The following is a 72,089-nucleotide window of genomic DNA, read 5'->3' on the forward strand; positions in this document are numbered from 1 at the left end:
TTTCTAAATTGTTATATTGCATGCCAGTTATAGCTCCTTTAAGCCACTTATTTCTATAGTACCTGGTTAAGAAAGACTCCACAAGCAAAACAGATAAAATGACAAATACATAATTTATCTCTAACCCCTAATATAAATATATATTTGTTGCATCAAGAAACACCTGTATGTTTTCTTCTCAGGGGGTGCATTTGCATTTTGTAAGTGAAATCCTTCAGTGAAGGATTTCACTGTAACCTCTTGTGTTTCTAATGCCCTTTGTTGTTCTGTATAAAGGCAAGAAAAAAAAAAAAACATGTGCTTGTTTAACTTTAATTCTTAACCACTAGAAAAACATCTTGGACTTTTCTTTTGTAAAATAAGTGGAACTGGTGAAAACACAAAATTTGGCAGTTTTAAAAAAGGCATAGCGATTAGTTTTTTGCTTTTGTTTCTGTTTCACAATGAAACAGGCATATACTGAAATGTAATATGCCAAGACTATTTTACTCACTTTTTCAAGATGGTCTCATTAAATCAACCCAACTATTTTATTTTAGGAAAGTCTGCTTGCTCTTTAAATGCCATTTCCTTACCCACTTCATATTTCCCTTTGTCAGCATATCTGGAAAAACTTTTTAGGAAGTTGGGCTAATTTCATTCTACGGTTCAATTAAACTAGTATTATCACAGAACTAACAAGGGCCACCTGCAGCCATCAATAAAAACAGTTTTAAAAGTAGCTGGTGCTGCTGTCACTAATAGTGTGATGTGACCTGAGAGCAGATGTGGATAGTATTTTATGAAGGTTAGTTAGGCATTACAGCTGCCATCAATATGCCTCGTGGCAAGAATTATTGTGCCTTAATTGCTGAATGAAAAAAAAGATGATGAAGCACTCTGTCTTGTGGCATCTTTTTATAATCAACTGATAAGATCATGGAATGTGCATGGATTGATTGTGACCTAAAGGTAATTAAATTGCATTTGATTGGGTCGTTATTTGAGCTGGAAAATGAGATCCTGCATCCAGAGTCTAATGTTTGCCTTGTGTATGAAAATTCCCTAAATTTGTGGTCTATGTATATCAGTTGTTTTGGAAGATGATATTTTGCACCTACCCAGGTAGACCTGCGCTGCCTGAGTATTTAAGAGTACCCCATTACCTGCCTTGACAATGTCCAAGATAAACCACCAATTAAATTATAAATGGGTTGTTATTTTATACACAAGGAAATGTTTAGGCAATCACATGTTGTCGAGCTACAATTATTGAAATTATACTTTTGACTTTGAATGTTTGATTTTACAATTGTTCTGGGTCAACTGTGGTGTTAGCCTCATGCTGGAAATATATTCCTATGACTATTTAATACAAATGCTTTATCAAGTAGCCCACGTTTTGCATAACACACTTTAAAAACTTTTGTCTTTTCTGAGAATGATTGTTACTTTTTGAAATATATACATATGGCTCCTTTGAAAACCTGTAAGAGTTTAGCATCGCAAGTTTCATTGTAGCTCAAAATATTTTAAACATCTCGAAAAAGTAAATGGAGCATTAATGCATAAATAATTCAAATCTGTTTTAATTAGAGACAATTTTTAAAGCTGAAAAAAAAAACCCATTATATTAGTACTTTACTGATTTGGGAAAGGAAAAAAGAATCTCTTGTTCAATGTCAAATCACAGACAATTACATACCAACAGACTGCAATTACATTGAACTGCTTGCAATGTAGCCGAGATCTCTAAAGGCAGAGAGGGGTAGTATCAGGACATGGGCTTCTGAAAATGTAGTTCTTCCTGCATGATCTACCTAGTGATTGTAGAAGCCATGATACAGGTTAGTTATAGGTTTAGATGCCTTATGTTGCAGACAAGTCATGACCTAGAGGATGTAAATACAACGTGGAGCAGAGGACATTGGCTCTTACATATATATTTTCAAGAAGGTAACTTAATGAGAAAATAGAGTCTTAAAAAATAATGCAGCTCTGTTTATATCTATCACTTTATAATCTTTTTAAAAAAGATTTTATTTATTCATGAGAGAGAGAGAGAGAGAGAGAGAGGCAGAGACACAGGCAGAGGGAGAAGCAGGCTCCCTGTGGGGAACCCAATATAGGACTTGATCTCAGGCCTCCAGGATCACACCTGAGCCAAAGGCAGATGCTCAGCTGCTGAGTCCCCCAGGCATCCCTCACTTTATAATCTATTAAAACATAGATATATACACAGTCACATGCATACTAATCATTTCTCATAATTAATAAATTTAAATATAATATATAAAATAATAAATTATTGCTATACCGAAATATTACTAGTAACTAAGAAAATAGCTAGCACAGATATTTACACTCCCACTCCCCAGCCAGCATTTTGACTAAAGCATTGAATAATCTGAGGCTAATGCATTGTTTTCTCATGCCAAATTGTAATTTTATCTATTATATTGAATCAACTAAAATAGGACTCATTTTAAGACTGTTATTTTATTTGCCCTAAGAAAGAAAACATGCTGCCAATTAACTTATAGCGTGCCATCGGTTGGAGGACAATCTGATTTCACTGATGATAAAATGTGATAAAAATGCACCTCTGTGAATTGAGGAAATACGATGTCTGTTACACATTGGTTCCAGTGGGAAGCAGACGGAGGTGGGGATTCACAGTCGGTGTGAGCTGATAGCATTCACCTCTGTATGAGATGTTGGACTGACTGGGAGGAGGGAGACCCTGAATGGTGAGGCATTCACAGCAAAGACCTCGCCTGTCAATCAGGGAGCTCTAGGGCTGGGGTGGGGGAAGGGGGTCCTCAGAGTTTTCCTTAGCTGGAAGAGGGCAGAGCCTCAAGCATGGTTTTTCTCTTTAGCTTCAGACCAAGAGCAGTGGAGGTGGACATTTAGGAAAGTCTGGAGACATTTTTGGTTCTTACAGTTGGAATGAGGACACTACTGGCTTCTAACGGACAAAGACCTAGGATGCTATTAAACACCCTCCCCTTCACAGGACAGCCCCCAACACAAAGAACTATTCAGTACAAGATGGCAATAGTGCTGTGGGTAGGAAATTATGCTGGGACAGTGGTGGGGCTGGGAGCGGTGGGGAGGCAGATCTCTGTGGCACACCACAGTGTGCATGTCACTGTCCCATCTTCCAAAACCTTTGATTGCTAGAAAATCAGATATAGGCAGCAAATTAGGAAAAAAAAATGTTTTCTAATTTTAAATGCACTACGAATAGTGTAACTTCTATTGCAATGGAAGGCTGTTAGGGATAATGTATAAAGAATATCTTTCTTTTATGTAATACTTGTTGCTTCAATGTAAATTGGAGGCAGGGTTTTCCACAATGAACTGAAACCGACAATGTGCAATACATCTTGCCACGAGCTGTTTGATCATAGGTTTTGATTAATCAAGGTCTTAAGAATGGATTTCTACTGCCTTGTTAGAGATTTGACCTTGCGTGACAACTAACAGCCTTTCTCTTCCATGTTTGGCCTTCGTCGAACTGCATTTCCAAATATTATTTGCTTGTATTCCACACTGCATGAGGTATGCTGAGTTTCAGATTGTCATAAATCAGCTGTCATGATTGTCTTGTTTGGCTTTCCAGGCAAGGGGTTAGTTTGGCAGTGTCAACATCACTGAATCATCATTTTCAAATAATTGCCCATGTGGATCGTCCTAAAGAGCGAAAGATCATAGTTTATTATTGTCATATTAAAAATACGTGGGACGTGCACATTGAAAGAGTCTGTGCTGGTGATAAAGGCAGAAGTGTCACACACTTCAAATAATTAAAATTAAAAAATAGTTATGTTACAAAGGACCAATCCTTGGTCTTATTCTGAAACTGAACCTAAGCCAGTCACCCATGGAGTTAATTATAAAGAAAAGAAAAACAGAGCAACAATAAATATAAAAAGTTATTGTAATAGGAAAATATTTTTTAAATGTTACTCTATTTAATGTATTTCTATTGAAGTACAGTCGACACAAATTTAACATTAATTTCAGGTGTATAACAGGGTGATTCAATAACTATACGTTATCCTGTGCTCACCTCAAGGATAGCTGCCATTTATCACCATATAACCTGGTTACAATACCATTGACTATGTTCCCTATGCTGTGCCTTTCATCCTCATGACTTATGCATTTCATAACTGGAAGCTTGTAACTCCCACTCCCTTCACCCATTCTGCCTATTTCCCCATACCCCTCCCCTCTGGCCACCATCAGTTTTTTTCTCTATATTTATGGATCTGTTTCTAGGTTTTGTTTATTTGTTTGGTTTTTGGATTCTGCATGTAAGTGAAATCCAATGGTATTTGTCTTTGTCTGACTTATCCCACTTAGCATAATACCCTCTAGGTCCATCCATATTGTTACAAATGGTAAGATCTCATCCTTTTTGATGGCTTAGTGATATTCCATTATATGTGTTTTATATATATGTATATGACTTCTTTATCCATTCATCTATTGATGGATCCTGGGTTACTTCTATATCTTAACTAATGTAAATAATCCTGCAATAAACATACAGGTGCATATATCTTTTTCAATTAGTGTTTTCATTTTCTTTGGATAAATACCCATTAATAGAATTACTGGATCATGTAGTATTTCTATTTAATTTTTTAAGGAATCTCTGTACTGTTTTCCACAGTGGCTGTACTGATGGGGGAACACGGGGCTAACTGAGGACAAGGCACAAGCCTGGAGCAGCACATTAACAAGTCCTTGAAACAGGCAAAGGGACATTGCTCTAGGGACTCCATTGCCTCGATGTTCATACTTTGCTAAGGGCAAAAGGCAACCTTAGCCTGACCCCCAGGAGCCTGTAAGTCTACTTTAACATATAAAAATTCCTTTAGAAATTTCCTTCATCTCTAAACCCCCAAGATACATATTGGCGATCATCCCCAAGCACATGGCCCGATGTACATCTGAAGAGTCTCCTGACTCAGGTTTTATTAGGTGGTAGTAAGTGACCTTTCCCAACAATAGCTGATCCCCTCAGGGTCTTGGAGACCTTGCTTCCAAATTTCCTTAGAGACTTATGCTCCCCCAGCCCCCTCCCAACTTGAAAGTATATAACCAGCCACTTTTTGTGACCCCAGGGCAGCTCTCTCTGCCCACGGATCCTGTCCTTGGGCTTTAATAAAACCACCATTTTGCACCAAAGATGTCTCAAGAATTCTTTCTTGGATGTCAGCTCCGGACCCTACCTATATTCCAAAATTTCATCAGCACTAGTTTGAATTCCCACCAACTGTGTATGAGAGCTCCTATTTCTCTACATCCTCACCAACACATTTTTGTGTGTGTGTTTTTGAGTTTAGCCATTTTGATAGGTGTGAGGTAGGATCTCATTGTTGTTTTTTCATTCGTATTTCCCAAATAATGAGTGATACTGAACTTCTTTTCATATGTCTTTTGAGCATCTGCATGTCTTCTTTTTAAAAAAGAGTCTGTTCAGCTCTTTTGCCACTTTTGCTCATTTTGATCTGATTACTTGTTTCTTTGGTGTTGTATAAGTTCTTTCTATATTTTGGATATTAGTCCCTTATTAAATATGTCATTTGTGAATATATTTTCCCATTTAGTAGGTTGCCTTTTCATTTTGTTGATGGTTTCACTGTGCCTTTTATTTTGATGTAGTCCCCATAGTTTGTGTCTGCTTTTGTTCCCTTTGCCTGAGCAGACATGTCTAGAAAACTGTTACAGGTTGATGGCAAAGACATGATTGTCTATGCTTTTTTCTGGAACGTTTATGGTTTCAGGTCTGACAATTAGGTCTTTAGTCCATTTTGAAGAAAATACTTTGATGCAAATTCTTAAACATTTCAGATTTATTTGGGAACTTAGTATGTTTATTTGGTGAGAATAAAGTCCCCTTAAAACCTAAGTGGTGAGCAAGACTGGCCGCCTGGATAACTAGCCTGACTTGGTCTAGTGATTATCAGTGAATTGAACTCTTGCATGGCTGTAGCAGAGAGTCAGAGCCCAGGGACAGAACACAGGCATCTAGCAACATCCCTTGTGATCCTTAAGGATAGAGCACTCCTCAGCCTAGCACCAGCCCCTACTGGGAGCGAGGCCAGGTGTGCCAGCGCTGGGTTCCACCAGGATGAGCTATAGCAGGTGCTGTCCAGGGCACACCCGCCTGCCTATTCAGCTCTCTATAATGATTGATTGCCCTAAGCTCTGGCCAATTTTCAAGAAATAATTTTTCCGTTTCTAAGAGGCTGTGACCTGAAGGAGAACAACTCCCCTCCAGGCCAGACTGATGGGGAAAAGAGGGCTAGCTGAGGACAAAGCACAAACTGGCACCCCGCAAAAGACTGCCCCCGCCCAGGGTGGGATAAGTGTGACATTCCTCAGGAAGTTTCCAAGGGTCTTAATCTTAATACCTTGCTAGAGGGAAAAACAACTTTTAACTTGACAATGGCAAGGCCTCCAGTATCTTGTAGATCCTCTTTAGCATATGAAAATCCTTTTGAAACCTCCCTTTTCCTTACCTCCCCCAACTCAGCAGCTCTTCCTGCCCACAGGCTCTGTCCCCAAGCTTTAATAAAATCACCATTTTGCACCTAAGACATCTCAATAACTCTTTCCTAGTCATCAGTTCCGGACCTAACCCCACCAAACCTCACCTATATTCCAAAACTACATCAATACTGCCATGGGCCAAGCCTTACCTCCCCTCACACGAGGCTTTCTTTTAGCACACTTGACTTTGGCTATCAAAATACAGTCTGTCCTTACAGATACTCTTAGTGACCCTGAAAACTGCCCATCTGCAAAATAACTTAAGCCCCTTACCTACCTAAGGGACCTGAGACTATGGGGAATCCCATGTATATTGGTCACAAAAGGCGTCATGTGGTGTTTTCCAAGGTTTTCCCATTCATGAAGTGCTTTCATCTCTTTGCGATGGTGTGGTTTTCATCTTATCAGTGTGATTGATTTTTCAGATCTTTTTTTAACTGCAATACTTGTGCACACCCATTGAGCTCCGTGAATGAATTTAAATGTTGAGGACTTTCCAGCCACATCTGGAGTGTTGGCAACCCCATGTCCACAGGGGTCTCCTGCAGTCTCATTGGTGGGATTGTAAAGCACATTATGACATTTCTGAAGAGCAAGCCCTGCTTTCATTGTGCTTCAACGTGTTCTATGCTCTTCTTCACTTATATGACTTCTCCTGGACGGGTGTGTGTTCTGGGCACAGGAAAGCCATGTCGGTACTATTTTCCAAACTGGAGAGCAAGTATACAAGGACCAGAGAGAACACATAAGCAATTCACAAAGAACTAGGGTCTACACCATATTGTTAATTTAATTTTATTTTTTAAAAAAGATTTTATTTATTTATTCATGAGAGACACAGAGAGAGGCAGAGACATAGGCAGAGGGAGAAGCAGGCTCCCTGTGGGGAGCCCGATGTGGGACTCAATTCAAGGACCCTGGGATCACACCCTGAGCCAAAGGCAGATGCTCAATCAATGAGCCACTCAGGCATCCCCATATTGATAATTTTAACCTGAAGTTTAATGTCTATTTGCTATTTTTATAATTCCATTTTACTTATTTCTATTCCTTTCTGGAAATTAAAACCAGTCATTTGTCACATAATTCAATCCGTATATTTTAAAAAGAGGCATAATATAAAAACTTTTTTTTTTTTTTTTAATCAGCAGAGTGAGTTGGCGATGGCATACCTAATGGTGTGTTGGCGAATCTCTTCTGTGGAAATTTTCTTGAAAATCTTCATTTTCATGAGTCCAGTGATAACAAGATACTTGTTTTGTTTAAAGAAAGAAAAAGCACTGTTTGGTGTGAAGCACTCTTTGGCAAGATTGTTTCAAAGTCTCCATGGGACTAGCATGTCTCTGAGCTGCTATGAAGACTGCAGCCACTTCTAGAAGGAGCAGAATTTTCTGTGCTGAGACGGAGGAGGCAGCCCCACCATCCCAAAGGACTGCTTGGGCTGGAGAGGTGAATTTTGAAAAAGGTCATAGGAGCCTTCAGACACCAGCATCATGGACAGGCACATGCCCTGACCTTCCAGCTCTGGGGGGAAGCTTTTCCCCTAAGAAACCTGTGCAGTCAGTTTCCTAGAACTGGTGTGGCCACTCCTCCCCCATGGCCCAGAGTCATGCTGTGACCTCGAGATGCCACCTCCATTCCAATGTGCCAATTCCTGTTAAGGAAAAAAACAACGGGCATTTAAAAAAATTGTCCTTGATGAGAATTTCTTTCTTTCTTTCTTTCTTTCTTTCTTTCTTTCTTTCTTTCTTTCTTTCTTTCTTTCTTTCTTTCTTTCTTTCTTCTTTCTTTCTTCTTTCTTTCTTTCTTTCTTTCTTTCTTTCTTTCTTTCTTTCTTTCTTTCTTTCTTTCTTCTTTCTTTTCTTTCTTTCTTTTCTTTCTTTCTTTCTTTCTTTCTTCTTTCTTTCTTTCTTTCTTTCTTTCTTTCTTCTTTCTTTCTCTTTCTTTCTTTCTTTCTTTCTTTCTCTTTCTTTCTTTCTTTCTTCTTCTCTCTCTCTCTCTCTCTCTCTCTTTCTTTCTTTCTTTCTTTTTTTTGATAAGAAATTTCTAATGTTTTAGGAGCTAAGGGAAATTTTGTCTCCCCACTAAAGGTTGACGTGATTCTCTTGGAAAGTCCATTAGAACCAGGATTTAAACTCTCAAGTCTTCCTAAGAGTTCACGCTATTCCTTTACTTTGTTTAAACCTTGCTTACTTCTTCATACGTAATTTTTAAATAGCCAAGTTATTTTGAAAAGTTTCAATATGTCTTCTGTGTATGGTGTCTACCACTCCCTTTTTTTTTTTTTTTTTTTTTTTTTTTTGCAATAGAAGGAGGGTGGATAAAGCATTGAAGCAACATGCTAAATACCCGGTGGCTGTCATGCACCGGCCCTGGAAAGCTGTTCTCCTGTGATTGTACCAAGCTCTGTGCGTGTAGCCATGAGAACCCTAGAAGCAATCAGACAGTGCAACCTCAGGAAAATAGGTTCTTGTGGTTCCCAAACATATCTATCCACATTTGCCCCAGCCCTGACCCCAAGGACTGCAATACCCATCCTTTCTAGGATCTTGGAAAGACTATTGTTGGTGTCTGGGATCTAAGGGCTACAATCACCCTAACTGCACAAGTTTTACAATTTTTCCTAGTTTGAAGAATTTAGGACTCCCCCTGGTTTATATGGTTCTGTGTCTTTTCTTTGGCTGATGTGGAGATGTGAGAGAAGGCAGGGAAAAATTCAAGGCAACAGTTTTGATTCCTCTCCATTCTTGTTTTGGGTTATGGGATGGGTGGGTCAGGGTGATGAGTGGGGGTCAAGGGCTGGCCAGGTTTTATTTTCCAGACCTGAGGACATGGCTGTGTCACCTCAGTCTGTGCCCTTGTTCTCAGAGGATGGGTCATCGGGAAATACATACAGAACACCTGAGATTAACCTCAGGGCTCAAATGCAGAATGTTTGACTCTGTTGCAAAAACTATGTAATGACAAGTAAATTTTTTTTTAAGATTTTATTTATTTATTCATGAGAGACACACAGAGAGAGGCAGAGACACAAGCGGAGGGAGAAGCAGGCTCCCTGTGGGGAGCCCAGTGCAGGACTTGTCCCAAGACCTTGGGGTCACGCCCTGAGCCGAAGGCAGATGCTCAACCACTGAGCCACCCAGGCGTCCAACGACAAGTAAATTTTTAATAAAATAGAATAACCACTTGTGTTTTTTGTAAACAACACTTTACAGTAAACAAAACAATTTTTAGTAAACACTGCTCAACTTTGGCTACATAATCCCTAAGTATGTGGAACTAAGGACAGAAGTAAATGGTTTCAAAATGTTCCTCCATATTGCATGTATATTTTACTTTCTGTACTGCCATTCCATAATTTATATTTACATTTTAATAACTTGTAACAGATTATAGTAAAACTATAATGTAGAAGAATAGAACAACTTCTAACATCATCCTACTGCATTTTTTAGGTTAAAACAATGTATGGCAATGGTAAAAAGCTGAATGGTATGGATGGATAGACAATATTTTGTTTAACCCAGTCATTTTCTGCAGGGCATTGTTTTCTTGAGTTATACTCTTAAAATCTACCACAGTGGGCAGGCACTCTTGTGCATATATATTAACATCCTTTTGCAAGGTAAAATCCTAGCAATGAAATGCCCGCATCATAGGGTATATGTATTTTGCTAGTCCTTCCAAATTACCTTCTCCAGAAATCACATCAATGGACAGACTAAGTATGTGAAACTCTCTCAAGGGACTCCTTTTGACCACAGTTCAAGATCATTCAATGGCAATGCAGCATTTTTTTTCCTTGTGAGAGTCTTCATTGCCTATCTTGACTCTCTAGTTGAAATACAATATTAATACAGACAGTCTATATTCTAGAAAATTATATCGCCCACACTGTATCAAAGCAATTCAAGGCATAGTTTTCAGCAATGTGATTTGGTTAAATTAATCTTTGTTAAGTAAGCCTGGATGTTGGATGGAAAGCTGGAGTTCAACAAAACCATGAGGGACAGAGAAATAAAGACGTTGCTCAGTCACAGGCCCTGGAAGAGTTCTGTGGCACACTTGGAAGAGCCACCAGGGGAGGTCAAGGCAGGAGGACACAGGCAGAGAGATCAGCAGACTTGGGACACATGCCATTCTTAAGATCTGAGGGTGGAGAGCTTTTGGGATTCCAGAAGTAAGGCCAGATTGGTCAATTCAAATAAAAAAGAGTAGGGTTTTGGTAAGCTCTGCAGGGTTGACATTTTATCTGAGGAACTCACACAGGAAAGGAGCTGGGAGGTGAAAGAGACTGCTTATCACCCAGGGTGATGGGGAAATCATATCAGTAAATCCGGAACCCACACTTACCTGTGCCTCTGTGGGCTGTTACCAGCACATGTGCTGGGCTTCAGCGGAGCCAGTGGCAGCTCAAGGCCACTGCAGGCCACTTAGCCACACAATATGGAAGATCACACAGGAATGTGGTGGGTTATTTCATTAAAATCTCAACACTCAATTTATACCTTTGAAATGAGTCACAAGGCCACAGCCTCAAATCTTCTTTGATTGATAGGCTCATAATTTGTTCATGATCTTCACACGAAGAAAAGTGTTAAGGGCCATTAAGGCTTTTCTTTGGGGGAAGAGTATGGGTTACAACAATATTTTCATGTAGAAATACAGCTATCAGCAGCTCCTAAAAGAAATGAATCTGAATTCCTCACCAGTTGAATTCTTTAGGAGAATGATGGGAATATTTTTGGAATTTTGCCTTGCTCTGCATAAAACTCTGGCTTGTTTTAGAAATTGTTAGGAAGATAATACACATATTTATTTTGACTGATATAAAAAGGGGCATGATTAAAAAATACTTATCAAAATTATAGAAATACAATGCTGCAAAGCTAGGGTATTATAATGTTGATAAGCAATATTTATAATTTGCATAATATACAGAGCTCTCTACAAGATATCTGGGGAACTTTTTTATAATAAATACAGTATCAGCATAAAACATTTTATTTATTTATTTATTTATTTATTTATTTATTTATTTATTTATAACATTTTATTTATTCATAGAGACACACAGAGAGAGAGAGAGGCAGAGACACAGGCAGAGGGAGAAGCAGGCTCCATGCAGGGAGCCTGATGTGGGACTCGATCCTGGGTCTCCGGGATCACACCCTGGGCTGGAGGCAGCGCTAAACCCACTGAGCCACCAGAGCTGCCCAAACATTTTTTTTTTTTTTTTTAAAGAGGGGTGCCTGGGTGGCTCAGTCAGTTAAATGTCTGCCTTCAGCTCAGGTCATGATCCTGGGATCCTGGTGTCCTGGGATCGAGTGCTGCATCAGGCTTCCTGCTCTGAGGGGAATCTGCTTCTCCCTCTCCCTCTACCTGCCACTCCCCCTGCTTGTGCTCTCTCTCTCTCTCTCTGTTTCTCAAATAAATAAATAAAATATTTTAAAAGTCTTAAAAAAACAGAGGAGAGGTGAAAGGGATTCAGAGACACAATCTTTTAGTTACAAATAGGTCACAGGATGAAAAGTTCAGCATAAGGGCTACAGTCAATAAAACAGTGACAAGTTTGTATGACGAAAGTGAGTAACTAGACTTACTGTGGGGACCATTTCATGATGTATATAAATATCCAATCAATATGTTGTACACTGAAACTAACACAATTTGGTATGCAAATAAAAATTTTAAAACTGAAATTAAATAAAAACAAGGGGAGGAAGGAATGGGATTATGTGAATATATGTAATAAATATAGAATTGGTAACCAAGTTTGTTATTCACAATGGTCATGAGTTGATGCAATAATAGAAATCAATTCAATTCAAATAGGCTACACATAACGAGTCACTTGGAAACATTATTTTAAAATGAAGAAAAATATGAGTTGGTGGTATTCTGGAAAAGCCTTCCAGAAACATGGGGAGAGGTAGGTGAAGGGACACCTGAGGACAGGCTATGTCCTGACCATTGTGAAGCCAGGTGGTGCTGAGAGTTCTCTGACAACTGGGCTTGAAGCTTAAGTGAAGGGAATAGGATCATCTTCCAACTGGAGGAAGAATCTGAGAATGATTATAGCATATTATATCCTGAATTTTAAGAATCTTTGCAATATGGCACGGTAGTATTTTCCTACCCAGAAGCATCCTGAGAAATGCAAACTTTAGAACTTTCTTCTTACCAAAGCAGCAACCCCTTGAAATAATATTTCCACGTTCCCTAGGAAATGTCTGCAGGATCACTCAAGCATTAAGGGAGGCCACAGCCACTGGTTCTTCCATGAAACTTTCTCTTTTGGGATGCTCTAAATCTCTTCTTCCTCTTTCCAATTCTCCTATAATTGCTTGACTGCCCTTAAGCTCAGGATTAGATGTTCTGCTTTGATTTGAGAGGCCTTTGGGACACATAATGAAACCAAGAATCACAGTTTATGACATTGACATCACACCTACGGGACAGTATTCTAAGAACTTTTTTTAAAAAATAAATTGGAGAAGATCTGAAAGTGAATGGGACTTTGGGGCATTACCAGCATCATTCATGTTCTTGCTCCATGGTGCGTGGAGAGCTGGATAAGGGGGAGGGGAAGGATACAGTTGAGAATATACCCTGTGGGGAGAAATGGCAACATTTGAAACCTCTTGGATGCCAAGGGAATTGAGATGGTGTAATCCATCTCCAAGTCACAAGAGAACGATCTTCCCTGGGGTGGAAAATGAATACTTAAGTATAACTTGGTAGTAGACTTGATGATGACCTTGATAGGAAAACCATCTATAGTTAGCCCATTGTTTCCACTGTGTGGAAAGTAACTTCACCTGTTGGTGTAAGGGCTCAAAGGAACAAAAGTGCTCACCGGGAGTTGTTCTGTAGCTTTTTGTCTGCACCCAAGGAAATCCTATACACATCTTCCTGTTTACTGTCCAGAAGGCTGGGAGAAACAGGATCTGTAGTTTTATTGCATATCCCCTCTTGCTATGGATAGAAATCGTCTAACCTAAGTCCCTTTGCTCATGGAAATGCCCTCATGGTTTACTAACACCTTATAGTAATTCAAAAGTTGTTCCCAAGATTGACACAGAAAACAGCTACACTTGCAGTGTCTATGAGAAGATTCCTATTTTCTTCTCCAGAATTACTGCTCTCAGGTAAGTGTTTTCTTTTTTTTACAGATCTGAGAAGAAACAGACTTCAGAGGTAATAATAAATAAGAGAGAGGGAACAAATCAGACCACAACTATAGGTCTTGCTTTGACCATCAGTACCATGCTAGGATTCTGCAGGTTTCCTCTGGGTATTCCTATGGCATCAGTTTGGTTAAAGGGAAAAAGAAATATGGCTGGAGAAGCGTCCACTTTGTGTTAACAAGAGATAGGTGAGAATTGTGTGTGACAATTTCTCTGTTTAATTAGATGTTTGGCACAAAGTCAGTTGAAGTGCTTTGTATCCTAATCTGTCTTCTTTACTGGAGCTCCAGAAGAACTGTTTTAATGATATACAGTATGTTTTAGGCCTTTCTGGTATTTTGGGGCCAGACTTAGGTACCATGATGGCAAACATTGAGCTAGAGGATTGTGAGTGGAAGAAGGAAAAGGGGGCAAAGTCACAAGTACAAGTTAGGGACTCCCAGAACCTTCCTGTCCTATCTCTGTTCACTCCGCAGCCCTGGAGCATGGCTGGATGGGAGTCTCCAGCTCTGCTTCTCCTCAGGATGTGAGCTCCTGGAGGGCAGGGGTAACTCCTTTCATTTCTGCTCTCCATCACTGACCAACACATGAGGCAGAGATCAAACACTTAATGCGTACTCCGTGAGGGAGCCAGTGAGTATTTGAAATGTGTATCTAAAAAGGTAGCTTGAGTCTCTAGCAAAGAGTACAGAGTGGGCAGGTCTCAGTGAGAGTAGAATTAGGAGGCCTTGGAGCTACAACTGGAAAGAAACATGATAGTGTGCAAAGACCCTATGTGTGTCTGGGGGGGGGGGCGGGGAAGGGGTGGTTTCTCCAGAGAAACAGAGCCAAGAGGATAATGTAAAGAATTGGCTCACATAGTCATGGAGGCTGAGATCCCCATCATCTGCAATCAACAAGGTAGAGGCCCAGGGGAATGAAGTCGAGTGAAGACCAATGTCCAGCTCAGAGTCAGGCAGGGGGAGAGAGAGAGAGAGAGAGAGAGAGAGAGAGAAGCTTTCTTACTCAGCCTTTTGCTTTACTCAGGCCTTCAAGGGATTGGAGATCCCATTCATGCTTGAGAGGGGGACGCAGTCTGCTTTCCTCCGTTTCCTGATGCATATGTTAATCTCACCCAGAAACACCCTTGCAGGCACACAGAGAATGGTGTTCAATCACGTATCTGGGTGCCCCTGGCTCAGTCAAATTGGTATATACAATTAACAATCATAGTGTGCTTTATCATCCTGTCAGAACCCAGAACGGGACAAGATCCTGTGTATATAGCTTTATCCTCATTGAGAGAATATGTAGGAAAAACAACATTTTGGCTTAAACTTAAAATTATGTTTTTTAATTTGAAAAAAAAGAGGGACTTCACTGAGAGATCTGTTTATTTTTTTAAAGATTTATCTATGTATTTATTCATAATAGAGAGAGAGAGAGAGAGAGAGAGAGAGGCAGAGACACAGGAGGAGGGAGAAGCAGGCTCCATGCTGGGAGCCCAATGTGGGACTCGATCCCGGGACTCCAGGATCGCGCCCTGGGCCAAAGGCAGGTGCTAAACTGCTGAGCCACCCAGGGATCCCCGAGAGATCTGTTTATTTACTGAAATTTAATAAATAGCTTTTACATACAGCTGACTGACATGTGTGAAGGGTGTGTGTACAACTTACACGTGATTTTTTATGGAATTAAGTTAGTTGGGGCTATAGAGGATTTCTTTGGGTGAAATTTAAGGGAATTGATTGATTTAAAAAGAAATAGTTTTTATTCCTGTTGGAAAAATAGCTTGAAACAAGTTCCATTCATTTCCAAAGATCAGCATTGACCCTCAAGCTTTTTTCTTGGGTATGGGGGTGAAATGACTCACAGTTGCCTATTTTTTTCCTTAATATTACAAATCATGTTTTTTTTTTTTCCCACTTGGGTGTTTCAGAAAACAATCATTCTCATCCTGTTGGCAGGTACCTCCTATACTGTGTCATACCACTTTTGAGAATATTTCTGAGTAGGCTAACGAAGTTCTCCATCATTAGGGATCCCTTCTTAGAAAACCTAAGGAAATCTTGGGAAATAGAGCTTTTTAAAGATATATATATATATATATATATATATATATATATATATATATGATATTGTCAGTGAAAATTCCATCTTCAAGAAGATATATGGATTCAGCTAATATTTAATTATTCTTTTCAATTGGTCCTATAAGTACATATATCCTAATTTCTATAACATATTTACTTCTTTGCTGCATTTCCTAAAACAAACAATCAAACAAACAAACAAACGTTTTCCCCCTTTATGAAGCACACACACAAACACACACACACAAAGAAGCTGAGTTAAATAGCACAATGACTCAACATAAGTAGACTTTTTTGGAGACTTGCATCTCACATCAGGAGAGGGAACAGGACCAGCATCTCAGTAGTCCCCCTCATGCTCCCTACCAATAACCATGCTCCTATTCTCACCAAGATAACCGACATTCTAAATCCTAACACAGTGGAATAATTTCCACAGTGATAATTTTGTCACCTTTTGTACATCGTACAAATAAAACCATACAGAATATACTTGGGAATCTGGCTTCTTTTGCTTGCATTGTATTTGAGAGAATCTTCCCTGTTGTTGCAAACAACTATGATTTGTTCAAATTTATTGCTACATAATATTCTGTGAATGTATAACAATGTATCCACTCTTCTGTTGATGCCTATTTGCATTGTTCTCAGGTTTTGGCTATTATGAATAATTCCATTTTGAATATTCTCAGACATGCTCTTTAGTGCACATTTGGATCCATTTTTGTTGGGTCTATACACAGGAGAGAAATTTTTGGCTCATGGGGTACAGTTATTACAAGTTTAGACATAATATCAGTTTTCAAAGTCACTGTAATAATGCACATATCCTTCAACAGTGTGTGAACATTCATTATGACTCCACAGCCTTACCAATAATTGGCATTGTTTTCCTGGCTTTATTCTTTGTTTGTTATTAATTTTTTTGGGGAGTTTAACCCTTCTAGTGATTGAGTAATGATACCTCCTTGTGGCTTTATTTGCATTTCCCTGGTGGTTAATGAGTTTAAACATCATCTTATGAGGTTAATGGCCCTGTGAGAGGCAATATATGCAGGACATTGGGCAGGAAAGTGGGGAGGAGGGAGCATTTGGAGAGGTCTGCAGATCAATGTGCTCAGTCTATTTGCAGCAGTCTTACCAGGAAGGATCTGGGGCAGTAGGTCACCCAGCCTTTGTCACCTCCCTCTGGTCTTTTCTAGGGCTCACTGTAGGTTACACTTATTCCTAAACTCAAAGCATTTTGATCTACTTAATGAGTCACAAGGATTCAGTTGTCAGAAATGTCCAACAAGAACTGTTTTGAAGTATAAAACAAGAATTACAGTCACTAAGTTATGTGGAGAAACCTGTATTTTATACAGCAGATCTTGGCTGTCTGCTGTCAGGAATACCTGGGTTATGCTTCCAAGTGAACTACTGGATATGTTTTTTAATTAGATATTTGTCAAAGAGAGTTGAGTCATTTCTGTAGGATGGGTCATTACAGTGGTGTTGAAATGCTAGGGCTCGTTCATGACATACCTCAGAATGCATCTTCTCCATAAATACTTGTCACTCCTCCTTCCTCTCCTTTCTCTGAATAGTCCTGGACAAATAATGCTATGGTTTAGCTTTAGACAGTGTCCACCTCCCTCTTTCTACTAACACATGTTTACTTCACACATACTACCAGGTAATTAAGTTTCTTTTTTTTTTTTTTTAATTTTTTTTATTATTTTTATTTTATGATAGGCACACAGTGAGAGAGAGAGAGGCAGACACAGGCAGAGGGAGAAGCAGGCTCCATGCACCGGGAGCCCGATGTGGGATTCGATCCCGGGTCTCCAGGATCGCGCCCTGGGCCAAAGGCAGGCGCCAAACCGCTGCGCCACCCAGGGATCCCGGTAATTAAGTTTCAATTCTTTTGTTCAAAACTTCATTTTTCTAGAATCATGTCTGAGTAAAGTTGATTGGATTTAGACCTCCATGTGCATCATGTCAATGGTACATGTAGAGATCATGAACTTAGTGGTGCCACTCTCTAGCTGTGTACACCATGCAGATTTTTTTTTTTTTTAAGATTTTATTTATTCAGGAGAGACACACAGAGAGAGGCAGAAACATAGGCAGAGGGAGAAACAGGCTCCCTGCGGGGATCCTGAGGTGGGACTTGATTCCAGGACCTGAGCCAAAGGTGGATGCTTAATCACTGAGCCACCCAGGTGCCCCTACCATGCAGATTTTATAGGCCCACCTGAGTTTTAGAAATTTCTCATTTTAAAAATGGGGATAATAGTATTAACTATTCCAGATTCTTGTGAGTTTAAATTAACTCCTGTGTGCCACTACCTGAAAACACTAGCTGACAAGTAAGTAAATGGGAGGCATTAGTTAAACTGCTGCAACTAACATTATTACTAATCCTGTTCTTTTGCAGAGTGCTTTTCTTGTTCTCATTTGGCTCTCTGCATAACTCAGCTTCTAATTTCTAGGAGAGTCAAACTCACTTGATCTGTAGGGGATTATTAGAGAAAACTGCAGGTGGTATTAGTGAAGAAGAATGGAGGTTAAGAGAGTTATTGACCAGTGGGAACCAGGTAGACAACGAGATATCCGTGTGAGATGGGATTTGGGGCTGGGGAGACAGAAGAGTTGATGGAAACACAGATTCTGAGAAATTGAAGTGGGACAGAGAAGGCAGCATGACTCAGTTAAAATCCATTTATTTGGGCAACTCTGGACTGACAATAGATGTCAGGGAGTATTTCTGACTAAGATAAGTCCAGAAGTGGATGCTGATTGAATCTGTCTCCACGGCTATGGCCAGAGTTCAGGGCTCATGTATGTGTGATCGTGCTACCACTGGTTACATAATTCAGTTAATCTTCACAATAAGAGAGCTGAAGTAGGAATAAAAACCTTCCTAAAAATTTAAAAAAAATATATATATATCATCTCAATTAACCATTCCTTTTGGTGCTGTGGTACAATTTTGTACACACTCATCTATTCCATCCTTACAATAGTCTTGCTGGGGAAGACATGTAGGCTCAGGAATGGTCCCACTCTGACCCAGACACGTACCTGTGAGGGGGTGGCTCCAGTGCTCACGAGCTCCCTTGGGAAAGGCCATTGGACATCTCTCTGAGGGTCGCAGGAACCAAGGTCAGAGCATGACGGCACCATAGGCATATCATTCAGACTCTGTGGGGTCTCCTTTTTTCTTATGATGAAATAAGAGATTTTCAAATTCTAAGTTTTCCTGATCTTGTGAAGACCTTGGCACCCATGTGCATTTTCTAGAAAAGTGAGTTGTGAGAGAAGAAGGGAGAGAAACAGAAACATGAGGAGGGCTCAACATCTGTCATGACTTTTAAGTTCATTCATTCGTTCAGAAAGACACCAGCCCCAGCCCATTTCTAGAAACATTAATTTGTCATCAACAATGCTATGTCAGGAAATTTTTAACAAATGTGTACTTGGCAGGTATTTAGGTGTGTCAGTGATAAATTCTGATTTCTGCTCATGAGAAAAATGAACGATGATGAAAGAAAAGCAGACAGTGGAGGGGGAGATGCTTTCCTTAAGTCAAAACTTGATCTGACTTTGTCAGAATACAGAAAACAGGAAAAACATAGATTTTATTACAATTAATGATAATTTTTCATTAGCATAAATGATTAAATGTATTACAATGAACAATAATATATAAACTTTCCTATTGATTTAGCAGAACTGTGCTTTCCAAGATAGGAAAACACACATCTTTCAAATAATTCCATTGAAGATAGTATTAATTTTCACTACATACACATCTACTGATAGCCTTCAATATTTTAAATTGCCTATTAAGTATGTTCCCCAAATCAAATGAACATAAATAACTCTGCAATTTAAATTAATTGATAATCCATGATTTTTGTTTTTTATTTCATCTAGGTCTTTGGGTTTGATTGAGAAGATTTTAAAAGCAGCATTTGTTTTAGATATTAATGTTATCATTTTAATCTTACAGATTCAGAACCAATTTATTTTCATGTAAAGCTAATTTAAACTTAATTAAAACCAGATTGTGTTCTATTCTGTAGTTATTACAGATTCTACTCACTAGTACATATTCTTCAGCACTGATTTTTTTCTTTTCTATTTTTATGCTTTAAATTTGTATTAGTTTCTAAACTTTACAAAAGTTTTTCTTATTTGCAAAAAATAATCTGTAAAGCCAAGTGGTTTTTTGCCTTTTTTTGCAAACTAAATATTTTATTACTATGAAACAGAAATTCCTATTAAGAGTATCATTGACTATATGGTTCCCCCACCCCCACCCCCCCTTTATACTGTGAGTTCCATGGGCAGGTGTTCCATGGCAACATGGAGGATAATATTTGTAGAATGGTAAATTTCTATTAATAGATTTTAAAGAAGTCAGTCTTTTTTTCTCTTAAAGTCCATAAAGATATTTCTTTCCTTCCTCCTTTTTTCTCCGACCCCTCCTTCCCTCTTTGTTCCTTATGCTCATGAAAGATACATTTTTTTTGTCTCATTGTCCTGAGCTCCACTGGCCTTTTAATGTGTTGTTGAATTCAGTTTCCTGATATTTTGTAGTGGAGGATTTTTATATCTACATCCATCAGGGATACCAGCCTATAATTTTATTTTCCTGTGGCATCCTTCTCTGATTTTGGTATCAGGGAATGTAGGCCTTGTAAAATGAGTTCATTCTTCTTAAGAAAATTTTGAGAAGGACTGGGATTCATTCTTCAAATATTTGGTAGAATTCACCAGTGAAATCATCTGGACCTGGATTTTTGTTTGTTTGAAAGTTTTTAATTAGTATTCAATCTTCTTACTAATAATCAGTCTGCCCAAATTTTCTCTTTCATCATGATTCAGCCTTGGTAGGTTGTATGTGTATATGTTGTATTGATCCATTTCTAGATTGTCCATTTTGCTGCTTTAATTGTTCATAGTAAACTTAGGATCCTGTAGAGCTGTAATAATCAAGACAATGGAATTCTGGCATGAGGATAAAGAAATAGAAGGGAAGGAATGTCCAGATTGACCCACTTATATATGGTTAATTGATTTTAAAGACATCAGGGTCATTTGAAAATGACCTTTTCAATAACTAAAGCTGATAAGACGGGTTAATCATTCGGGGAAACAATTAATTTGGCTTCTTACTCAGATATACACAAAAATTGAGGTGAAAGATAAATTATGGGCATAAATGTAAAAGTCAAACTTTCTAGAGAAAATTTTGAGAATAGCTTTGCAATCTGGATGTAGGCAAGGATTTCTTAGAACCCAAAAGCATTAATAACAATTTTTAAAAATCCATAAATTCAACTTTGTCAACATTAAAACCTTTTGCATTTTGAAAGACACAATTAAAAATAAAAAATAAAGCATATACTTAGAGAAAATATTAATAACATAAAATTCAGTTATAGAAACTCAATTTAAAAAAAAACTGAACAAAAGTGGGCAAAAGGTTTAATAAGTTAAAAATATAAGACAAATGACCAAAAATCATACAAAAGAGTGTTGAGTATCATTTATTATCCGGAAATGATAAATTAAAATCACAATAAAGTGCTACTCCACAGCCAACAGAATGGCTTAAAAAAATAAAAGGCTGACAATGCCAAATATTGAATAGGCTTTAGAGGTATCAGAATTCCCATAAAGTGCTAGTGAGGATGTAAAATGGTGCAGCCATTGTTTGGCAATTTCTTCCAAAGTTAGTCATAAACTTCCCAAGCAACTCAGCAATTTTATTCCAGTTTTTAAATCAAAGAGAAAGGAAAATATGTCTCCTCAAAGTCCTGTACAAAAAAAATATGAAATTGATGTTAAATTACTCATGTTCACTAATTCCCTATGAGTTGAATAACCCCATTTTTCTTTTTCAATGGCTTCTAATTAAAAAATGGGCATAAGATGTGAACAGACAATGACTGGTATTGCTGGCTCTTTCTTCAGATTTGTTAAAATCTGCTTTATACACTGAGATGTTCCTATATTGAGTGTGTAAATAATTATAAATGTTATAGCTTCTTGTTGGGTTGTTTCCCTTTACCATTATATATCATTATATCATATATGACATCATATATATCACTATGTAATATTATATATATTATGTGCTATATAACACCCTCTTTGTTGCTTATTAAATTTTTGTTGTAAAGTCTATTTTGTTTGTTATATCTACTTTAGCTTTCTTTTGAAATATAATTTTATATCCTTTCACTTTTAGTTTGTGTGTGTCCTGACATCTAAAGTGAATCGCTTGTAGGCAGCACATAGATTCATTTTCTCCCAAACATTATGTGGAGTGAAATAATCCAGATACAAAAGAATATTTACTGTATGATTTCATTTATCTGGAGTTTTTGAATAGTCAGAACTAAACTACCAGGATAAGAATCAGATTAGTGGCTCCTGGGGTTGGGAATGCAGGGCATAGATTAAGAAGAGGCTTGGGGAACTTTGGGGGTATAAAAATGTTTTTACATTTGATTAAGGTGAAAGCTATGATATATGCATGGGTTATATGTATATATTACAATGATATGCTGCTCAACTCTGAGATATCTTTCTCCTTCTGTGTCAAAGTGGATGACTGTTGCTGTCTCTTCTCTGCCTTTCTGCCATTGGTCCACTACATTTGAAGACCTAGGGCTGAGTAAGGGTGTTTCTAGATTATGAATGTGGTACAGTAAGCTTTGTTAATGTTGTTAAAAGTTCTCTCATTTGTAATTTCCTCTCATGCTCCTTTTCTTTCCTTCTCAGATCTTTGTTACAGATCCAGATGATAAGGAACAGGTCACAAACCTGAGCAAGGTCTTGGGAATTTTAATAGCTGGGAAGAGTCAGATCCCAAAGATTTATTGAATGGGGAAAATCACACCTCATGGTCTTGAACTTCTTTTACCCTCGAGAGATATATCTCGAGAGATATATTTGTTGTATTATTTTTTAAAATCGTGACAATGTGTAGGATGTACATTTATCTTTTCTGTTTTATTTAAATAAAAGTAATCTCTTTTATTAAAAAATTTTGTATTTGCCAAAAAATCATCAATCTGTATATAACTAAAAATCTGTTGATTTTACTTTTATGTGAATTATGTGCCAATAAAGTTAATAAACATATAGTCACGTAGAAAATAGAAAAAAAGGGGCAGCCCAGGTGGCTCAATGGTTTAGCCCTGCTTTCAGCCCAGGGCATGATTTTTTTTTTTCAAAAGAAAAAGAATAGTGTTTTATTAACTACCATGCTGTTATAATACACTTTAAGCGTACAATAAGGTAGCCTTTAAATTTGAGGTGGTCTTAAGAATAACAAATGAACAGAATTCCAAATTTTTGAAATAGGTGAACTGCTGTAGACCGGGATTGAGTCCCACATCAGGATCCTTGCATGGAGCCTGCTTCTTCCTCTGCCTGTGTTTCTGCCTGTCTGTCTGTCTGTCTCTCTCTCTCTGTCTCTGTCTCTCATGAATAAATCAATAAAATCTTTAAGAAATAATTAAAAAAAATAAAATAGAAAAAGAGAGAAAGAACACTCTACCACTGTGAGATTTTTTTAGATGATCAATTTTGACATATTTTTCTGTGTAAATCTAAATGACAAATATTTACTACTTTCTCACCTTAAAACAATTGTAAGAGATTGTGAATGGTTATGAGATAAATTTCTGGGTGTTTTAGATTATGTGATTGTACTTTCAGCCACTGGATACTGAACACTCTACATTCTCTTTCCCCAGCCAGACATATGGACAAGCCATGTGTATTTTCTTTCATCCTCTTGGGGAAAAGTAGAATGAGTGGCCAGGAGAAGGGGAGTGTTATTTCTTTTTTATACCTTTGCACTCTTTTCTTATGTATCTAAAGCCAGTGAACAACAACAAGGAGAAAAACCCACTGATTCCTGAACATATTTATATCAACTCTCCAGTGTATGTTTAAGAAGTATGCCAGCCTATTGTCATGACTTCAATCTTTCTGTTACAACTATTTCCAAAGATACTTGCACTATTTTTTACATATCAACATTTTAATGTTCACCTCTCCCCGCCAAAAAAAAGTTCTTCCTATCTTTCCCAGGTCTCTAGCTTCATTCATCTTGGGAGAAGGAATGCCCGTAGGGGAAAAAATGACTGTTTTTACAAATGTTAAAGATGCTCTCTTTACACTTAAGAGGAAAAATATTTTAGACATGCTCCTGGTTTGCTGACTAGACACCCATAGGAAATGCTCCTGTATCAACTTTGCTAAGATGACAGCAGTAATAACAAAAAACTTTGGGTTCTGACTTGATTTATCCTGAAGTTAAATTCATGATATGTCATTGATCTTTTGAGTGAGATCATAAAAATTTAGATCAATGAATTGAACATATGAAATAATGGCAAGATCAAATGACAGCTCATAAAAACATAAGGGAGAGTTACAAATGCAAGTCAACTTTGATTTGACATATATGATAAGTACAATATCAGGCCTCACAAGGCTTGCAGGAGGATTTGAAACCTGATACTAAACAGCCTAATTTAATTTTTATTCAAGAATTGTCCATAGAAAGCATCTGTGTTTTGAATTTTCCAGATTACATAAATAGACTTCTTTTATGCTTAACTCTGGATAAATATCTTTAATGTTCAGGAATACACATTTGTTACCAGGCTGTTTATTTCTGCTCTGTGGTCTGTGTTTCTGACCTGGTGGTTTTGCTTAGAGAACTGCATTAGCGTGAACATGGCTGGTGATGTAAAAGAAAAGATTTAGACTTGCTTGAAAAATGGGCTCTGCATGATGGATTTTCTAGGTTGATAAGCAAAGCAGCAGGAGTATATCACTGTAATAACAAACTTAGTGCTTTGGAATAAGACAACCACGATGCCTAATTTACCAATGCTATGGTAAAAAAAAAAAATGTATTTTACTTAATCAGATTCTGCAACATTATATTTTCAATGGAAATATGCTTTCAGTATCAGGAACATAGAGCACATACAATTCCTTTCTTTCTTTCTTTCTTTTTTTTTTTTTTTCATTTAACAAAGCATTCTCTTTTGGGAGATACATTCCCTTCTTCATAATTTCTGATAAATGGATGTATTGCTAAACTTTTCTATGCTTATCTATACATTCTCTAACTCAGAGCTAATTAACTCTTCTTAGCCAGTGAAACTGCAGAATTTTAAAAAAAGATTTTATTTATTTATTTGAGAGAAAGAGAGAGTGAAGGAGGGGGAAAGGGAAAGAGAATCTGCAGCAGACTCTGCACTGAGCACAGAGCAGATGCTGGGTTCAATCTCAGAACTCTGAGATCATGACCTGAGTCAAAACCAAGAATCAAACATTTTACAGATTGAGCCACCCAGGCACTTCAAAATTTCAGGAAATTGTATTGAGTGCATTTCCCAGTTGTGTTCTACTTTTTGTGTCTTGCTTAACCCCTTGACAGGCATTCCAGTCTCAGAAATCTTTCTCTTAGTTTTTTGTTCAAATCTTCTACACAGTTGAAAATTTTCTATTTTATCTCATAGATCATTGTAGTAACACAAGAGGAACTATTTCAAAGTTGCAAAACTTTGAGAAACAGTTCTATCAACCAGGGTTTTAAACTCTGGTTAACTTCAGTTATAATATTCATGAAAATTTTAATGACTGTCAAATGTCTTTTGGTTGCTTACTTATTTTTTTCTGAATGTAAGTCACAGCCTTATTCAACATAATTGAATTATAAAATGAGATATAGCTCAGAAACAGTGTATTTCATAATGTTTACAAAAGAATTAGGACCTCTAAATTACTAAATGGTATGTCACAGTTAATCAGAAATACCATAAAATATGTAATAAATTTCTAAAAGCATATAAAGCAATTGTTCACTGGGGCATGGAGGGTGGTGAACAGAAAAAAAATGTGATGCAGATTTTGGATATTACAAGAAAAGTTGAAGGTTAGTAGTGTGGTCAATCAAATGATGGTCCCTGAAGATATCCACATTGTAATTCCCAAAATCTGTGACTGGGAGTTAAGGAAGTTGGTGGAATTAAGGTTGCTAATCAGCTGACCTTAAGATAGGGAGAAGATCCTGGCTTTCCTGGGTGGGCCCCAATATAATCACAAAGGTCTTTCATTGAGCGAAGGAAGCAGAAAGAGAAGTAGGAGAAAGGAAATTTGAGGACTTTTCTGCTGCTGACTTTGAAGATAGAAGAAAGGGACCAGGTGACAAGAGATGGCAGTGACCTCTACCGGCAGGGAAAGGTAGAGAAATGGATCATCCCTTTGAATCTCCAAAAAAGGTAGCCCTGCTGACACCTTCATTTTAGCCTTGAAGGCCCATGTTGGATTTCTGATTTAAAGAACTGTAAGATAATAACTTTGTGTCGATGTAAGCTACGAAATTTGTGGTATTTTATTATAGTAGCAATAGGAAACTGGTGCAATCAGAATGGGAAAATGAACTTTAGTGGACGAGTTTTAAATAAAATGTATGCAATAGAGAAAATTCATGTTATGAGAATTTTCATAAAATTTGTTGTAGTTCTGCAGATGCTGATTCTGAACACAACAGAGAATTTAAGACCTAAGTTTGCATAAAGGAAATAGGTTAAAGGTTTAAAGACAGGTCAATAGACAAATAGTTAACTTGTTTTAAAACAATTTATTTTACAGATGGCTTTATCTTTCAGCATCCAGTTGCCAAAACATCCCAACCACATTCATTCAGGTTTTGAAATCTGAGCCTAAAACTCTAAAGATGACAGTGTTAGAAAAAGTGCAACAAAGCATGGGCAAGAGTGACCTAGTCAAGCTGTGGCTCCGTGAAAAATTAATGGAATTATTCATACTGAATTCCACTTAGCTGACCATGTGATCAGTAAAAGCAAGGAAGATTAAATTTTAGTTGTAGTTTTAACTTTCAAGTCCAGATGGTTCTAGGGGATCCACCTAATCATGTAATTGTGTTTTATCAAATTTTAGCTGCTACTTGAAAAATCATCCTTGTGCAGGAAAAAAAGGTCATATATCAGATCATTGAACTATTGTTTTATTCCAATGGATTGTTAGTAGGATGGTGTTGAGGTTTTGTGGAGCATCAGGAGGTGTGCCATGACGTCTAGAATCATTGATAAAATATTTAGGGAAAACAGACTCTGCCATCAGGCTGTAACATATATGTAATTGCATTGCATAATGGCTGAGTTTCTTCAAAAAATGTCAAATTTTTGTCAAATGCTCATGGGGTCATTTGGACCATATCACAGGGATCCTTTTTTTTTTTTTTTAAATATTTTTCATTTGCTTTTACTGAAGTTTGATTTGCCCACATATAGTATAAGACCCAGTGCTCATCCCATCAAGTGCCTTCCTCAGTGTCCGACACCCAGTTACCCCATCCCCCACCCACCTCCCCTTCCGCAACCCTTTGTTAATTTCCCAGAGCTAGGCGTTTCTCATGGTTTGTCTCTGTCTCTAATTTTTCCCACTCAGTTCCCCTCCTTTCCCTTATAATCCCTTTCACTATTTCTTATATTCCTCTACGAGTGAAACCATATGATGATTGTCCTTCTTCAATTGGCTTACTTCACTTAGCATAATACCCTCCAGTTCCATCCACGTCAATGTAAATGGTAGGTATTCATCCTTTCTGATGGCTGAGTAATATTCCATTGTATATATAGACCACATCTTTATCCATTCATCTGTTGATGGACATCATGGCTCCTTCCACAGTTTGGCTCTTGTATCACAGCGATCCTATTGCTAGCCCAAGTCAGCCACCTCAAATTCATCCAGGAATAATTCTACTTTCAACACCACTAAGTGCCCTGTGGCCTGTCAGCAGCTCTGTCCCACCTCACTCAACAGGACCCTTCTCCAATCTCAGGACATTAATCTGCAAAATGACCTTGGGTTGCTTTTCAAAGCAATTTAATGGACTGATCCAGTCTTGCTTGTAGCAAGCTTTTATCTACATCTATCCCTTCTCCTAACCCTGCACATAAAAGCCAACCCTCTAGACTCTTCCTTTGGAGGCAGGAGATAGGCTCGAGGAGAGATTGAGGCTGAGCATTTAAAATTTGAAACTTCTCCCTTTTTTCTCAGCTATATAGATATGCCTGTTTGTATTGAATCTGCCTGAGGTCATAAAATGTAAAAAAGGAAACAAAATACCTTTAAGTACAACACTGCAATTTCATTGGCAAGTGGGAAGAGATGTGGTTTGTAGTACAAACTGAAGCAGAAAGCAAAGTGAAGCCAGTGTTTCATCTGTTCATGCTGGAGAAAAATAAACGTGTTATGTTTTTGTTGTTTGTTTATCGTTGGGAGAAAGAGGTGCTGTTTGCCTGTTTATTTGTTTGTTTGACAAAGGCTTGTTTGAAAACATCAGAAGTTGGCCAATCTTGGGTTTGTTCAAAATAAAAATCTTTTCTTGTGACCACCACGAGAAGTTGTATGACTTTGGTAAAGCTGTTTGCCCTGAAAATGGCATCTCAGGCTGGTGGATTGTAGTGGAAGAATGGATTTACCTCTGTCAGTTACGCTCCATGTTTCTGAGTTGCATGTGTCCTGTAACATTTTTTTTTCCCTTTTAATGTTTCGAAGGAAGTTTCTGAAGAATTGGTAGCCAAGCCGTCTCTGTTTGATCATGCCTACGACTACAGTTAGAATTATGTTCACTCAATGAGCTTTACTGTTTTTTGAGCCAGTTTTGGTAATTGTAAAAACTTCGATAGCTTTCGAAATGGTCAAAAGTTGATCAACCAAGGATAAATGGAACTCTGATTATATATGGCTAATCTGAGATACTTAATAACAAATACATAGAAACATCGGCAATGTCCTCCCCCCCTTCCCCCTAACCCCCATTCTGGTGAATGAGATTAAGTCCTCCTATCATAGATGATCTCTCTGTGTTAGCATCACTCTGAGATCTGCCAGGAGGCTGGAAGGTGGTGTGTCTACAACAGTGAACAGGATCCATTCCCTCCAATCACTGCTCTTACCTGCATTTTCTTAAAGACAATAGGGCTCAATTATGAATTATTTTCTCCTTCATAGGAAGCTAGTTCAAACATCAGATATAAAAAATTGAAAGGCTAGTCTGAATTCTGGATACAAGCTGAACAAATAAAACAATTTTAGGAGGGGAGGGCTGCTTTCCGAACAATTTTAGGGGAGCAGTTGTCATCCTCAGTTTACTGGTGGGTAATTTTTGGCCTGTGAAACAGAGAAACATTTGTGCTAAAGGCGTTTTAATCATCTGCTGGACACTGTTGAGGAGGACTTTGGTGGCCAGAGGCCCCTTGAGAAGGGGACCGTGGCACACTGTGCACGATGAGGTAGTTGTACATGAGGGGCTTCAGAAATAAAAAGTTATAATTCATTTAGAAACATTTCTTGCATGCCCATGTAATCCATACGATGTTCCTGACAAAGAAAATATAGCAATGAAGAAAACATACAAAGTCTCTGTCCATATGGCTTTACCTTATGAAGTCTGGAAAATGAAATGGACAAAGTGTATTTATAGGATCAGATGGTGTTGAGATGGTATAGGAGATAATATAATAGTCAGTTACACACATAGTAGGGAAAGGTTGGGTGCCATTTTTAGACAGAGAGGTAAAGAAAAATCCCAACTGAGGAGGGATCATTTCAGGAGAGATCATAGAGGACTGTACCTGGGGGGCCGGGTCACAATAAAGGAAAAGCAGAGAGCTTTCCATAAAGGACCATTCCACAATCCCATATTTCATGCAAGCTACATAACAACTAACTTCACAGTGAAATTGTGCCTGTGAAAAAAATCAGTGTGTATTATCACTTGGACTGCATAATGCTTCTTTTTTGACAATAACCATTTTATGATGATTCCTATTTTAAATAGAAAACTAAGCAAGAAAATGAGGAGTTGCTCATCTTCTGGCCATAGGGACTTAACCACTGTTAGCATTTGACCATATATTCAAGTGTTTTAAAATATATTAAAAAAAAATAAAAAAAATAAAATAGATTTTAAGTAGATTCCACACCCAGCATGGAGCCCAATATGGTACTTGAACTCAGAACCCGGAGATCAGGGCTTGAGCAGAGATCAAGGATTGGACACTTAACTAACTGAGCCATGCAGGCACCCCAGAATATATGTATACTTTGAAAATTGTGTAAGTAACATATTAAAGATTCATATTTTAAAACATCAATATATTACAAATAAACCCATAGTCCATTTGACCACCCTAATCTAAATCTCTTCTGTCCCAGATGCAAATCGTCATTATTGGTTTGGTGTCTGTGCATTTAGTCCATTTCCACATACACACATGTGTACACATGTACATGTGTGCATGTTCACTTCTGTGACCCTGCAGACTTTCCTAAACTAACACACGCGCACGCACACACACACACACACACACACACAGAGTAGAATAGTTTTATGCTATGTTTAAACTTTGCATAGGTGGTGGGGTACGATTTGCCTCATTCTACAACTGTCTTCTTACTCTAAATAATATTTCATCATGCTGTATCCATGTTAACACAAGGATGTACTTTATTCTTCTTAACTGCTGTGTGGTATTCAATTTTCACATGTTTATATGAGTGTGTATCTGTGCATATGAGTGTTTACTGTGCAAGTACCTATGTTTGTGTATAAGTATACTGCTTTATGTGGTGGTCCTGACTCAATCAATGATGTATATCATGAAACGCTTTTAATTTTCCCGCACTATCTTCACCTATGTTTGTTGAATTTATCCTTCTTATCATGTAATACTTCCTGCACATTCCATAATTTCTGGTCAATTTCACATGTTGGGATTCAGTTTAAAACTTCAATAAAGGCTCTGCAACCAGGGATGCTCGCGGATCTCGGCGCACAGCCCAGCTTCCTTCAAAATGTCTACTGTTCACGAAATTCTCTGCAAGCTCAGCTTGGAGGGTGATCATTTCACACCCCTGAGTGCATACAGGTCGGTCAAAGCATACACCAATTTTGATGCTGAGCGTGATGCTCTGAACATTGAAACAGCCATCAAGACCAAAGGTGTGGATGAGATCACCATTGTCAACATTTTGACCAACCGCAGCAATGAACAGAGAGACAGGACATTGCCATTGCCTACCAGAGAAGGACCAAAAAGGAACTTGCATCAGCATTGAAGTCAGCCTTGGCCGGCCACCTGGAGACTGTGATTTTGGGCCTATTGAAAACACCTGCTCAGTACTACGCTTCTGAACTGAAAGCCTCCATGAAGGGGCTGGAGACTGATGAGGACTCCCTCATTGAGATCATCTGCTCAAGGACCAACCAAGAACTTCAGGAAATTAACAGAGTCTACAAGACCGGAAATACAAATCAAAACCACAGTGAGATACCACCTCACACCAGTGAGAATGGGGAAAATTAACAAGGCAGGAAACAACAAACGGTGGAGAGGATGCGGAGAAAAGGGAACCCTCTTACACTGTTGGTGGGAATGTGAACTAGTGCAGCCACTCTGGAAAACTGTGTGGAGGTTCCTCAAAGAGTTAAAAATAGACCTGCCCTACGACCCACCAATTGCACTGTTGGGGATTTACCCCAAAGATACAGATGCAATGAAACGCCGGGACACCTGCACCCCGATGTTTCTAGCAGCAATGTCCACAATAGCCAAACTGTGGAAGGAGCCTCGGTGTCCATCGAAAGATGAGTCGATAAAGAAGCTGTGGTCTATGTATACAATGGAGTATTACTCAGCCATTAGAAATGACAAATACCCACCATTTGCTTCGACATGTATGGAACTGGAGGGTATTATGCTGAGTGAAGTAAGTCAATAGGAGAAGGACAAACAGTGTATGTTCTCATTCATTTGGGGAATATAAATAATAGTGAAAGGGAATATAAGGGAAGGGAGAAGAAATGTGTGGGAAATATCAGAAAGGGAGACAGAACATAAAGACTCCTAACTCTGGGAAACGAACTAGGGGTGGTGGAAGGGGAGGAGGGCAGGGGGTGGGGGTGAGTGGGTGACAGGCACTGAGGGGGACACTTGACGGGATGAGCACTGGGTGTATTTCTGTATGAAATAAGAGGCTTCTCTCCTAGCCGCAGAATGCAACACGGCCTCTCAGAAATGAAACTTTATATCTAAGATTCCTTTTAGTTTAAACTAAAAATAGTTCATTAAATTAATTAACTCAGTTAATTCATCTGCAACAGAGATCACAGGTAGGTGCTCCCAACAAGGAGGCATGCCATTGTTTTACTGAGTTCCAACAGGGAGGTGTAGCTTAGACTCTGGTCTAATATGTAACTTTTCTGTGAGTCTCAGGGGTTTGGGGAAAAAAAATCCAATTTGAATATTTTAAGATCCTTAGAAAGATCTGGTTGGTAACAGGGTGTGACTTGCTACCCACAGATTAACTCAAATGGAAAATAAGGTCAGTGTAAGTGACCCTTGTGAGTATTTCTGGACTAGGCCCAAAATGGAATGTTCTTCTCTCACAGTGCATTTTCTAACACCACTCTTTGCTGAAGAACAAAATCTAAGAACTTACTTCGATTTTAGTCCTTAGTCCTAATTCTGCCCATAAAAAAAAAAGAAAAAGAAAAAAAAAAAAGACCTCTACAAGACCGATCTGGAGAAGGACATCATTTCTGACACATCTGATGACTTCTGCAAGCTGATGGTTGCCCTTGCAAAGGGTAGAAGAGCAGAGGATGGCTCTGTCATCAATTATGAACTGATTGACCAAGATGCCCAGGATCTCTATGATGCTGGAATGAAGAGGAAAGGAACTGATGTGCCCAAATGGATCAGCATCATGACTGAGAGGAGTGTGTGTCACCTCCAGAAAATATTTGAAAGGTACAAGAGCTACTGCCCTTATGACATGCTGGAGAGCATCAAGAAGGAGGTCAAAGGAGACCTGGAAAATGCTTTCCTGAACCTGGTCCAGTGCGTTCAGAATAAGCCCCTGTATTTTGCTGACCAACTGTACGACTCCATGAAGGGCAAGGGGACTCATGATAAAGTCCTGATTAGAATCATGGTCTCTCACAGTGAAATGGACATGTTGAAAATTAGGTCTGAATTCAAGAGAAAGTACGGCAAGTACCTGTACTACTACATCCAGCAAGACACCAAGGGCGACTACCAGAAAGCACTGCTGTACCTGTGTGGCAGGGAGGACAGAAGCCCATCACGGCATGAGTGTCTAAGAGTGGTGCCCCTTTGTTTGCAGGTAACAGTTCTAGAAAATAGCTTGTGAATAACAGTCCCCTTATACCCATCCTTGTGAGGATGGTGTTAGCATAGCCCCCTCCCTATCCTTATTTTAGTTGCCTAAGCATTGCCTGCCTCTCAGGTCTAGTCTCTCCTTCAAAAAAATAAACATTCCAAGGAGTTGGAAGTGAAATCTATGATGTGAAACACTTTGCCTCTTGTATACTGTGTCATAAACAGATGAATAAACTGAATTTTTACATTATATAAAAATAAAATAAAACTTCAATAAAATATTAAATTTAATTCTCAGCCCTCTCCCATGACCAAGTAGAATTTTTTCCTAAAATGTAAGGTTCATTCAACATTAAAAAATACATCAAATGCATTTCACCATTTTAATAGATCTAAATAAGAAAGCATACGATCATATCAATGGATCCAAACAAATTATTGGACAAAATCTCATATCCCTTCATGATAAAAAAGAACCTCTCATTAAATTAAGTATAGGCAAAACTTAATAAGGCTAATAAAAAGACATCTACAAAAATTTACAACAAAAATCCTCTGTGATGGGTGAGTGATTCAATTCTTTCTCCCAATGATCAAGAAAAGCAATGTTGTTCTTTCTCACTGCATGGATTATAATACTAGAATTGCTAGCCAGTGCAACAAAGAAAGATAAATAAAAGGCATACAAATTGCAAATAATGAAATAAAACATATTTTTTTCATATAAAATCTTAAACAATCTCCCAAAAAGTTCCCAACACTAATAAGTAATTTTAGCAAGGTTACAGTATACAAGATCAATATTTTAAAAACCCAATTACATTTCTATGTGCTTGGAATTTATAATTGGAATTTTAAATTAAAAAGAATACCACTTAAAGTAGAATAATAAAAATGAAATACATCACATATGAATCTAACAAAATATGTACAGAAATCAGAAATCAAATAAGATCTAAAATCTGTCAAGATATTATTGGATCACAGTTTGGAAGACTAAATGCTATTGGGATATTAATCTTCTCTATCCTGATTTATTAATTCAATGAAATTCCATTCAAGTTCCTGGCAAGACTATAGATATTCAAAAGCTGATTCTAAGATAATAGAAAGACAAAGGTAGTACTATGGCCAAAACAGTTATGAAAAAAAGAAAAAGGAGGTAGAGGACTTGTATACTAGTTTTCCAGACTTACTTTAAAGCTACGACAATTAAGACATTATGTTATTGGCAAAAAGGTCCACACAGAGATCAATGGACAGAATAGAATGTCTAAAACTAAACCCACAATATGTATATTGTCAACTCATTTTGACAAAGGTTCAAAGATATTCGATGGAGAAAGGTACTCCTTTCAACAGATGTTGTTGAAACAATAAGATGTACATATGAAATAAAATAAATGTTGACAACATACCTCACACTGTATATAAAATTTAGCAGTAAATGGATTATATGCCTTAATGTACAACATTAATCTATAAAACCTTTAGAAGAAAATATAGGAGAAAATCTGCTCACCTTGGCTTTTTTTTTTTTTTTAATTTATTTATGATAGTCACAGAGAGAGAGAGGCAGAGACATAGGTAGAGGGAGAAGCAGGCTCCATGCACCGGGAGCCTGACGTGGGATTCGATCACGCCCTGGGCCAAAGGCAGGCGCCAAACAGCTGCGCCACCCAGGGATCCCCTCACCTTGGCTTTTGTATGAGTTTTCAGGTACAATGAACAAATAATCTATAAAAGAAAATGCTGATAAATTAACATTTGTAAAAAATGTTAAATTATTCCTTGCAACAGATAATGTTAAAAGAATTAAAAGAGAATTCATAGAGTGGGAGAAAATATTTTCAAATCATATAGCATATGAAGGATTTTTATTCACTATCAATGTACAATGGTAATAATTCCCCACATAAAAAATATTTTCCTGTAATCCTTTGTTTACAATAAACCACCTAGCTGAGGGTAGTACAATTACAGAGATGAGGGAATGAAAAAGAACTATGAGAATGGAGCTCCTTTTCTGAAAACTCCATAAACAGAAAATATGAAGTAGTTTAATTATGCACAAGTTCTGTTAAATTGGAAATTCCTATGATTCTCATACTATTTAAAAAAATATTTTATTTATTTATTTGAGAGAGAGAGAAAACAAGCAGGGAGAGGGACAGAAGGAGGAGCAGACTCCCTGTTGAGCAGGGAGCTGGATTTGAGGCTTGATACCATTACCCTGGGATCATGACCTGAGCTGAAGGCAGACGGACAGAGCCACCCCAATGACCCTCATTTTCATACTTTTAATATGTGGTCTTGGTTTGCTATAGTTTTACCAACATGCTTGTTGCTTCATTATACTACTCAGGGAAGGGATTAGGATTGGTGTTGTTAGGCAAAGCCACTTAATTTTAATCCTTGAGCACAATGGGGTGTCTTTGAGAGTTTTGAGCAGTGGAGAAAAGTGGCAAAGAGATGTCAGAAGAAGAGTCGTCTAGCTAGGAAATAGAACAGAGTGAAGAAGGTGGAAACTAAGGGGTGGATATTGGGGCATTTGGATCCCAGGACTTCTTGAGTCTCTTTATGTCCATGATTTTTTTGTATTTGACATTAATGCAATTTACCATCTTTAGATTTGTAGTTCCTTATTAGCCAAACACAGACCTCCTGATTCACAAGAGGAAGCTCAGTATTGTGGAGATAGCTCATTGCTAGGGATTTTGATAGATTTTTGTTTTTGCAAATTTTTGTCAAACTCAGAAAAGTAAAAGTTAGCAAACATACCAGAGAAGAAGTGGGTTAAGTAGAATTTCCTAGACTGTTCCCTGAAGAGTTTATACACTTTTGAGGATGCTCCTCTGAAAGATAACAGTCATAAACATGGTCATATACTTCTTTCTGTTTTTTTTTTTTTGTTAATTTATTACCAATGTAAATCTCAAAGACCTCAACAGTAACTGTTATGTTCTGTTTTCAAATAATTTTAGAGAAAAAACTATTTTTTGTCTTTTGGTCATGGTAGCCTATTTTGAAAGATATGAATAGGAGAGGAAATCACTAAAGCTAGGAGGAAAAGAAAAAGGAAATGGAAAACAGAGATAAAAATTGATCGAATTTAGGAGGCTGGGAACTGTGCTCATACAAGTTCACAGATGTATGAAAACCCTGTTCTTCAATTCAAAGAGAGGTGCTCTTTCTTTAACTGGAAGAGATACAACCCCATTGAAGGGAAAATACGATTGCAGTTGACATTGGCATGGTGTATAGTAAATGTAGAAGGCATGGCAGGTTTACCTTCCTAAGAGAGAGAGTTTGTGTGGGAAAGTGACTATCCTATATAATAATAAACAGAAGTTAGCCTTAGATATGACAACTTGAAATATAGTACTCAGCACTTTATCAGAGGAAGGCATGGGAATATAATGGAAAGATGCACTCATGCAATAAATGAATGTTAAGAAAACCTTGCAGTGTGTGAAGTTTTTATTCACCTGACTGGTTTCTTCCTCCCAGATCAATGGGTTGACTTTTGGACTCCTGAAGAGTTATTTTAAATGTTATAGATCAAATCTTCAAAAATTTTCAAATTCTGCTTGGTTTCAAAATCACTCATCATGTTCGTAGTTTTATTATCACGTATCAGATTCGAATATTGGGACATACTGTCACCCTGTCACCCTAGAGTTGATACATTGATAATCTTATTTTGTGAGGCTGTCTTAATACTAATTTTCAGAGCAGACCATATTTTTCACCGATATAACATTTCTCAATATTTAAAAAGGAAACCTATTTCTGAAAAATAAAGTTGGCAAGCTATGAACCATCTATTTTTGTAAATAAAGTTTATTAGGGGGAAGCAGGTGAGGCAGGATGGTTATTCACATGTAGGGTGGGATCCTGACTTTATTTTGAATTGTGATATTTTGTTTATTGTGTTTTTTTCCACATTAATTTTGGTTTTAAAGATAGTGAATTAAATATTCTTAATCTTGATTGCTCAGTTTCTGGACCCTCTCCTTTCCTTAAAGTTTGCATCTGAGATAACTGCCTCACTAACCTTACCTTAGTACCTGTGGATATTTGTGGATGTACACAAATATATGCTGTGCTTGTATGTATGTGTGGTGGGTGGATGCAGAGGGTGGGGGATGCATGGAGAATCAGACCACTTGATGCTATGTTTTCCTGTTGGGTGGCTGGGAGACATTATGGAAAAATTCTAATTCTAATTACATGTTTAACAGTGTTTAGGAATATGGTGATGGATTGGGTAATACAAATGATATATATTCAAGCTGGGTGAGTTCTTTCTTGGCCTGGGCCACCAATTTTTGTATGCATATGACATGGTTCTGAGATCACCTGAGCAATCTCTTGAGTTCACAGCTGAGCCCATCAGCTCCAGATGGCTTATGTTCACTCAGCTCACACCCGAGCAGAGAGCTGCAGACCGTCTTTCTGTTCATTGAGAACCTTCTAGTTTCTACCTTACAGAACCCATAAGCAGGAATACTCAGGGGTTCGAAAGTTATGATGAGCTACCTCATACAAAAATAATGCTCAGTTTTGAAGGAGATTATTGTGACTATGGATACTACTTGTCTAGATCATGCTGATCAAACCCACAGCATGGTTTTAGGTGTAGCTGGTTAATTTATTAAACAGAAGAAGAGAAGTGGACAAGGCTCCTTCCTTCATCAGCAATGTATGCACTCCTACAAAAAGTGTTGAATGGAGTCAGGATTAGTGTTGAAAGTATCAGCAAGGACTGATACTTTACTCTTTTGGATGTCTACCAGCTGCTTCATAGTGGAGAAACAAAGACACCTCAACCAACTGGGAACAGGCCAAGGTTACTTATCTAGAGCTCGCTTTCATGAGGGCATCAGCTACCATAACTCGAGTTTTGCAGAGACTCATAGGCAGGCAAAGATTCATAGTGGAGAGAAGGGGAAGCCTTTGGCTCTGCTTCTGATTGGAGGCTGGCGGCTCAGGAAGCTGTAGGGAGGCTAACCAGAAGGGGGCATCCCAGGTGATTGGCTAGGGGTGAGCATTTGGCTCTCTCTGGTTGGTCCTAACTTAGCAGTGGGGGGCAAAAATCAGGGAAGCTGTCAGTTAGTAATCCGATAAACAGGAAGAGATAATGTGTGGAGAATGAAGGGCCGTGGAGAGCAACAGGCAGAGAAAGTGGAGGCGGCACTCCTGTGTGGTCAGCACTTGCTCTGGGCACAGGAATTAACCAGAGCCTCCAAAATGGAGTTCCTCACCCCGTCCTGTACCCTTCCTAGTTCCACCTTGGATGCAGCCCTGCCACTTTGTCCTCTTGGACCAGACACTACCCCATGATGGAGAACACCTGTGTGCGTGTGTTGGAGGACAGGGAAGAGGAGGTGGTGCTGTGCCTGCAAACAGTGGGCTGTGGATCATTAAACGGCTGGGGGTTGGCCACAGGTAAGGACTGCAGGTTTGGGCACGGTCTGCAAGTGAAGAATACCACACGTGAGGGGCTCTGGGGAGCAGCATCCCAGCAGCCCATGGGAACTACTTTGAAGAGTTTCCCTTGCATTCAAAACAACCTAGTGCTCTGAGCATCCCTTTTCTTTTGTGCTTGTTCTGCTTTTAAAGAAATGTACTGAATTTTTATGTTTTTCGTAATTGGCTTAGAACAAAAGAAATGATAGTTGCATATTCATAACAGGAACGACAAACTGGGTCAGTCAAGTCCAGTTGTCAGGACAACCCTTTCCACAGCCTGGTCTGTTTGTTTGCACGAGCTGAACAGACCCAGCCACCCTGGCAGTGTATTATTGGTCATGGTTCCTCTCATTTCACACGATTTAAAATAAAGATTTTCTCCTGCCTTCTCAGAACTCACAGATCCATGCACACAGGAAGGCAAGATGGTTACATTCGGAAGCTTTTAGCCATATATCTTCTGCTTTGCAGATACTCAAAGAAAATAAATTTGACATTGGAAAATACTACCCATTGATCTGTTGAAGAAAAATGCTTTATTTTCTTGATGATCTAATAGGCATAGGTATTTTATAATTTAATTGTAGGGATAATCTTTCAATTGGTGTCTTCATTTTAATGTGATATCATCTCATTATCTTTTTAACTTTAAAGCTTTTCTGTGCCTTCCATTTAATGATATCTTAGATTCTAGTCACTGCAAAAATCTAAGGTCCTTTGCCTGACCTCAAAAAGCTAAACATTCATTGTTGGGAATGGGTGTGAAGAGGCAAAACCAGAATAAAATATCTGTAAATTCAAGGTTTAGTCCCAGAAAGAATAAGTGATGAGCAGGGCTTCTGGGATGACAGTGTTAGGAGCTTAGGCAAACTGCTCTTCCAGATACACATTTGTTTAACTGATGAAAGTTAGCAAAAATTATCATTCAGAGTCTCTGGAGATTGATCAAAGGGCTTGCAAGAAATTGAGGACCATTTATTTAGCTCAATCTGTTGACACCCAGACCAGGGGAGGTAGTCGTGCATGCACCCACAGTTCTGCCTTGCAGAAGAACCTTCCAGTAGGTTCAGCGGTCTCCTGGTATTTCCCATCTCACCCACTCTGTGGTGGGGATAGGCAAGGGAGGAACTATTCCTATTGGATTCAGTACCCCCAGAAAGTCTGAAAACCCACTTATTATACAGTTCTTATTATATTATATATTATATTATATTATATTATATTATATTATACAGTTATACAGTTATTATATTATACAGTTCTTATTATACAGTTCTGTGCTGTGGAGAGCCAACACAAAGCAGGTGGTGGCAGCTGCGGGGCAGTGTCCACACCTACCTCCCACTACAAAGGTAGGGCATGTGCTGGGCAGTGGTGGAGAGATCAGCCACGTGTTCCTCCACTGCAGTAAGGACTGCTCTGGGGGTGAGCTCAGGAGCCAATGGCAGCTTACATCTCTGCTAGCGTTCTAGGATGGAAGATCTATCCCACATATATACATATATTCAATAGCTGGTTATTCATTGCAAAGCCCATTCTCCCAGCTGCATGCTAGGAAGGTCTATACTTGGTAGAGGTGGCAACCTGGTCTGGCATCACCCTCTGCCACCTACCCCAACTCCTTCACACATAGCTCTGCCCTACAGGAAGGACCACGGTGTGTCTACTTGTGAAGAGTGGGTTCCCTATCCCTGCTCCCAGCTTCTGCTGCAGAGTACAGAGGTTCTGCCCAGGGGTCTCAAAGACTGGCAACCCTCTGGCCCTCCCACTTCCCTAATTTGGCTTAGATTTTTGAGCAATATATGCTCCCAGGTAGTCATTTAAAACAATCAAGTGATTAGCTGGTCACTACTGGGAACTAATAAGTGAGTGTGATACGAGCAGAGACAGAAAAGCTGGAAGCTTAAAAGGAAGATTAGGGAAGGAAACATTCAAATAGAGCCCACCTGGGGCACCTGGATGGCTCAATCAGTAGACCATGCAACTCTTGATCTTAGGGTTGTGAGTTCAAACCCCACATGGGGTATAGAGATTACTTTAAAAAATAAAAAGTTCACATAGAGCTCACCCAAAACCACAATCATTCTGGTTGGTCGGGGATATTATATGAACATCCCAGGCCACCCCACCCTACCTCTGAGGAGTATCTAGAGAGTGAACTTCAGAGGTACAAATACATGGCTGTTTACAGGACACACTCACATGCTCCCTGAACAGTGATAGCAGTCTCTAAGCCATGCACAGATCCAACAGTAAAAGATGAAAGCCTCACTGGTCTAGGGGCTTAAACAACTCTGACCAATCAGTGGCTGCCACTAAATGGTGCTGACTCTGGGGTGACACAAAGGAGGTGAGGTTTAGAGATTTTTTTTTTTTAAGTGAGCAAGGACACCAGAAGTTGCATGCTGTGGGGGAAACAGACTTCAAAGAATGAGTCCAGTCATGACTAAAAAACCAAATGAGCAGGAAACAAATCTTCAGGGGTGCAGGTGGGGAATGGGCACAGAACTCACGTCAGAATTAGAGAATACTGTGGAACAACCACAACAAATAACCTACCAAAATGTAAAGAACATATAATAGTTGTGGGAAATTAACAGTTGTGAGTGTAACACATAGGAATAATCTCAAATCAATTATCTAAACTTCCATCTTGAGACGCTGGAAAGAGAAGAATGAACTCAACCCAAAGCAAACAGAAGGACTGTAACAGTAAAGATTACATTAGAAGTAAGTGATAAGGAAGATAGAAAGACCACAGAGAAAAACAGTTTCTTTGAAAAGGCAAATTCACAAACTTTCAGCTAGATTTAAAAAACAAAAAACTTAAATAAAATACTAAAATCAGGAATGAAAGGGGTGTTATGTCTGACATGCCAGAAATAAAAGCATTGTAAGGGATGCTATATGCAACTGTATACCCACAAATTAGATGGTGAAACAAAATAGGGACATTCCTAGAAATACATAAACTACAAAGTACAGAAAATGTGAACAATCTGATAGTACCTAAGCAAATTGAAAGCCTGAGTCTGAGATGACAGTACTGGTCATTTCCAGCAAACAAAGATTTCATGTCAATCCTTTCCAAATTCTTCCAAGAAATAAAAGCAGAAGCAACTCTTCTCATTCATCCTATGATGTTAGCATTTCCCTGGTGCCAAAAGCAAGATAGAGAACAGAACAAAACTACAGACATGTAAACCTTATAAACAGAAGCAAAAATTCTCAGCAAAACACAAGCAAAATGAGTCCAAAAACATGTAAAGAAGACTTTACACCTTGGCCAGGTGGGATTTATCCTACCAATACAATGGTGGTTAAATATCTGAAAGTCAATTAATATAATATACCCTATTGCTAGAAGGAAGGTCAGATACCACGTGGATCTCTCAGCAGACACACACAAAAACAGGATTTGACAAGATCCAACACTCTTTCATGATAAAAAACACTTTACCAACTGGAAATAGAAGAGAATTTCCTCAGCCTTCTGGAGATAAGCTACAAAAAAAAAAATTCAAAGAAAATATCATAGGTAGTGGTCAAAGCCTAAGTGCTTTCCTCTTAAGATGAGGAACAGGACAAAATATCAGATCTCAACACTTCAATATTGTATTTCCTATCCTAGGCAATTAGGAAAATGAACAAAATACAAAGCATCTTGACCAGAAAGGAAAAACAAACAAACAAAAAACTATCTTTCTTTGTAGAAGACATGACCTTTTAAACATAAAAATCCCAGCAGTCCAATATAAATCTGTTAGAATTAATGAATGAATTCACCAGGGTTGCAGGAAACAAGATCAACAAGCCAAAATCAATTGTATTTCCACACATTAGCAATGAATGCGCCTAAAATGAGATTAAGAAAACAATTCCATTTACAATAGCATCAAAAACAGTAAACCACTTAATGAATTAAGAGGAACACAAGGCTTATAACCTGAAAACTATAAAACATCACGGAGAGAGATGAAATACCTAAATAAATGTGAGGAAATTCCATATTCCTTCGTCAAAGAATTACTAGTGTTAAGATAACAATATTCCCCCAAATGATCTACAGATTCAATGCAATTTCTATCATCATGGTTGTCTTTTCTGCAGGAATCTGCAGCAGATTCTCTACAGAGTGCAGAGCCCCACTCAGTGCTCGATCCCATGACTCTGAGATCATGACCTGAGCCGAAATCAAGAGTGAGACGCTCATCCAACTGAGACACCCAGGTGCCCCATATGTGGATTATATCTTATTAAAGCTTTTTTTCTTCTTTAAAGAAACAGATTAGAAATGGGTAGCAGTAAATAACAACTGAAGTATATTTTCTTTTCCTAAAAAATTTTACTTGAATTTTTTAATTAAAATATAGTTCATATACAATAGCGGTCACTCTACATTCACTGACCCTATCAACCCCAACTCTTGAAATCCACTCATCTAGTTTCTTTCTCTACAGATTTGTCGATTCTGGACATTCACATAAATGGGATCATACAAGTATCAACTTGCCTTTTGAGACTGCCTCCTTTCATTTAGCACAATGTTTTAAAACTGTTTCTGTTTTTAAAATACTTTTCTTTTTTTTAAAAAAAAGTAAAATGCTCTCACTTTGGGTGAAAATAAAAGTAAATATATGTTATTTTATATAATTTGGAAAATATGGGATAAAATAAGTTTGACCCCAAAAAAGTGACAATCAGTGAAAATTCTGTGTTGGCAAATACAGAACTAAATTTTCACAAACTTTTTTTAACAAATGAAATGCTGTCCCATGTATATTTTTGTTTTTCTTTGGAGATGATGTCATGAGCATTTCCTTAAATAAATATTCTTTTACGTCCATCTCTATTTTTATAGAGTTGGTAGAGAATAAAGATGATTTTACTCTTGAAGATGACTCATTTTTAATTTGTCTGCATTATGCTATTTCCCTGGGAGTTATTGATGGACTAGACCTGCAATGTCTTGTCCACAGAAGCCCAGCACAATGTTTTGTACTATTCTAAATGTATGCATATCTAATTGCATATGTAATCACAGAGTTATTTCCAGCTCTTCTAAGATATGCTTCGATCTTGATTCCAGTATCTAACATTTCAATGGCTAGGCCTAAAACTAAATATGTTCAGAGAGGACTTGTTTGAGTAGGGGGACAGGTTGGAAGGAAATGGCCGGAGATCTTGTGATTTCTCTTTCTTATAAAACTGCCCCTTTTACATGGAAAAATCAGAACAACAGGTAAAATACTCAAAACAGAAGTGGGAATAAGTTTTCTCTAATCTGCTTGCCATATTGGACAAGCTAGGAGAAGAGAGGGAGTTTTTTAAATAAGTTTTTAAAACATAGCAACTGTTCCTGTTGTTGTGTGTTGTGTGTTTGTAGGAGGATGATACAGAAGTGATGGTGTCTTCTGAATGACTTTGGAATTATTCTCTTGTTACAGAATAAGAAAAACAATTAAGTCTTCTTAAAAATATGTTTTCTTTGAGAACAGGACATGGCACAGAAGTTACAAAACCCCGTGCCAGGAAACAGCTAAGGACACCATCATTGTCCTTTGTACCGCGTGACTAGTGTGTGCTGTGAAGGGTTATTTAATCTTTTATCAATCCTTCTTCAAAAGATGCCCCTTTCATTCCCAAAAGTTAATTAAAGGGCTCTCATTCTGATAATCCCTCAATCCATGAATTCTTTGTGAAATGGTTTAAAAGACTCTAAAAAATAAATACTGGATGGAGTAACCATCACAAACAGTGATAGAATTCAGAAAAAATATGCAAACCCACTACGTGCAATTAAAAGAATACAAGATTATAATTCTTAAAAGGAAGAGGCCTATGCAGTGAGCCCTATATCCATCCAGGCTTGCTTCCCAGGACATTGTCTTGGTTGACACAGGGATGTGGAGCTCCAGTGGGAAAAGCGAGCTCATTGCCAGAGTGAAAAAGTCTGCAGAATGAGAGGTGGCCAGGGTGGGCGGGCTTGAGGGGTGCAGTGCTAGGGACCCTGCATATGCCCAGGGAATTTCTGAAGTCTGAGTGGAGATTCTGCTGAAGCCCATGGCCAACATTTGGGCCACAAAGGCTGAGGAAAAAATGCCAGGACTGGTAAGTACCATAGGTAAGCTGGTAAGGTACCATAGGTACCATAGGTAAGCACCATAGGTAAGCTGGAGCAATTACTTGCCAGAAAATGCTGCAGTAGTAGTAGTAGTTAGGGTTTATCCTGAGTGCAGAGACTTTGGTGAAAACTTCTGGAATTCAGTTGAAACCCTAAAAAAGCTCCAGCCTAGGACTAATCTTTATGCATTTGGAGTAAAGGCAAAACTGAAATATGCCTGTTGTGAAAAAGTATACCCCAGGCCTACATGATCACAGTGATCTGGGGATGATTTCCCTGCCTTCCAGAGTTAAATTCAACACTGTTCTGAGGAAAATAGCACAATCCAAGTCCTCTACAACATACTATCTATGATGTCCTGATGCAGTACAAAATAATAGATATTTATGGAAAGAAAAATCCTGACTAAAATTTCAAGGATGAAATAGTACATAGAAACCAACAGAAAAAGTCCAGATATGGGAAGGAATAGACCACTACTGTGGTCACTAGCTTCTAAGACAGTGACACCTGTCACCTAGTATTCACACCCTCAGGTGAATACTCATTGTTCCAGGGCCAGTCTATGTGATCAACATGCTAGGTGCAACAGTATGGCACTCCAAAATTAAAGTTATGTTATAAAAGACCCAGCATCTCCTACCTCTCTCTCACATGTTCTCTCTCTCTCACTCTCTCTTTCTCTCATCACATGCCCCAAGAGAAGTCAGGGGCCAGGTTGTAAGTAGCCCTATAGACAGATCCACATGGCAAGGATCTAAAGCCTCCTACCAAGTGCCACAGGAAGTGAGCTTGAGAGCAGATCCCCTTGCCCTTTAAGTGATGGAGGTTCTAGCCAAAGTCAGAGCCAGTAGACTCCGCTAAGCTGCTCCTGGATTTCTGACTCTCCAAACATTGTGAAATTACAAATGTTTGCTCTTTTTAGTTGATAAGTTTGGGATGATTTGTTACCCAGGAATAGATACCTAATAAAAGTTGTGGTCTCTAGAATTGGGGTCGTTTTTCAGGAAAAAAACTGAAAGAAGGAGAGAAACCCACACTGTAGTTGAAGACTTTAACACAACTCTCTCAATCGTAGCAGAGTTAGTAGACAAAAAGTCAGCTAGGATATAGAAGAACTGGGGCAGTCCTGGTGGCTTAGTAGTTTAGTGCCATCTTCGGCCCAGGGTGTGATCCTGGAGACCTGGGGTCAAGTCCCATGTCAGGCTCCCTACATGGAGCCTGCTTCTCCCTCTGCCTGTGTCTCTGCCTCTCTCTGTCTCTGTGTCTCATGAATAAATAAATAAATATTTAAAAAAAAAAAAGAACTGAACAACACCATCAGGCAGCTGGACTTAACTGACATTTTATTGGATATATCATGTAACAACAGGAGGACACATATTCTTTTAGAGTGTATGCAGATAGTCACCAATATAGACTATATATTCTGTGTCATAAATTGAGCCTTAACACATTTAAAATAATTGCAATCATATAAAGTATATTCTCAGATTGTAATGGAGTTGAACTAGAAATCAGTAACAGAAAGACATGGTAACATCTCTTTAGAAATTAAACACTTCTAAATAATCCATGAGAATAATCAAATTCTCACAAAGGAATTTAAAAATATCATTAATTATATGAAAATGAAAATACAACTTACTGAAATTTGTGAGTCACCACCAAAGCAGTGCTTAGAGGAATACATCTAGTAGTAACCTTCTATGTCAGATCATTCATCAATATTTAGATCAATAATCAATATTTCCAATCAGTTATTTTAAGAAACTAGAAAAGGAATAGCAAAATACTCAAAATAAAGCAGAAGAAAACAAATTTGCTGCCTGAGAACTTGTTTAAAAATAGGAAAGGGGAGCTCCTGGGTGGCTAAGTGGGTTAAGCATGTGATTGGATTTTGGCTTGGGTCATGATCTCAGGGTTGTGAGATAGAGCCCCACATGGGGCTCCACGCTGAGCAAGGGGTCTGCTTGAGATTCTCTCTGGCAGCCCAGGGGGCTTAGCAGTTTAGCACCGCCCTCAACCCAGGGCGTGATCCTGGAGACCTGGGATCTAGTCCCACATTGGGCTCCCTGCAATAAAGCCTGCTTCTCCCTCTGCCTGTGTCTCTGAATCTCTCTCTCTTTGTGATCTCTCATGAATAAATAAACAAAATCTCCCTTTCCCTCTGACCCTCCCCTCCTCTCACACATGTGTGCACTCTCTCTAAACAAAACAAAACAACAACAACAAAACAGGAAAGGGCACTAGAGGTTAGCTCCACCCACATATTTTCTCCTTGCTTAGAGTACAATGGAGGAAGGATGGGTATTTTTCCCAGGTGATGATAATGACTCTTAGAGGTCAAGGAAATCACACGTATCAGATGATCTGTGGAATGAATTTTGTAAGAACAACAAAAACTAATTACTAATTTGGTAACCATGTCATCCCCAAAAGCCAATTAAGCTGCTACACCATCTGGGTGTCCAGTTGTCTTTGGGGCTGCACTTCCTTTACTGAATAAGAGCACCCGTGTGTGGGGCTTGGCAAGGATCTCTAGCCCTGTAGTCAAACTGTGTCTTGACCTCCAAATCCATGCTTCAAGAATTCTTTCCAGGGCCCTTAACCCTAAAGGCAAATATTAGGTATTTCAGAAACAGATGAGAAAGTGAAAGTGCCTTGATGAGCACTGAGTGTTGTAGGAAGTGATGAATCACTTAAGTTCTACTCTGGAAACTAATATGACACTGTACGCTAACTCACTAGAATCTAAATTAAAAACTTGAAGGAAAAGAAAAGAAAGAAAGAAAGTAAAAGTGTCTAACTTTGGTTTGTAATCAGAATCTATTTCAGAGTTGACTCCTGATTATGTTTTCCAAAAGACATGCTCTTTAAAGGAACTATTCTTTTTCTATTTATGACATAAACCAAATATATTTTCTTAACATTGATAGCTTTTTTTAAACTTTAAGTTATGATCATGCACTCTTAATACAGAGATCTTCAAATGGTTTGAACTTAAAGGAAGAAGTTAAATATAGTGACCAATCTTTTTACAGCATTTTAGAGTTAACTGTGCTTTTTCTCAAAGAAACATATTCAGCATAACTTTATTAAAGAAATTGAGGCTGAGAGAAATAAAGTGATTTGTTACGGATAAGTTAGAACTTGAATGAAGAAAAAAAAAAAAAAAAAGAAACCCACACCAACCTTCTGGTTCTGGATAATAGAAACTTCAGTGCTTACTGTTATCTTCTTAAAAAACTTGAGTTACTTACCCACAATTAAAAAAAATAAGTTATTTAAAACTTAAGGAGTAATAATTTTCTGTTTGATGTCTCTGAACTGAACTCTGCACTATGTTTTTGGGTTATTTGTGTCTACAGATCATGCTGTTTGAAATATCCAGCCCTGTATAAATGAGATTCCTAGTCATACACATGTACTAGCCGCAATGCTCACCAGGTGCTCTGGAACCAACCAGTGTGGGATCTGTAAAGCACCTGTGTGACTCAGGCTAGAGACTCTTCCACCAAACCATGTGTTTACCCTTGTTTGAAATGTTTTCCCTTGTTTTAGTTGGCTGAGCTGCTTTTTCATTTGTTTGCTTCTCTTGCTTCTGGGGACACTCAAGAAAGGGCAGCAAGTTATACTGGTTCTTTGCAGACACAAGCTGAATGAAAAATTAGGGGTAGAGGGCAGTCATCTTCCAAGTGAACTCAGCCAAACTGATAATCCAATAGTGGCGGACAGGAAAAGTCAGTTCCATATAAATTTAAATAAGTTAAATAGCACTTGAATGCTATAAAGACTATTATCTGCCTTCAGTAGTTCCGGATTTTTGCCAGATTTTTTTGTTTGTTTATCACATAATGAAGCTAACTATGATACAAGTTTACTGAATGGTGACATTGTAACGAAGATGATAGGAAGCACAGTGGTAAGAAAATTTGTCTGAACTTGAAATAAGGCTGAAGGAGAGGACATGTCCTTTCCATGTTATATTAGAGCACTATTTAATCCGCATTGTTAATATGCAAGGATCATTTAGTTTTCTAAGAATGTAGTTGACTTTGCTACTTACTGTATGATCAGAGCCCACACTCTGAGAAGTTACATTTTAATTTACAGAACTATGTCTTCTGGAAACGCAAGTGATTTCTAAGTTGAAAGGGGTAATCTGCCTCATTGTTTTATTGTCCTGTAGGACATTAGCTTGCTTTGTATCTAGAAGTCTTATTATAACATACTTTTATTATTTTTTATTTTTTAAAAGATTTTATTTATTTATGAGAAACATAGAGAGAGAGAGAGAAGCAGAGACACAGGCAGAGGGAGAAGCAGGCTCCATGCAGGGAGCCCGACGTGGGACTCGATCCCAGGTCTCCAGGATCATGCCCTGGGCGGAAGGCGGCGCTAAACCGCTGAGCCACCAGGACTGCCCATAACATACTTTTTATTTATTTATTTATTTATTTATTTATTTATTTATTTATTTAAGATTTTATTTATTTATTCATAGAGACAGAGATAGAAAGATATATATATATATATATATATATATATATAGAGAGAGAGAGAGAGAGAGAGAGAGAGAGAGAGAGAGGCAGAGACACAGGCAGAGGGAGAAGCAGGCATCATACAGAGAGCCTGACGCGGGACTGGATCCAGGGTCCCAGGATCACGCCCTGGGCTGCAGGCGGCCCTAAACCGCTGCGCCACCGGGGCTGCCCCATACTTTTAAAAGATAGTTATAAACACCCATTTCTTCAAATGGCATCGCGAATGCTGTATGATTCTATCCATCCTTCACTAACGAGTAAACAAAACCTTCAGCACACACTCATCCTACATATCTATAGAGCTATATTTTTCCTGTTTTGAGTTTACACTGACAACTGAAAAGTAAAACTTATGCTTGGTCCAATTTGGACTCCTGGGGAATTTAGTAAGTAGAACAGACTCTGCAATTATTTTCCATCAATCAATCAATCTATCCATCTATCTATTCCATGAATCTATACATATATAGACAGAAATTCTATATCTATCTCCAGAATATTTAGTGACTCCTTTCTGAACAAATAACTATGAAGGGTCATTTTCATCACCTACATTTCTTGATGGAATCTCATAGTTTATTTGTTTGAGAATATTATATCCAGCAAAAGGATGCTCATGCCAGAGGAAACAATGGTTGAAGTCAACTATATGACACATATTCCTTTGTTCCAAGAAGGAGCAGAGACATTTGTCACCCTTGCTCAGACTCTTCTAGAGGGAGTTTCAGAATATGTATAAATCATCAGGAATAATCTACACCCAGAGCAGTGCCTTGCTCTGGCAATGACAGATGCCTCAAGAAATTTGGAGCACTTGCTGGCTGCCACTTGGGCTTATTATTTATGAACTCTGTGCTCTTTCAAAGTGAGAACAAAGCAACTAGCCACGATTCCTCACCTTCCTGAAGACAAAGGACCCTGGCTGCTGCTGCCGGTTGGACATTTAAAGGTGTATTTCTTTATTAACTTCAGTTCTACTGAAGGGTGTTTTTCCTGACAGTTAAAAGAGAGTTGACTTTTTTTTTTTTTAAATAAAGTGAAGGTTGACAAATCCTTTTTCATTGAAAGAGGGAAATGTGTATCGTTTTTGCTCCTAAGAAAATAATTTTCATGGGCTATGTGATAGAAATCATCGTGAAGCCTTTTGTGATTATTAATTATGTAATACAACTTGGTGAGCTGAGCAACTCCCATGGTGCCTGCCAGTGACTGTGACAATAGGTGTGTTGGTTCCTGTGGGTGACATAAAGTATTCATTGTGTGCAGGCTCTGTGCCCAAAGACTCACAGGGACACGCCTATGCAAATGTCTCCTCCCTGGAAACCCACTCTGAGCACCCCAGCTAGACTGGGCTCCCTGACTGCCCCATGCAATTGCATCCCATTTGCAACCTCTCTCAAGGCAGTGAGCAAGCTAAAATCACTGGAGGGCTCACCTTTTCTTTTTCTGTCTCTCTGGGACCATTGCCCTTTATCATCTAATATCCCACATTTTAAATACCATTTTTCCATACATTTTGTCTTTTTTTTTGTTTTGGTTGAGAGGATAAGTCTGCTCCTTGTTACTCCATCTTGGTCCAAAATGTTGTATTTACATATTGTGTTGGCTTCCTATTGAGATTATAACAAATTACCACAAAGTAGTTACTGAAAACAACAAATATGAATTATCTTCCAGTTTGGGAGCTGGAAACTCTGGGGGAGAATCTGTTTCCTAGACGGTTCCAGTTCTAGAGGCTGCCTGCATTTTTTGGTTTGTGGTCCATTCCTCCATCTTCAAAGAGCTTCATTACAACCTCTGATTCAATCATCATAAGTCCTTCTTATGACTTTGACCTGCCTTGGTTCACACCTCAATAATCCAGGAAAATCTCTCCAGCTCAAGATCCCTAAGTTAATTGTATGTGCAAACCCTTTGGCCATGGAAGGCACCATTCCTAGGTCCTGGGCATTAGTATATGGGCAACATGGTGAGGGGGCCATTATAGAATCGCATATACATTGCCTCCCATCATCCCACGACCACTCTGTTTGGGAAAATTCTCATTTTACAAATGGGGATGTAGAAGATAGATAGGTAGATAGATTTATCTGAAGTTATTTTTTTGCATAATTGCTGTCCATATTCTGTTATACCAGGATTATGACACCTCTTTGTAGAGGGCTGACAACAGTGCATTACTTAATCAAATGTGTCCAGCAGTGCTACATTAACAGCCTGTTCTCCTTGTTTTATCTGAATTTAGATTGCTCAGTTATCCAACTACACAAAATAGATTACTTAATGACAGGAAAAAGTTTTATTTTGATATATTTTCCTGTTAAGTTCACCCAATATAAGCACACACATAATAATCTGTGACTGTCTTTAAAGCCCAAAACAGGAGCTCCTAGGCAGCTCAGTCCATGAAGCATCCAACTCTTGATTTCGGCTTAGGTCATGATCCTAGGGTCATTAGATCACACTGTCTGCTCCCTGCTCAGCAGGGGGTCTGCTTCTCCCTCTGCCTCTCCCCCCTGCCCCACTCATGCCCTCTCTCTCTAATCAATAAATAAAATCTTAAAAAATAAAGTAAAAAAAAAAACCAAAATACATTACCTATATTTTCATAGACTAAGTTCTTTAGATTAATAAATGAAAGGTTTTTTTATTAATCTTTTTATCTTGCAAATCTATTTATTAGGTTCACATGCTATTATAACACATAATACAGAGATCCTATGTGTATTTTAAGGCTTTCTATGTGTATGTTCATGAGGATATTGCTCTATAGTTTTCTTTTGTTCTACTGTCTTTTTCTGGTTTCAAAATCATAGTAACCCTGGTTTCATAAAATGAGTTAGGTGATGTCCATTCTTCTTCTATTTATTGGGAGGGATTGTGTTGAATTCCCTTCTCAGTATTTGATGGAACTCTCTTGTGAAGCCATCTGGATGCGAAGATTTCTTTTATGGGAATTTTACATTACAAATTCATTTTACTTAGCAGTTTCTTTTTTTATTTTTTTTTAAAGATTTTATTCATTTATTCATGATAGTCACACACACACACAGGAGAGAGAGAGAGAGAGGCAGAGACACAGGCAGAGGGAGAAGCAGGCTCCATGCACTGGGAGCCCGACGTGGGACTCGATCCCGGGTCCCCAGGATTGCGCCCTGGGCCAAAGGCAGGCGCCAAACCGCTGCGCCACCCAGGGATCCCTACTTAGCAGTTTCTAGTTATTCAAATAATCCTTTATGTGTTGGGTGAATTGTGTAGTGTGTGCTTTTTTTTGAGAAATTAATTCATTTTATCTGTCAAATTTATTTATGTAGAGTTGTCCATATTATTTCTTTATTATGGACCTTTTAGTGTCTGCAAAGTCTATAATGATTATCTCCTGTCCAATACCTGATATTGGTACTTTGTATGTTCTCTCCTTCTCTCTCTTTTTTATTGTCCATTTTCCCAGATGTTTGTCAATTTTATTGATATTTTCAAAGAACCAACTCCTTGTTTCATTGATTTTCTTTGTAATTTTTCTGTTTTCAGTCACATGAATTTCTGCACCTTATTATTTCCTTTTTTTCCTGCTTGCTCTGCTCTTCCTTTCCTAAGGTTCTTGAGATATGAGCTTTAGATTATTGATTGGAAACTTTTCCTTTTTTCTGACGTATGCATTTAGTCTTAGAGTGCTGACTGTCAGCTTTGCTTAAATTGTTCTCTCAAATTTTGAGATGGTATATTTTTCTTCTCATTCAATTAAATGCATTTTTGTTTTATTCTTTCATGATTTCCTCTCTGACCTATGTATTATTCAGAAGCATACTGCTCAGTTTCCAAGTGTTTAGAGAATTGCCTGTAATTTTTGTCATGGATGTCTGATTTTACTATAACCAGAGAAAACATTCTGAATAAGGCCGATTATTTTTGAGTTGCTGAGATTTGTTTCATATCATAAGATATGGGCTATCTTGGTATATGTCCTACGGGCTGTCAGAAAAAAAAATGTGTATTTTGCTTCTGGGTAGAGTGTTGTAAGTGTTGTGTAAGTGTTAGGTCCCACTTGTCAGTGTCCTTGAGTTCTCCCACAGCCTTGCTGCGTTTCTGTCTAAAAGGTCTATCGAATTGCGGACAGGGCTTTGTTGAAATCCTCAGTGATAAATATGAATTTGCCTATTTCTTTTTAGTTCCACCAGTTTGTGCTTCATGGATTTTGAGGCTGGATAGACATTTAGGATTTCTCTGTTTTCTTGGTGGATTGACCCTTTTATCATTATTTAACGTCCCTGTCTCTAGAAATTTTTTCCTATTAAGTCTGCTCTGATACTAATATAGCCACTCATTTCCTTTGATTAATGTTTGGATGATATAGCCTTTTACTTTCAGTGTGCCTCCATTATTATATGTAAAGCGGGTTTACATGTAGACAGCATATAGTTGAGTCATGCTCTTTAATCCACTCTGCCAATCTCTGTCCTTTAATTGTTGTATTTATAACCATTTATAGGTAACATTGTATTGACATGCGAAGGCCAAAATCTGCTTTGTGATGTTTTGAGTTTGCTTTTGCTTTTTGTTTTTTCTTGCCTTCTTGTGGTTTACTTGAATAATTTTTAGAATCTATTTTGACTTATCTGTAGTGTTTTTGAGCGTATCTCTTTGCATAGCTTCTCAACGGTTGCTCTAGGTATTACATGACACGTATGAGACTCCTCACAGCCTACTGTGTCATCATTTTATCCATTCAGATGGAAGGCAGAAACATTATTTTTCTCCTGTTTATAATACAGTTGTCAACTATTTCTTCTACATGTATTAAGAATCACACAATGTTATAATTTTTGTGTTAACAATTAAACATGATTTAGAAACTTCAAAGAGGAGAAGGGCAGCCTTTTATATGTACTCATATGTTTGTTTATAATTCCCCCCCTTTTTTTTTGATGTTTCACAGTTCCATCTTTTATCATTTCTTTTCTATTTAGAGAGCTTCATTTAACATTCTTTTAGAGTAGATCTGCTAGTAGCAAATTTTCTTAGTTTCTTTACCACCTGAGAATGTGTTGATATCCTTCACTCCTGAAGAACATTTTCATGGCATATATGCTTCCAATGGGAGTTGAGGTAAAGAAGCCCAAAGTGCCCACATAGGAGGTCAAATAGCAGAGTCAACTGGGGTGGAGAATCCTTCCTCCTGGTGTGCTGAGGTTGGCTGAATACAATAAGATGTTAAGATCCTGGGGTAAGAGGGTGTTTTCTACAATAATCTGGCCCATTTTTCCTAGATGTTAAATGACGTGGAGCATTGGAAAGGGTAGACAGAAGAATGTCAGAGGAGTGTGGGGACAGATGAGGGTGTGTTCCTGGGTAGGTAAGGTAAGGGTGTGAGTCTGCCTAGAAATAGGAGTGGTGGTTTTGAATAATGCAAGAGTCAGATTATGAAAGATTTTCAATTTATGGAGAGCAGTCATGGTTATAGCACTAATTGAGAGATGGCAAAACAACCTGTAAACTTCACAACACAGTTTCTCACAGAAATGGTGCTAATACATAGCCCTCTGTGTCAGAATATATCTTACACCTCAGTACTGGGAAAAGCTGTGTTTCCTTTGATCAACTGTTGTTTTCATTTTGGGGACAAGTGGGCACTTCTGATTCTTTTCCTTTTCCATTTGGTTTTCAGGGAAACTCAGAGCTGAACTGGCAGCAGACATTCATGCTGTATATTATTTGGGACTTGCTTTCCTATGCCCTCATTTCGAGTTTTTAAAACTAGTTAACCTTCAACTTAAATATGTTTACATTTCCCTTAACATGTTAGCGTGTATATGGTATTTTCAATTGTTTGAAAAAGATAATCATGTTCACTTTAAATGCATCAAGTTATTTTATTTTCACAGGGCAGAAATTGATGGATTTTTATGTGTACAGGAGTAATAGAAAAGAAATTATGGCATTAAGGACAGCTCATCTGTGGATGAGTGCAAAGTGGAAAGGAGAAGCCTGCAGGGTCCGGGCAGGAGCTTTAACTCAAAGATGCCCATCATAGCTATCTTCTGGTAAGATGTTAAGGAGGCTGCTGCTGTCATGGGAACAGTCACCATGAGCTTTCCTGTCTTCTTCCACCACCAGGGAGGGTAGACATTAGCATGAGACAGCCCTAACAAGTGACAGTTGGCTGTCTCTACTTCTGATGGCCACACAAAGGCATTGCTTGCTGTCTCCTTGATCCAAGGGATTCCAGCAACAGCCCTGCACAAAGTGCTTGCTGTGCATCAGTCCAAGTTCCAATTTCCCACCCCCACGGATTCTTTAGAACTGGTCCTGTGTTTGTTTGATCCTGGACCAAGAACCAGTAACTCATGTGCTTTGAGTGACCTCTTAGACTTTCTGGGCCTCAGATTCTTTCTCTCTACACCTGGAATGGTTTCTCGGGGTCCTTCAAACTCTAAATGTATAAAGATGGAAATGTTGCTTGCTTTCTCCTGAGAATTGCTTGTTGGGCACAGCTAAATTAACATTCTGCATATTCCCTATTCCTATTTTTTTAATGTATCAATCTTATTTCACGTTTTAACTCCCTTATGTCTCGAATGTATTGAACACAAGGGAATTAGAGCTTGTCAAAATAATTTTTTCTCTGTGTTAAGCTCCAGCTTTTTCCAACATCCAGTATCATTAAACGTTGATACTTGTGGCCTTGAACCGCACTTCCTGCTCCCTTGTGGACTATAAAGCCCAAAGAAATTTCTGAAAGCCCTTATCTTTCCATTAATTTAACCACAATTATCTCAAAAGTCAACAGGCAGGATTACTAAAAATCTATTACAGATGATATCTCTATATAGAGAGATTTCTTATTTTGTCTTCTTGCTTTTTATTTTTTCCTGCCACTGTGTCATGCCAGTGACCCCAATCCATAGATGATGAATCCAAGTGTTCATTGGTTCATTAAGCTCATGCTTTTCAAGACAAAGGTGTCAGTTTGTGAGTGAGATCAATTGTTCTTACGGTTGTGGAATTCTGCTATCTTTTCATACCATTATATATTTTTCTGTCTATTATATTAAGAACTAATCTTTGGTCTTTAATTTCATGATCCATATTGGCATGTTTGGACATTACAACATTTGATTTAAAAAGTACCACTTATGTGCACATGGATGGTGCAGCTGGTTAAGCAGCTGACTCTTGGTTATGGCTCAGGTAATGATCTCAGGGTCATGAAGTGGAGTCTCGCATTGGCCTCTGTGCTCAGCAGGGAGTCTGCTTCAAATTCTCTTTCCCTCTCCCTCTGCCCTTCCCACTCATGCTGTTTCTCTCTCTCTAAAATAAATAAATAAATCTTTAAAAAAGTATCACTTGCTTAAAGTACTCCACTTTCAGCTAGGTTGTATTATTTGACTTCTGCTATTTCTCTATAACATGTGGTTTCATAGCCTTTAGAATGAGGATAAGGAAAGAAAGCCTTCCTATTTAAATCAAAAGGAGTTTGAATTATGCTTTTATAATGTGGAACATTATAGATCATCTGGTCCCAAACTCCAATCTTTAGATAAAGATAACAAAGCATCCAGTTTCAATACCCATGCCAAATAGAGAATTTGTTATAGTCAAAATTAAAATTCATAAAGATTGAAAAATATTCACAGTTTTATTTTTAAAGTTCAAACAATAGAGAAAACTATAGGGAAGAAATTATTCTAAATCCTATGCCTAGGAAGCCATTTGCATTTGGTACATTGCATTTCAGATACCTCTTATTGTGGTTGTATGATGATATAAACAAGGCATAATTTTATTTACAAATTTACTGATTTTGTTAGACTTGTAAAAATAATTTTATATGCACAAAATATTAGTAATGTATCTAATTATAAATAAATTATTAAATTTCAATTAACTATTTCTTTAACACAATACATATTAGTGCCCAAAATATTTCTACAAATTATGATAAAATATTTTGAAGAAGAGTACTAGGATGGAGTCTTTCTCTTGTTTAGACTTTTAAATAAATTAAAAATTTTAAATTATGGCAAAATACACATAACAAAATATATCATTTCAAGCATTTTCAAGTGTACAATTCTAAAGTGCTGAGTACATTCACTTTGTCGTGCAAAACTGACACCCTATACCCACTGAGCAACAATTCCTCATTCTCCACTCCCCCACACTCTGGTGTTCTACCTTCTGTCTCTGAACAGATTATTCTCAGGACTTCACATAAGTGGAATCCTACACTTTTTGTCTTTTTGTGACTTATTTTCATTTAGCATAATGGCTTTGAGGATCATCTATGCTGAAGCATATGACAAGACTTCCTTTCATTTTAAGGCCAAATGATATTCCTTTGCATGTATATAGCACATTCTGTTTATTTAGTCATCTGTTGATGGATACCTGGGTTGCTTCCACATCTTGGCTATTGTGAATAATGCTGCCATGAACATGGGTTCACAAGTTTTTCTTCAAGACCCTGCTTTTGATTCTTTGGACTATATAACCAAGAGTGGAATTGCTGAACCATAAGGTAATTCCATTTTTAATTGTTTAAGGAGCCACCATACTGCCTAACACAACAGCTGCACCTTTTTACATTCCCACTAACAGGGCACAAGAGTTCCAATTTCTCCATATCCTTGCTAACACTTGCTTCATTTCCTGTTTTGTTTTTGATGTGTGGCCATCCTAACGGGTGTGAAATAGTATCTCATTGTGGTTTTGATTTAGATTTCCCTAATGACTGGTGAGGCTTAGCATCTTTTTAAGATGCTTGTGACTGTCCATATATCTTCTCTGAAGAAATATCTGTTCAAGTTCTTTGTCCAATTCTTTAACATTTGTTGTGGTTGTTACTGTTAAACAAATTCTTTATATAATCTGGATGTTAATCTCTCACGTGATTTGCAAATGTTTTCTGCCACACAATAGATTGTACTCTCACTGTGTTAATTGTGTCCTTTGATACACAGAAGTTTTTCATTTTAATGTACTCCAATGTATTATTTTTTCCATTGTTGCCTATTATTTTGGTGTAGAATTAGGTCTCATTTAAAATACACATTATGATTTTTGACTGTATTTATTGACTTCTTAATATGACAAATGGGCTTTTATCACACTTAGACTCATCCCCCACCCCAGTATTTACTTGTTGTGGATAATGGCACTTCTTCTCTGACCCTATTTCCTACAGCTTCTCAGATGGCACTTGATTATCTATTTGAAAGGACATAATGCTCAGTACCTGGACCCTTTATTTCTCACTTTCCCATGAGTCCTTCATCTTGACTTATCTCATAAATCGTTGTAGTTGGTGTCCCATATGACTTCCAGGAGAGTCCTGGGTGTCAGTTCTCCCACCAACACACAGGCAACACTGCCCCAGGCCAACTTGGTGCCTGACCCTTCCTTTCCTCCTTCCAACTTTCTGAGCCAGTTTGCATTCATGTCTTCTGGAGAACAAGCTACAAAATACAAATTGTACAATTCAGGAGACTCTACAGATGAGTTAAATATTCTTATTTTTGTACTGAAAACTGCAATTGCATAATATAAATGTTAAAATTCATGCTAACATTTTAAATTTAATTTTTTAAAAATTCAAAACAATATATAGTAAGTAAAAAAAACACTGTGAACATCTACGGAGAGAAGATTCAGAAGAAAAAAGAAAGATTTATAGTTATTACCTTTAATAAATTTTTTTCCTTGGTTTTTGGAGAAAATGTCCTGCATTTTCATTTTGCACGGGGTTCAACAAATTAGATAGCTGACTGTGTACGCATATCTTCATATATATGTGTGTGTGTGTATGTATACATCTAGATGCATTTTGTAGTAAAGATAAAATATTACTTGACTTTATTTTTACATGTCCTAGCTGATTTTAACAGTTTTATATTGTCAGCCCTAATACTTTATTTCATGTTTTATACAGTGTACTTTCAAAATTTCATATATATTTATTTTCACAATACACATTTTACTTTCAAAGATTCACATATAATTTGATTTTTTTCAGGAGATGTAAGTGTGTTCGTTTTAGGAAAAAAAAACCCTCAAAAATCTCTTCATTCTTCTCTGTTGATTTGATTTCCCCCCACAATATCAAAAACCTTTAACAACAGAGTTATAGTGGTTGGAGTTCGATTCTAGTCAACTCCAAGGCCTAGATTCATGCTTATCTGCTCTACAGGAAGACTGTGCGAAAGAATTTGTTTTTTTAATATGTAAAGTACAGTGGAGGACTCTTGTCAAACAGGACTTGGACCAGACAAGGGTGTGTTTCTCCCGAATTTTCTCTTGCGTGTGTGTGTATGTGTGTGTGTGTGTGTGTGTGTGTGTGTGTAGTGCATAGGCAAATCCTAAACCCAATTTAAAGACAGGTAAGAAAAATACATAGAAGTAAGAAGAGTGTTAAGATCATGAAATAGGAAAAAGTAAATGATGAATGGCGGTCAAGGCGGTGGGAAGCCATAAAATGAAGGCATATTTAGAACCACATAGGCAGAGGGCTCCTGGAGACTCATGCAATAGAATATTTGGAGAAAAAACAAAAACAAAAACAAAAAACCAGTTCATTGTCCTGAGGCAAGACTGAATGTTCTGTAGCCATGGGGACAACTCACCACGAAGGCCAGCATTACACCCATGTAATTGCTATAAAGACAGATCCCAGTGACACCTGCAGCTGGCTGACCATGCTCCCACACGAGTCTGGACCAGGCCTGACGCACCCTCTGAGAATCCACCAACCCCTGCGCTGTGCACTTGCCTCGGCACCTACATCACAGCAGCATCTTCTCCAGGGGCGGGCCTGCCCCACGAGCTATAGCGTCATCCTCTGGATCCAGAGGCGGAGTGGTGGTCTCCTCTGTGAAAGCGCAGTTCTCCTCCTTTGAAGAGGGTGTGCCATTTACTGAAGTGTTAGCATTGTTCTTGAATACTTTGAATTGTCTCTGAATTCTTTGCCCCAGTACTTACCAGGCTTACTTAATTAGGAGCTAGCGTAAAGAAACCCAGCTCCTGTGATTAATTTGAAGCTAGCCTTTTAGAAAAAAACTGCACAAAAACCCAGTTGAATAATGCTGCAATTAATACTGTCTCTTCAAGTAAACAAGTTAATTACTGTTTATGAAGCCAAGCACAGTCAGACTTAAATAGTGAATAAAACTTGGCAGCCTGGTGGTCCCAGCTTTCATCTCCACCCCAGATCACAGCAGGGTCAGTTTTCTGTATTTTCTGTTGTGGGTGGCGGACAGCGTGTCCACGTAGTTCTGACTACACAGCGATTTACAAGCAAACTTTTAAGTCATGTCTTTGTGGTATGACCAGTTCAACCTAAATATAGTATTCAGTCAGATGAAAAACTGACATAAAATGTGTTCATAAACCAGGAACATCTTAATTAACTATTGCTAGAGTTTATCTTATAAACATTTCAGAAATAAGCCCTTCCTTTGTATTTGCGGATCTGGAACATGGCCCTGTCTTGCAGGTTCTTTCACCACATGCACTCACTCCCCCAGGCACACAGATGCCGAGCTACCCTCCAGGTATGCTGCTTTTTCCAGTAAGGACCAGCTTCTTCCAGTTCATGGTGAGGACCCTCATCCCAGCCAGCCTGGCTTCCACAACCAAGCCCCTCCCAGGGACAGACCATAGCCCCTTTGGCTTGAGCTTCATATTCACAAAAGCCCACATCATATTCAGGATTTCATCTCCAATTGAGGTTACCCAGCCAACCACAGAAATATCTTTAAGAGGCTGAACAGTGACTTCATCATCATCAACTTGACATTTGAGTCCCAGGCCTGGCCTGCAATGCTTGCTTACCTAGGGATCCACATGTTTTATTCATTTTACAATTACCATGTGAACATCACAATTATATACTGATTCATTTTTAATTGTTCATTTTTAAATGTTAACATTTAAATACATCCCAGTTTTTGTACTCTTGTTTTGGCATTTAAAATGAAAATAAACAAAACAAGACATACTGTAGCTATAAAAAAAAGGAAGTGATCTGGTTTACATGAGCTTCAGGAACATATTCATTCCCTCTATTCATCTCCTGTCCTGCCTACTTTGTCCTGTGCTTTAAGTCAGCTTGTCCTCTGGGTGCAAGCTTTGCCCTGGGGGTCCTCAGAAGGGGACCAGAAGCAGCAATATGAAGGACCCTGTGAAGGAGCCCTTGTCTGGAGGAAAAGACCAGTGCTAATACTGGCTCAGCGTCCTGCTGAATGAACCACACTGTGCTAGCCGTAGGCAAGACTGGTGTCTTAGCAGGTGGGAGAGAATGGCTTTGAGGATGGCATCTCAGGTGGCTCCTGAGGGATCAGAGGATTTCCAGGCAGAGAAGGGCATTCTGGAAATCAAGACTATGCCCAAGTTTTCTGTCACCTGCCTCCAGATTGCCGACCGGGAACCCCTGGACATCTGTAGGCCAGAAGCCTCCTGTGTATTTCAGGCAACTTTAATTGAAAGCCCATGCCCTGAAGTAAACTGAAGGCTTTTTTGTGGCCTCTCTTAGACCAAGCTCCAACCAAGCATAGGACAGCCTTCCTTTTCTCCATTAGCTGCACTGCAGGGGTGCCCAGAGTCTTCATGCTTGCCACAGAGGTGGGGTCAGCAGCATGTGCCCTTGACAGGGGACTCCCCCAGCCTGAGGTCCTGTAAGGTTGTGGAGAACAGCCTCTGGCCCTCCATCAAGCTGTAAGGATTAGCACTGTCATGTCAAAAGCCAGAATCTCTGTACTGTGGGGCTCACTCCCTCAGGTGTTTCCCAGCATTGGAAGAGTCCACCGAGAGATCATTAATTTGTAAGGAAGCTGTGTGACTCGTGGCTCAGGGTGACCACATGCCTATTTGGTGACCATGCTGTGGCCTAAGTGGAGTTGCCAGGGCCAGGCAGAGCAGAGCGAATGCCTGGGACTGATTTGCAGTGGGGATGCTTTTATGATGCAAGCAGGGACAGAGGTGAGGTGGGGCTCTAGGTTCTTCTCTCTCTCTCTTTTTAAAGATTTTATTTATTTATTCATCAGAAACACACACACACACACAGAGAGAGAGAGAGAGAGAGAGGCAGAGACACAGGGAGAGGGAGAAGCAGGCTCCATGCAGGGAGCCCCATCTGGGACTCGATCCCGGGACCCCAGGATCATGCCCTGGGCTGAAGGCGGCACTAAACCCCTGAGCCATCCAGGGAAGAAGATTGTGAATACTGCACCCTTTTGGGGATGGTGCAATTAGCACAGTTCCTGCAGCAAATGTGCTCTTGTGCCTGTAGCCAAGTTGTGAGCAGTTACCTCTAGAAGGCCTGTCCATCCCCACACAGGGGTGTGCACTGGGCAGGAATCTGATCTCAAGGGGGAGCAGCCATAGAGATTTCTGGCACTCCAGACTGACTCTCTCTTTCCAGACTCATCAAACTTCCTTCTCACACTGACCTGGAGAGGCCACACTGATTATCTTTACATGAGAAAATCTAGCTAGAAGCTATGAGACTCACCCAAAGTTATGCAAAGAGTCAATGGGAATGGCCATCCCATTCATGTGTTCATCTGTTCCTTTGTTTATTCACTCAGTTACTCATTTCACAAAACTTGAGTGCCCATTATGTTCTCAACATTTTCAGGGCCCTAAGAGTACAGCAAGTCCAATGGGCAGTAGTATATTCAAGTCTGGAACTTAGGCTAGCTGCAGATGTAAATTTGGAATTTACCGGTATTTAGATTATCTTCAGGGCCCAATCTGGATGAGTTTACTGAGAGAATGAATGTCAGGAAAATAGAAAGAAGAAGTAGTTGTAAGCCTGAGCCCTCAGCCATCTAAGTCTTGGAGGTCAGGGCCATGAGGAGAAAGCAGCTCAAAGAATAGAAAGAGTGGCCAGTGTGGCAGCAGAGAAGCTAAGAGAAGTGTCCTGGATCCAAGTCAGGAAAGAGTGCCCAAGAAGAGACCTTGCTCATCAGCCCAAATGCTGCTGGTAAGTCTAGGAAGATGAGGCTTGGGGAGCAATCTTTGGACTCAGTAATGCAAAGGTCACTGTGATCTTGATAAGAACAGCTTCAGCGGAAGTGACTAGACCAAGCTCAAGAATGATGAGACACAATAATCACATGCATTCCTCTGTCATTTTTGCTGTCAAGGAAGAGAGAAATAGGAAATGGTACAGGAGCTGTAGGGCGAAGTGACAAAACAAGATTAGAGAGGGACCCATGTTTGATGTCTTGTGTGTGTCCACTCTGGATCTGTAGAGGGAAAACAGATTTGGAGAGGGAGGGAGAGTTCCCGGTGGGTGAGAAGGAGGGCATCTTGCCCAGGTAGAGGGGTCACCCTTTTCATATCATGAGACAGGTAGGGGCACATGCCACTGGGTGGAGCTTTGGCAATTTTTAATCTGATTAATTTCTATTTTCCTAGAACTCAAGCAGTTTGATGCTGAAGGAATTAGTCTTTCAATACCAGCTGATGGATTACCCTAATTTGGTTTTCCTTCAGAAAAGCTTATTGCAAGGCTCTCTATGATTTGGCCATAATTTAAAACTTTCCAGAGCATCAAGGCCATCAATGATTCCAGTGAGACAATGGGATTACGTTGTGACACATGAGAGTTTATGACATGCAACTATATAACACTTTGTTATTTTAATAAGGGAAAAGGAGGTTGGCATGTCGTATGATTAAATCAGCAAGGAAATGGGATTTCTAACTATCTGATATTTACTCTCTTCATACTCAGATGTGACAGCCCCATTTTTCACTCAAATAATGAATGATTGTATACTAGTCTGGATTCTCCAGAGAAACAGAACCAATCCAATACATATAAAGAGATTTATTATAAAAAATTGGCTCATGTTGTTATGGAGGCTAAGAAGCCCTAAGATCTGCAGTCAGCAAGCTGAAGACCCAGGAGAGTGGGGGATGTGGTTTGTGTCCCCGTATGAAGCCCTGAGAAGCAGGGGAGCTGATAATGTGAGTTCCAGTCCAAGTCCAAATTCAAAGGCAGGAGAAGGATGATGTTCCCACTTGAAGGCAGTCAGGCAGAGTGAGCAAATTCTCTCCTCCTCCACCTTTTCATTTTTCTATGCAGGTTTTGGATTGGATGCTGCCCACCCATATTGGAGAGGCTCATTTGCTTTAGTGGTCACATGCTAATCTTATCCAGAAACACCATCACAGACACTCCCAGAATGATAGTCACTCAAAAATCTGGGCACCCTGTGGCCCAGTCAAGTTGACACGTGAACATCACAGATTGATATTTATGAAAATAAATATAAAGTATACATTTTAGAGAAACTGGTGTCATTTATTAGGCAACAAAACCACTCAAAATAGGGAAAATAGTCAGAAAATGGTTAATAGGAAATTGTAACAGAGACCAGTTCTGGATCTTCATCTTGTGTGTGCTGACATACAATAGCATACAACAGAAGGAAAATCTTTGGAAATTAAGACAAAAGGATCTTATGTTAGGAGATGTATTCGTTTGCTAAGTCAGCTATAACAAATTACCACAGATCAGGTGATTTAAGCAATAGAAATGTATTTTCTCACAATTCTGACAGCTAAAAGTCCAAGGTCAAAGTGTTGGCGGGTTTGGTTTCTTCTGAGGCCTGTAAGGGAAGAGTCTACTCCATGCATCTCTCCTTGGCATGTGTGTGACCACCTTCTCATTCTGTGTCCTCACATGTCGCTCTCTGTCCTCTGCGCACACATTTCCCAGTGTCTCTGTGTGTCCAAATTTCTTCTTCTCATGAGGAAACCAGATGAATTAGATGAGGGCTCTCCCTCCATGGCCTCTTTTTAATCAACTATTTAAAGGCCTTACCTGGGATGCCTGGGTGGCTCAGCACTTGAGCATCTGCCTCTGCTCAGGTTGTGATCCCAGGGCCTGGGGATTGAGTCTTGTATTGGGCTCCTGCAGAGAGCCTGCTTCTCTCTCTGCCTATGTCTCTGCACCTCTCTCTCGGTGTCTCATGAATAAATAAATAAAATCTAAAAAAAAGTTCCAAAAAACTATTAAAAAATAAAATAAGGTAAAAGCCTATCTCCAAATACAATCCCATTCTATAGTATTTGGGGTTAGGACCTCAACATATAAACATTTGGGGGGAATACAATTTGGCCCATAACAGGCAGTGTATTGACCCTCTGAAGTTATTATTATTTTTTTTATGAGAAATTCTTTCTTTTAATTTAAGATTAAATATTTTTTTTTTTTTTTTTTTTTAGAGAGAGACAGTATGTGTATGAGCTGTGAGGGGGCCGGAGCAGGGGCAGAGGGAGAGAGAGAATCTTAAGTAGGCTCCACACCCAGCACAGAGCCTGACGTGGGGCTCAATCTCACAACCCTGAGATCCGGACCTGAGCTAAAATCAAGAGTGAGATGCTCAGCTGACCAAGCCACCCAGGCACTCCTAACCAGAAATTCTTTTGAGGTTATTTCCTAATGACCTCTACTTCACAGTCAAGGGATGTATAGTTTATGACATCATGACATTCCTCCTGTGTTTCTTTCTCCCTCGGTCCTTAGATTCACTATGGGAATGATGGAAATGGCTATTTGAGTCCAGATTTAGTGACTCTAGTTTTGCTGAGCTCATCACTGTGAGTTACTGCATGTGGCAATTTTAAAATATGTCCACACAATATTGACATTCCAAAAGGTGGAGCCTAATTCCCCCTAACTCCCTTCATACCTTGCAGGTGGGCTTGATTTAGTGCTTTACTTCGAATCAACAGAGAACAGCAGAATTGACAATGCCGCATTAAGTCACAAAGGTGCTGTTGCTTCTTCTACTCTCTCTTTGATTATCCACTCCATCGTGTTGTGAGGACACTCAAGCAGCCTGGCAGATAGATGTTTTAGAAGATAAGCGAAGGATGTGCATCGAAGTGGAGGAGCTATAAGCTGTAGCAAATGTGATACGAAAACCGAGAGCTGATAACTGACTTTGGAAATGTGCGCTGACAATTGATTTGACAAGAGTGGTTCTCATGGGGTGTCAAAAGACTGACTGGAGTGGGTTTAAGAGAATATGGACAGAGCAGATTTGGGAACAGTTCATACAGACAACTCTTTCAAGAAATTTTGGTGAGGTAGGGAGCAAAGTGGGCCAGTAGTTAACTGAGGAAATGGACCCAAAGTAGGGCTTTATTCAGATGCTTGGAAACCAGCAGATATAACAGTGCATTTGGATGCGATTGGAAATAATTCAAAGAAAAGTGAAAAATTGCAAGAGAAAAAGGTAATTGTTAATGGGCCTTTGCCTTTCTTTTTTCTTTTAAAGATTGTATTTATTTATTCATACAGACAATGGAGGCAGAGACATAGTCAGAGGGAGAAGCAGGCTCCTCAGAAGGGAGCCTGATGTGGGACTTGATTCCAGGACCCTGGGATCATGCCCTGAGCCAAAGGCAGATGCTTAACCACTGAGCCACACAGGTATCCTGGCCCTTTGTCCCTAAATACTGCAGAAACAGACACTTCATCTCATTATAAGGTGGGGACCCCAATGTACAGGATGCTGGGAGGCAGGTAAATGCATGGTGGGGAGCCTGTGGAAATTCCTTTCTGATTTTTTCAGGTTTCTAGTGAAGTCAGAGTCAAGGGAAACAAGAAGCCAAGAGCGAGGTTTTCAAGGAGCTGCTGGAAGTTAGATGAGTAAAGGGAAGTTTGAAAAGTGGCCAAGGAGAAGAGAGAAGTGAACAGACACAAAAGTATGGCACACAGTCTGGCAGCGCTGGGTGCATGTTGACGTCTCAGGCCATCCATCTCCATATCATTGTGTATTTGTCTCTATGTGACCTGGCTGCCCAGGTACAGGCACAGAAGGGTGGAAGGGTGGGGGTAGCCAGGATTGTGGCTGAGTGCCAGGAAGTGAGAGAGGAACAAGAGCGGGTGGTGGATCCAGTCATAGACTGTGGAATTTAGGATGTGCGATTAGGAGGCAGTGGCATGGAGGGAAGGTGGAGAGGATTAAGAAATTGATCACTGTGATGGGGCACCTGGGTGGCTTAGTTGGTTAAGCATCTGCCTTTGGCTCAGGTCATGATCCCAGGGTCCTGGGATGGAGCCCCAAGTCGGGGTCCCTGCTCAGTGGGGAGTCTGCTTCTCCCTCTGACCTTCCCTCTATTCATGCTCTCTCTCTCTCTCTGTGTGCCAAATAAATGAAAAATCTTAAAAAAAGATATTAGTCACTGTGAAAAATGCCCAGTTATTATTCGGTTTAAAGATGCTGAATTCTATTATTTGAATATTTGGAGAGAATACATTTAATTTCTCTTTTTAAGTGTTTACAAAAATAATAAAGAACATAGGACTGATCTTCTAAACTTCTGAATCCAAGAATTAGTTAAGAGAAGCAGACTGTCCCAGGTGTTGAATACTCAAGAAATGGCCTCTCTTACCCTGAGTATTCAGGGAGGCAGGGTCAATCGTTAAGGTCAGTGACTTAATCAGGAAGGACCCTTGGGGCTCAGAGACAGGAGCTGCTGTTAAGAACCATGGAGTATTTCTAACTGGGTGTCTGTAGAGCTTCTCAAATGCTTCACCTTGAGGGAGGCAGTGCTGAGCACCCGCAAGGTGACTCTGCTCTTGTGAGCCAAGCCCTTAGCCTAACACATCTGGCCTGGGGGGGGGGGGGGGCGGTGGGGGGGGGAGTTCTGCTTCGTGGCTACCTCCTAAGTCACAAGATATTTTTGTTCTTAATTTTTTTTAAATTTTATTTATTTATGATAGTCACATAGAGAGAGAGAGAGAGGCAGAGACATAGGCAGAGGGAGAAGCAGGCTCCATGCACCGGGAGCCCGACGTGGGATTCGATCCGGGGTTTCCAGGATCGCGCCCTGGGCCAAAGGCAGGCGCCAAACCGCTGCGCCACCCAGGGATCCCGATATTTTGTTCTTAACAGGTCCACAGACAAACCAGGCTTCTTGCAACCTGCCCCACACATGGCTATTACCTTTCTGACCCAGAGGCCAGCAGTTCTCCTCTTGTGCAGAGGATGCACAAACTCCCGGTACCCACTCACAGCAAATGTCCTTCCCCTGAAGATAAACAGCCTCTAAAGTGCTTTAGCACAGATCCTGCAAAGACAAACCTATTTAACTTTCCCGATGAGTCGGACAAAAGACAACAGAAGTTCCTTAAAGAAGCCAAAGAACTATTCCCAGGTAAGGAGGGAGTGGTTGGGAATGAGAGAAGCAGAAGAGGCATAAACCAGCAGGAGCCTGTGACCACCGGCATTGCACGCCTGCTGAGTGCCCACAGGGGGCGCTCCTGGGCTGGTGCCTCTATAGTTAGCAGCCTTGCCAATCCAATCCATCTTGTCTGTCTTTGCATATAAAGTTTCTCAAAAAGTGTTCTCCCTAAAGGATGCAACATAAAATCTTGTAACCCTCTACCTAAGCTTCAGAATGTGCTCAAAAGACATTTCTTTTGTCTGCCATAAATGTCCAGGATTCTTTGTTAAAAGACTGGCTAGTGCTGTGTGTATTAGGTGTCAGTGCCAATTATGAGGGTTTTTATCATACTTAAGGTACTCAGGTAAAAAAACGAAAACCAACTGAATGAAAAAAAACCTCAATTTTCCAGTAGTAGAGTTAATAAGAGACAAAGATGAAATAACGAGGTTTCTCTTCTCAGGAGGCAATATCATACATATTTCTTTTACCAAGTATGTCTTGTTTTGCCTACATCTCATGATTTCCTTACCTTTGCTTTCCAAAATTTGATCTGACTCACATTCCCAGGTCCCTTGTTTCATTTAAAATATAGGTGATGTGAGTGATAGCAGTTCCAATGCTGTATGAATCAAGAGCTTACTTGATTCCTCTATTCCTGCAGTGCTAGCCTCTCTTTGGGAAACAGCTAGGGGTTCTCCAAAAAGTAAACACAGAGATACCATATGACCCAGCAATGCTACTCCTAAAGTATATGTCCAGGAGAACTGAAAACACAATTCCACGTGAAACCTTGTACACAAATGATCATAGCAACATTATTCATAACAGCCAAGCTATGGGAACAGCTCAAATGTCCATAAACTCATGAATGGACAAATTGTAGTATATCTATTTATTGGAATTAAATCATCAGTAAGCAGGGATGAGGTATTGACACATGCCATGGCATGTGAGTCTTGAAAAATTTATGTGAAATGAAAGAAGCCAGTCACAAAAGATCATATATTTCTTGATTCCATGTTTCTAAACTATCTAGGACAGGAACACACAGAGACAAAAAGTAGAATAGTGTTTATAAATGCCCAGATGGAAGGAAGAATCTGGAGTGATCGCCAAGGGGCAGAGGGTTTGTTCTTGAGGAACAAAGATATTCCAAAATTAGACTGTAGTGGTGGTTGCACAACCCTGGGGCTATTCAAAGAATACTAAACTGCACACTAAAATGAGTACATTGCAAGGTAGGTGAATTGTATCTTTGTTAAAAAAAGATTTTATTTATATATTTAAGAGAAAGAGGGAGAGAGAGAGAGAGAAAGAGGGAGAGAGTGTTGTGCCCAAGATTGCAAATCCGAGAAACCACCAAGGAGCCGACACCGATGCAAACACACGAGGGTTTATTTACAAGCTCGAGCTTGGGTCCAAGTATACCCGACACAGCGGAGCAGGGACTTGGACCCAGAGGTGGGTTTCAGCTTAGTTTTAAGGGCTGCTCTAGGGGACCTCCAGAAGGGGTGGAGGAATTTCTCAAGTTCTGTTTACATTCTGATATGGGGCTTTCAAGGGCATTGAGCTCTGTTCTCATTCTAATAGGGGCTTCCAGCCCTTGGCTTGGGCTCAGTTCTTATTCTAATAGGGGGCTTTCTGCCCTTGGCTTGGGCTCTGTTTTTATTCTAATATGGGGCTTTCTAGGGCATTAGCTGTAAGCTATTTTCTTCTGTAACTGAAGTAAGTTAAAGTTCAGCTCTTAGTCACAGGGGCCTGGGATGGCTGTACTTGTGCTAACGCTGAACTTAAAGTGGAATGGCCTTAATTTTCTCGGCCTCCAAAAGAGTATGGTGGGGGGGCAGAGGGAGAGGGACAAGCAGACTCCCCGCCGAGTGTGGAGTCTGCCTCCGGGCTTGATCCCAGGACCCAGAGATCATGACTTAAGCTGACGTCAGATGCTTGACTGACTGAGCCACCCAGGCACCCTACAAATTGTATCTTAACAGGCACATACTGAGAGCTTTAATATGCAATTTACTTTTCAAAGTACCCAAGAAGGTTAGAGACAGAAGATTTGTCCATGATGAACTGAAAGCAGTAGTTTGTCACATTATCTTTTCCCCATATCTGTATTATATATGAAGATATTGTTTGTGTCCATCTTGTCTATAGGTAGTGATGCTCTTGGCTAGGAATAACCTGGGCGCTCTCTCAGAGCCTGTATCAGCAATAGGAAGCCCCACAGACATTTCCCTGTGCAGAGTCAATGTTGTAGTTGGCCCAGCCTGCTGTGGTTCTTATTATGATTGCATTGGGGAACTTTGAAAAAAAAAAAACAAACAAACAAAAAAAATCAAAACAGGATCACTCATGGGGTCAGTTATTTAGGTCAACTGGGGCCTTCCATGAGGGAGATCCATGGGGGTGGGGAGCTGCCTAGCTCTTTATCTAGTTGTGTACAGGGCAATGTGTTTATTCCAGATGGATGTCTTTGAAATGGATCCTCCATAATCAAAAGCTCAATGGCAGGTCCTTATGTTATGTTTAATTGTAATTAGTTTTAAAAAACTAGTTGGCAGGCACTCTTGTTAAGGGTATTGAAGTCGTGCAAGGGTGGCTGTGTCCATCTAACTGAAGTGGGATGAAGAGGTGATTCATTTTCTTTACTGTGTCTTGTTATTGTGATGTGTTTCCTAGCCCTGCAACAATTGGTGGGCATATCAGAATGCTGAGGGTTTTGTCCCTTCACACGCAACTTCTGGATTCTGGGCCATGTGGTAGTTGAACGGCAGTATGCTGCCTGGGTCCAGAAAACTCTGTGAAGCATGGATCCTAATCCTACCCAGCAAATGACACCATGCCTTTTGGTCCCAATCCCTAAACATGCAAAGTAGCTTCTCCCTTAATTTTTCCTTTCTCTCTGTAATTTCTTCATGCCCCCTCGCTACCAGATGCCTTTGGTGCCTAGCACATACCTTGAGCATTATTGATTCCCACTGATGAAATCTTGGGGTTAAGAGTGATGATACAACACTTGATTTTTTACCTTTTTCTGATGAGTGGGATCACTAATATTAATACCCTGTCAGTCCAGAGATAAAATTATGCACAGGCTGCTAGGAAGACATTGCAGACAGGTCAAATGCTCTGAACTTGAAAATCTTGGAAATGTGGGTGGATAAGAGCAAGTAAGGTTTCCATTTACTGTAAAAAGATTCTTTAGTTGACGCTTCTTCCCAGCTAAGATACTTCCATGACTTTCCATTTCCTTATCTTTGCTTTCAAAGCCATCAGAAATCTGGCTTCAGTGCCTTCCTTCAGGCTTAATTTATTTTAGTCCTCTGCAGGCCCCTAGCCAAACAGACCTATTCATCATTCCTATTATATACATCCTGCTCCACACCTCTGCCCCTTGAATCCAGCAGATAGGAGCTTGCTCACATGCGTGTGCAGGTCAGTGCTGCCTCTTCCAGAAATCCTGTCCCCAGCCCAGAAAGAAATAATGGAGTCCTCCACTTCTCTAGCACCCTCTCAAGGTGCCTTTTGCTTTCTAATTGGCTTTTTTTTTTTTAAAAAAAAGATTTTATTTATTTGAGAGAGTGAGCATGAGTGGGGGAGGGGCAGAAGGAGAAGGAGAAGCAGACACCCCCCACTGAGCAGGGACCCCCCCACCCCCCAACACAGGGCTCCCATCCCAGGACCTTGAGATCACA

The 72,089-nt window shown here is 39.2% G+C and overlaps 1 protein-coding gene and 1 long non-coding RNA gene across 2 annotated transcripts; one reads left to right on the forward strand and one right to left on the reverse strand.

Moving 5' to 3' along the window:
* Window positions 1-17,222: 17,222 nt before the first annotated feature.
* Window positions 17,223-20,801, reverse strand: LOC125755256 (uncharacterized). The gene is made up of 3 exons (XR_007411184.1): window positions 20,644-20,801; window positions 18,878-19,092; window positions 17,223-17,399 (listed from the first exon to the last, which is right to left on the reverse strand). It is a non-coding gene; the product is annotated as an uncharacterized LOC125755256 (long non-coding RNA).
* A 9,889-nt stretch (window positions 20,802-30,690) lies between these two features.
* On the forward strand, window positions 30,691-33,103 carry LOC112643517 (annexin A2-like). The gene is given in 3 exon segments (XM_025421492.3): window positions 30,691-30,928; window positions 30,931-31,170; window positions 32,435-33,103. Coding segments are annotated over 3 exon segments (1,095 nt in total). The 5' UTR covers window positions 30,691-30,727; the 3' UTR covers window positions 33,089-33,103.
* The last annotated feature ends 38,986 nt before the right edge of the window (window positions 33,104-72,089 follow it).

This window comes from Canis lupus, chromosome 1, assembly GCF_003254725.2.
Source record: "Canis lupus dingo isolate Sandy chromosome 1, ASM325472v2, whole genome shotgun sequence".
In the NCBI taxonomy this organism is placed as follows: domain Eukaryota; kingdom Metazoa; phylum Chordata; class Mammalia; order Carnivora; family Canidae; genus Canis; species Canis lupus.